The sequence below is a fragment of the Cryptomeria japonica genome, chromosome 11, assembly GCF_030272615.1.
Source record: "Cryptomeria japonica chromosome 11, Sugi_1.0, whole genome shotgun sequence".
Classification (NCBI taxonomy): domain Eukaryota; kingdom Viridiplantae; phylum Streptophyta; class Pinopsida; order Cupressales; family Cupressaceae; genus Cryptomeria; species Cryptomeria japonica.
The window spans coordinates 300138110-300210198 of record NC_081415.1 but is presented as its reverse complement, the minus strand read 5'-3'; the positions used below and the strand labels follow the sequence as shown (position 1 = coordinate 300210198).

Here is a 72089-nt window from a genome sequence, read left to right as displayed (position 1 = left end):
TAGATATTGAAATTTCTTGTCCATTGTAGGGGAACTTGATACAATGATGGTACGTGGGAGGCATTGCTTTCATTTCATGGATCCATGAATGATCCAATAGTATATTGTATGTCAAGTCTATGTCCAATACTTGGCACATGGTATCTCTTTGTATAGGACCTACCTGAATGGGTAGTATTACAGTTCCTTCGGATGACCTCTCTTCATCATTATAAGCTTTGATAGTGATTTTCTTTTTGGGATTAATAGACTGCTTAGAGAAGCCTAATGTACTGATAAGCTTTAGAGTACATATATCGAGTCCAGCTCCTCCATCTATTAATACCCTTTTTACCTAATTTTTATAGACTACGACCTCGATATGTAGTGGGGTGTTATGTGGATGATTCAAGGAGACATCATCATGTTCAAAAAATATATATTGTGTGGCATCGTCATATGGGCCACCATGGCTTGGAATCGATCAATATCCAGATCATTTGGAATGGTTGTTTCGATAAGAGCTTTCTCCAAGATATTCTTGTTTTTTGGAAAAAGTTTGAGTAACTCAATTATAGATATCTGAGTGGATCTTCCCCATAGTTGGTCGACCAAGTTATATTGATTTTTGGGGAGATTTGTTTATGTTGATGTGTTCCCTTTCAAGACATATTTGTGTGCTCTTGTTGTCACATTTATTGACACATGTTCTTGTCTATCTTTGATTTTTATGGCATTCACTTGATTGTCATATGTCGATATGTGATTGATGGTGTTTTCGTATATATGATTAATACAAGCTCCTTTGGTATTGTTGGACGTTGACACTCCTCCCTTGTCGTAATTGGGAAGAGAATTTTTTAAAGCTTCATGGTCACTATTGGTTTTATGACCATCGATCGTTAAGTCGCCCTCGTCTATCATGTCTTGAACTATGTTCTTCAACCTCATGCAATCATTTGTATTATGCCCCTTGTTTCGATGATAATCACAATAATGTGAGTCATTCCACCATGGTGGTTTCATTTGGGGTTCAAAGTTGCTTGTGGGTGGCAATGTGATGATCTCTTATTTGCCAATAGCTCTCAAAATGTTTATTCTAAGATTTTTCCTAATGGCGTGTATATTCGTCGATAGGGGAAAGTATTAGTGTTGCCTCTTTGGTTTGTGTGGTTCCCTTGGTTGTTGTTGTTGTTGCCTTGGTAATTCTTATTGTTGTTTGACGTTGAAGCTCTTTGGTTGGTATTTCGTTGATAAGTGTCAGTGCCTTGATTAGCACTTTTTTTATCATTATTGGATGGTGGGTTGCCTAATAAAGTCAACACTGGTTGTTTAAACTTTACAATGTTGGCATCGATTTCCCCATCGTTAACAATGTTTTTGTTCCTTGTCCAAAATATGGACTTGTCTGAATTGTTGTTATTGTTTTGATTGTTAAAGGTGTTATTGTTTGATGAATGAACACCTTCCTTAAAGAACTTCAATGTTCCTTTCTTGATGGAAGCTTCCTCTACTTGGATACCATTTTCTATCAATTGAGCAAAAGATGGTATACATTGTAGTTTGAGCTGATAACTCATCTCACTATTTAGATTGTTTATAAAGATTTTCATCTTTTCCTTTTCAGGCACATCTCATGGATATCTTGAGACCATGCACCTCCATCATTGTAGAAACACCATGAATGTTTCATTTTTCTTTTGTTTCGTGTTACACACAACCAACATGGTGATTGCGTGTTGGATGTTATAGGAGTATTGTGCTATGAATTTGTTCACCAACTCATCAAATGATCTAATGGGAGGTGTGAGTTTTGACAACCACTACATCATTTGCCCTCCCAAACTTCTTGGGAATAATCTTATTAAGTATGTGTCATCGTGAGAAAACTCTAAGCTCATGGTACAAAATTATCGAACCTGATCACGGGGATCACTCTTACCATTGTATTTGTCATACTTTGGTATATCTAAATTTTGGGGGAAAGGAACCATGTTCAATCTCCTATCAAAAGGATAAGGACAAATTTCATCTAAGGAGTATCATACCATGGTCCCTTGTTGTATGTCCTACATTTGTCTTTGAAGTGTTTGGAGTTGTTGTGTAAGAGCAGCTAGGGGTGCATTTGTCCTTTGATGGGGAGCTTCCCCTCGTTCATTAAGATTGTTCCAATTGCGGGCATGGTCTTGTTCGTGAGTGTTGTCTTGTTCATGGGTGCAATCTTGGTTGTGTATGTTTACTTGATCATGTGTCTCTTCTTCTCTTTGTTGTTCTTGATAAGCATGGTTTCTCACTCTTGTTCTTGAAATTATCTCATCTGTATTCCTCAATCTTTTTGTGTCAAAATCCTGAAGAATATTGACTCCTTTGCTAGTTAGCATGAGTAGATATTTTTCCTTATCCGATTCTATGTATTTCTATGAGTTTTTGGAGAGCTGCGTTCTCTTGACATTCTTGGAGAAGTTCATCAGTGATCTTTGTTTCTCCCATATTTGCATATTCATCAAAAGGATTGGACAGTCTACGATTCATACTTCATTCTGGTTATGATTCCTTCTTTTTATTTTTCTGAGACCGAGTGACATGGGGCATTAATATAACTCTACCGTAGTGAATTATTTTTCTTCTATTGGGGTTCTTGGTGGAGTTGGTGGCTCAGGCCGAGCCTTGTTATAAGTGATAATAAACTTTGGAAACAAGCAAGGTTAATCCTTCCCCCACTATTAAGGCGTTGGTTGAATGTTGCTTTCTGAATGTAAGCCCTACTTCTCAAAGGTTCTTTGTCATTGAATTTGTTGGTTTTTCCTTGGATATACAACCGCATATGATGCAAGAATGTGCGATGTGATGTAAATATCTTACGGTTGATGTAGAGAAATTTATTCCTCTTGATAAGTGCCTTGGAACTAGGTTGTCTCTTCTTCAACTTAGTCTTTTGATGAAGACTTCTTCTTCTCAAAATATGGGGAATGGTCATATAAAATGATCAAATATTGATGTTGATGTTGGATATGGATACTTTGTTTTGGATACTCAAGTTTACTTGTCAAGTAGAGGTTTAGTTTGATTTGCCTCTATGACAAAGTGTGTCAAATGATATGAGTCAAGTTTCACAATCTGGAAAATTAATTTGACAACTTGAGGACCTAACTAGGCATTGATGTTGTTAAGATTGTTGGATGGTGGAACTTTTGATCACTCTATTGGATACTCCTTAATTTTCTTGGATGAAATCTTATCTAAGATAATTGAAGATTTGATACCTCTTTCTAAAGGTGCTCAGTTGGAGTTGGAAATTCTCTTTTCTCTAAGGTTTCTCTTTGCTCGTTGTTTTGAACTGATTGTTGGATTGGTTGATTTGCAATATGTTTTAATGCTTACGACAAGAAGACATAGCACACATGAAAACAATGATTATCCCTATGCTAAACATTGAGTGTATGTTTTTGTGAGGATGTTTTCAAATCCCCAATATTTGCATTGGTTTGATTTACAATAAAAAACACATCAAATAGACTCTTTATTCAAAGGTCATTGACAATATTATAGCTCACTAGTCTCGATACTCCATTAGCTCAAACAACCTTGTCACCCCCTAGAGGGTGCTCATTTTTTTCTTTTGCCAGAAATTAACCCAAAGTTAATTGCTTCATAGTTGGGTAGTTATCTTGGGAGATATATGGTGAGTAATCTTGGGGGTGGATTTTTCCCCACCCTTGCACTATGATATTGCCAATGTTTGGCAACTGACTCGGCTCAAAGTTTCTAAGGCTAAGCTTCGTAATTAGGCTTTCATTCGGTCTTCAGTGATAAACGCCCTCTGGAGGCTTCCCAACCTTTAGAACAAAGGCTTTACTTATCTTAAAGATACTAGGGGAAGGCTAATCATTGAGCAAAACAATTGGAGGGTACTTTTGTCAGCCTCCACATTTGATTATAATGGGTTGGAACACTTGGAAATAAATCCTTTCCCACTTAGGTCATTCCCCTCTCACTGGCCTTAATGGAACCCTAAGGGAAACTCGGGAGGGCAGGCCTTCTAAAGGATTTAATTGCTTGAAGTAAAAGAAAGCATGAAAGAGTGGTTTCATTTTTTGGTGACCCAATTAAGGGGACAGCATATACCTACCACTTTCGAGACAAGGCAAACAATGTTCTTTTTGTCCTTCCAAAACAATGATTGGCTAAGACCTATTTGGAGATGTTGCTCCAACAAGCATGGTGTTCTTTTTAGTCCCACAAAGCAATTTGTTTGTTTAATCTAGGAAATGAAATCCTGGTCAACTTAAAAATAATGCATGTTGCTTTGAGATGGAAATCGCTTTGCAAAATGAAATGTGGATTGTTCTTTTAATCTTGCAAACAAGTATTGATTGTGAATTTTAACCTTTGCAAAAGATTGTTGTTGTACTTTTTATAACCCCTAAATTTGAAGTATGAACCTAACTTGCAAGAAGGAAAATGTGAAGTTGTTGTTCTTTTTAACCTTGCAAATTTGATTCTTTTTAAACCCCCAAATTAAAATGTGAGATTTTTTCACCAATTGAAACTTAATGAGGTTCTTTTTATCTTGAAAAGAAAATGAGTTAATATTAGCCAACTTTGAAAAAGCTATAAAAATTAAATGCAAATCCTACTTTAACTTCTTCAATCCTGCATCAAATTGTTAGACCTGCAAGAAAACACCAGTTAGAAAAATCAAACATCATATGGTGGGCTTCTCCAAGCCTTATCTCAAATCTTGATTACAAATTTCCTCTATTAAATCAAAAACTCGTACGATGTTTCTCACCTACTCGTACGATAATTCCTATATGCCCATACGAGAAAACAGTTTTCTCGTACGAGGAAACAGTTTACTCATATGGGTTCAAGTATTAGCTCGTACGAGCCTAGAAAAGAGACAGAGGATAGGAATAACACAAAAAATAGCTCTTTGTCTTCACCATAAACTCGTACGAATTTCTTCATAGGCCTATATGACAAATGGTAGGTTCCCATACGACACTCATTCAACACTCGTACGAACTTGTGTGAATCCTGCGGAAAAATTGTTAGAAAAATGTGGATTTTAGGGTTCTTGCCCCATGGCGGGCACCAATTAATGTGCAACTAAAATGTGGGGGATGCCTACACCTGCAAGAAAACACAAATCACACACACACATGAGACATTACGTTAGTGAAATCAAGAAATCAAAAATGAAAACTAATCTAATTGTTAGTCCAAGAAACCTCGAGATTGCTAAGCCCATCCCATGCTCCTCTATCTCTAAAGATCTCTAAGATTCAAGGTGGCCCTCACTTGGAAGAGAACTTGATCCTCAAGATGACTACCTAGAGAACGAGTTATGAATGATGATTCTAGGATCAAAATGCATACAACTAAGATCCTAGCTAAGATGAGATGATGGATAAAGATGCAAGATGCAAGATGAAGATATGAAATGAGTTCAAAATTGAAAGATTAAGTGAACTAATTAGGCTAATATGAGGATGAGATATGAGAATGCTATAAAAATGATATGAATTCAGCTAGCAAGATATTCTAACATGTATTAAAAGAACTAATCTATAATGCAACTAAGATGGCCTAAATGCTTGGTGATGGGGATTGAGCTCCTTGATAACCTTCACAACACAATTAGACTATAGATTGGATGCAATAGAAGTGGATGGATCCTTATATTGAAGAAATGGGCTCTATTTATAGAGAAAATAGAGAAATGGATGGTTGAGATTGAGTAATCTCAACAAGGGCTAGGATTGAAAGTTATCAATCCATGTGAGGGATTCAATCCAATCCCAAGTTGACAAATTTCATCTTGAGAGGGCTTGAGAGATGCTAAGAAAGCATTAGATGCTAATTGTGCATTAGGGAAGGCTTCAAGGGGTAACATCATTGGATAATTCTTTTATCCAAGGAAGCAAGCGATTGTCCAAGAGGTAAACTCTTGTGCAAGGATAAAAGATGGTCAAGTGGACAACCATCATGGGTTAGGGGTGTGGGCTTGTAAGAGCCTTAAATTATTTTTGAAGACTTTGGAGGCTAACTGGCTCCAAGAAAAAAACTACTAGTGGTCTAGGGGACAAATTTGTAAGAGCCTTACAAATTTGGGTGTATTCAACAAGTTACCTTGTTGAAAGGAGAAGGTCTTAAATGCATTTTGCAGACTTTCTCCAAATTTGAGGAAGTGACTCCCCCAAATTTAGGGATTGGACATGATGAGGAGAATTAGGATAACTAATGGAGGATTAGAGGAATTCTAGAAGAAATTGGAGGGCAAGTGGGAAATGTAGGATTTGGTAAGTGGGTGAGGGAAAATAGGAATTTTAGTAAATTAAAAAAGATTTAATTTATCCAAAAGGGGATGCAACTTGCTTTTGTAGGATTTTGCAAGTGGGGGGCGATTTAATTAAATGTAAGTTTAATTAAAATGGGAAAATGAATTAGTCTAAAGGGAAATCATGAGACCCTTACCTAATTAATAAATCCATAGTAGCAATAAAAGTGTGCAAATAGCATGAATAATCAAATCAATTCATAACTCCCTATTGCAACATCACTTCCATTGTCCTTCTCTTTCCTACAAAATGTTGGCTCTCAGCGTCACACTATTAACCTACAATATGACACAAGAATTCAAAGATCGTGATTATTGAAAATGGGAGAATGAATTAGTCTAGAAGAATAAACATTAGATTAACTAAATAATTAAAGAATTATTTAATCAATAAAGAGGAATAAGTTGTGTCTTAATGATGAGTCATTTTTAGGTGTCTACATTTGCCCTTCTTTGAGACAATATTGGAATGATATTGTGTCAAAGAAATGAAAGAAATTTTCTGCCTCGACGATAGTAGGGTGTAAATATGCCCCCTCGAAAAATTGGTCCAAAAATTATGAAATTGAGACCAAATTAACGATATCGTTATCATGAGCTATATTTTCAGATCTCGCTAATTTTTTAGCTTGTTTGACTGACCTACAAGTAATTTAAAGTTCATAGGGTCCATAGTCGTTGTAGAGGGAAAAACCCTAAATTTTGCTTATAAATAGAAAATCCAAGCTTCATTTGGCTCATTTGCATTCATTTGAGTTTAGAGTATCCAGAGAAAATTGTGAGCTTTTGGAAAGCTTTTTGAGCATGATGGTAGGCATTGGAGCTTGAACACTTATCTGAGTGAGTCCAATCATACCAGCGTCCAGCTGGCATAGGAGGCATGGTGAGTTTCTTGAAAAAAATTATCATTTTTGCTTGTTTTTCCAACTTTTTCAAATTTATCAAAGCTCTACAATTTTAAACATTTTGCATGCATAGTTCAATCTTTTTGCATAAGTTATAACTTTATCGCATTAGTCCAATATGTTTCATAAACGTTATCAATTTTTCATACGGTTGTTATTTTTTGCATACATTATAATCTTGTCACATTAGTGTTGTCTTTTGCATTTGCAGTAAGTCTTTCGCATTAGACTTAAGTATTTCGCATTTGTTGTAGCACATGAATTTTCACTATTTAATTCCACGTTCTTGTCATAATTGGAGATTTTGATTAACGCTCTGATTTTTTTATATGCGGAAGATTCTTAGTATACTAGGTACACGACATAATAGGCCTAGTGGTCTGTCATTACACAACCAGTTGACTACAGATGATATTGCTATATTTTCCATGTTGGGTTGTACCATGTTTTTCATCTCCCTGAGCTTACAATGATCATGTTAGGATTAATGACAGTCTCAAAGATACTGAGAGGGGGGGTGAATCAGTATCTAACTGGTTAACAGAATAATTGACCTTATTAAGTATTTTGCATTCCAAAATAGTGTACTGGTAAATAAGAATTAATGCAGTAAACAGGAACAATAAAGACAGCATAGAAAACACACCATAACACAAGATGTTTAACGAGGAAACCCAGTGTGGGAAAAACCTCGGTGGGATTTGTGACCCATAATATTCACTCATTGTCCGATGAATAAATATTACTTACAATGAGGGGCATGCACATGCAGGAAGGCCATCTGCATAGAGCTCACTACTCAATCTACAAAATGGAAGTCTCACTGACTTACAAAATGGATTATGAAAATCCAATACAATGTACTGCTTCAAATCAGCATCTGCTATGCCAGGTTCAGTACCGGTTTAAGTTCATACTATAACCATAAACCTTATACAAAATTTGTCCTTATTATTCGCTCATTCCTATCTCATCTCCTTGTCCTCTCTATTCTCTACATCAAAATGATTTACAAGATCTCATACATATATGAGTCTATAACAATATGTCATGTCGGCTTTACAAAAAGATATTTACAATTAAATACAATAAACAAAAGTTTATTCCTGTCGGCTGGAGTGTTGGTATGCATTGTTGTCGTTGCGGGTGAAGTGTCAGCCGGTGTCGGTGTCTGTCGGTGGTTTACCAGATGAATGCCACAAGGTTGCCTGAAGGTTTGCACAAGGTTTCCATCAATCACAACACCTTCAATTCTCATTAGAGTGTATAATGCCAACAAATCAGGGGTCTCATTATTGCTTTGGTTGAGAAATGTCATTCAGAGACATCCACATTTCATTTATCGACAGGTGAGGCATTTGTCACCATAGGGGATGTATAGAGGATCCTTCACATTCTGATCCATGGAGAGTAGGTTGTATATGACCATAAGGTAGGTGTCAGAGCTCTCTGCGAGTTTTATGAGTGTGGATCGCAAGATTTAGGGATGGATGTGTAGTATGAGATCAGGTGGGATCACCTTAGTCAAGAGTATGATGACTAGATTATCATTATGTGCAGTCTCATTGTCGGGCCATTAGTTCCAGATAGACAATGTCATGGTTTTCCTATAGGTTGGGGGAGGGTGTTGGCAGGGATGATTGGCGAGAGGCATGTATATGCATGGGGTCCTGGTGTTCTCACCATGCTTTATTACCAGATGCACACAATAGTTTACTTGCACTACAGGTCTATCAGTTGTGGTATTATGCTTCTGTAGGTTTGGGCTTGGGAGCATATTGCTATCTTTTGTCTATTTGTTCATGTCCAGTTATAAGTTGAGGAGCCTTATGCATTTAGATATATATGTGCTATTTGGCACAGGGGTATAGGGAATACCCTATATTATTGGCATGTTATTGATGTGTTACAACACTTTACCTAGAGGACTTACTTATATTGCCTAGGTTAGGCAGACGATGCACAACATCTACCATACTGTAGATAGCGGAGATATTTGATTGGTAGGATTGTTCAAACTCGACAGATTATAGATGTTCATCTCCCTGATCGGGTTTTGAGACAGTTCGGTGAGGTTCATGGTGTGCCTCAAGTTGCCTATTGGTAATAAGGCAGAAAACTGAGGGGGGGTGAATCAGTTTTCTCAAAATATTTTCTTAACTCAAAGACACTTTCAGATTTGATAAATAGTAGTGAAATCATAAATTAACACCACATCAATAACAAACATAACACCAAGATTTCTAACGTGAAAAACCCGGTCAAGGGAAAAACCATGGTGGGAACCTACCCACAATACGATGATACCCTGTTAGAAGTATATGAAATATTACAATGGGGAATGCACATGCATTTAGGCACACTGCCTAGAGCTCACTTCTCAAAAATAATAAAAGGCTACAACCTAGGGAAGACTCACTATCTTACAAACATATTTGGATTACATCTAGAAGATCATGAACTAAGTAAATAGCATCTCATAATGTTTGGTTACAGTTTTGATTAGGCACATATTCTGCTCTTTCACACTTCTTCACACTTCTTTGCACTACTTCACTACTTCGAAAAGATCAAAGCATTATTCGCACACATGTATACCTCTGCATCATACAATTACAAATATATTACATTTATTTATACATATCATCGACCTATCTTTAAAGGTCGGCTCAACACACATCACAAATTACAAAGATATAACCATACATGCTACAATATTATATGCGCACCAAAACAATGTCGGCTAAGATATAGTATGGACCTAAATCAGAACCTATAACATGAAGAACCTCCAAGAATTATGCCTTGAACATTCCCAACACGCTACGTGCATCATGTAAGCCAAGAACATGAAGAACACCACTGGAACAAGGAAAATCATCAACAACGAACACAACGATCAATGCAGGCCATCAACACAAATAGGACATGATCTAGAAACATCCACAATAATCATGAATTGCCACATAAACAACTGCACCAACACTACTTACTAGAATCCCCATCATCATTATACCAAACTTCAAGAACACTAACTGCAATGACTATCAAACTGAAAGATTAACTTGCAGACCTCCAAAGCACGAACCATCTAAATTGAGGACACGTTGGAACATCCCAAACACTCTACCAAATTTGCAAACCAGGATATTGCAACATGGAGAAATGTGGAGAAAAATCCATAACATTGATCAACACCGAACAACTAAAAAACCAACTGCAATACCGGAACACATAACGATCAAATCTTCATGCGAACTACTGAAACTTGATTTGAATCAACTAGAGATACTTATCTCAAAACCCTTTAATTCACCACAACTCTTCTACAACACACTGGCCAAACCAACTCACTTGAACTGACAGCAATACTGGAACACATAGAGGAATATGTTGACAACAATGACAACACATCACTTAGTCAATCCAAACACATATTTGCACATTATCCCAACAATCTCCCCCTTTGGTATCGATGGCAACATATGATATGAAAAACAATCAATGACAAATAAAGAACAACTCTGAACAATCTTCCCCTGAGATCTCACATATGATATAACAGTTTTTCAAATGATTCTCTCCCCCTTTGACATCAATGCTAAAGGCCCATTTGCAAACCACATATCACACAAAACTAAATATTTGAACCACAACATTAACTACTACCCCTGAGTAGAAGCCACCACTCATCAATCTAGATCACAAGATATGATTGTGAAATCTATTAGACTGATGCAAATCCGTGCATCTTAGTTCTTATTAGGAGGGGCAATCACCACTACCTTCTTTTTGAGATACTCAAAAGTATCCTTAGGCAAAGGCTTCATGAAGATATCTACAATTTGTTCCCTTGTAAATTCATACTCCAATTTGACTTCCTTCTCATTCACCTTTTCTCTCAATAAATGAAACTTGATTGATATATGCTTAGTCTTTGAATGCAACACCGAATTCTTAGAAATGTTGATAGCACTTGAATTATCACAGTATATAATAGTAGGCTTGTCATAAACAACTCTGATATCCTTTAACATTTGCTTCATCCATACAACCTAGGTACAATTGTTAGCAGCAACAATATACTCAGCCTCTATAGTAGATAAGGAAATAGCATGTTGCTTCTTAATCAACATCACCTTCCCAATCACCATCAGTAAAAGAACTTAAAGTAAAATCATCATCCTTAGGATACCATAAACTTAAATCACCAGTTCCCTTCAAATATCTGAAAATCCTTCTCATAGCTACAACATGAGATTCCTTAGGGTCAGATTGAAATCTAGAAACAAGACATACAACATTCATAATATTCGGTCTATTCAAAGTTAAATATAGCAATCCACCAATCATAGATCTGCATCTGATCTAATTTGCTTTAGGGGATTTATCATCCTTTGTCAACTTACATTCAATCACCATAGGGTACCAACTAGCTTTGAATCATCTAAAACAAACTTCTTCAATAATTCCATTACATACTTGGACTAAGATATGAAGATACCTTTTTCTAACTGAGTAATTTGCAAGCCCAAAAAGAATTTCATCTCACCAATCATAGACATCTCAAACTCATTATGCATCTCATCCGCAAACTTCTTGCACAAATTATCATTCCCTCCAAAAATAATATCATCAACAAAAACTTCAACAATCAAAATCGTATCATGGTCAATCTCGAAATACAAATTACTATCAACAGTACCTTTATTGAATCCAAGCTTCAGCAAATACTTATCCAATATGGCATACCATGCTCTTGGGGCTTGCTTCAATCCATACAGTGCTTTCTTTAATCTATAAACCATATATGTCTGGCCTATCAACTGAAATTCATCTGGTTGCTCAATATAAACTTCCTCTTCCAGCTCACCATTAAGAAAGACTGACTTGATATTCATCTAATAAACTTTGAAATCTTTGTAAGCAGCATAAGCAAGAAACAATCTAACAGTTTCAATTCTTGCCACTGGAGAAAAAGTCTCCTCAAAGTCAATTCCTTCCATCTGAGAATATCTCTTACAAACAAATCTTGCTTTGTTCCTAAAAACTTCACCTTGTTCATCCAATTTGTTTCGGAAGACCCATTTAGTTCCAATTACATTTTTATCCTTAGGTCTGGGAACAAGAATCCATGTATTATTATTTTCAATCTGGTTCAATTCTTCTTCCATTGCTTTAACCCAATTTTCATCTTTGCATGCTTCATTAACATCTTTAGGTTCAATCTTAGAAATCAAACAATATTCTTCAGCAATTCTTCTTCTAGTCATCACACCTTTATTCTTATCTCCTATGATCTGATTTTCTCAATGATTCAACCTCGCATACATGGGAGTCTTAGGATTTTCTTTAATTTCAGACTCTTGAGTTCTTTCTTCTGCACTAGCACTAGTCTGACCTTGATTTTTTGGCTTTTCTGGAATAGTCTGAATTAGATTTTGGGTCTGCACTTGCTTTCCTTTATCTAATCTATTATTTTGATCATCAAAATCATATCCGCAGGATCTGATTTGTCTCTCATTGCTTTCATCAACTTTCACATTAGCACTTTCAACTATCTTTCTCAATCTCTTATTATAACATCGGCAGGCCTTACTAATCCGAATATGTTTGTGATGGTGAGTCTTCCCTAGGTTGTAGACCTTTGTTGTTTTTGAGCAGTGATCTCTAGGTAGTGTGTCTGAATGCATGTGCATTTCCCATTGTAATATTTCATATACTTCTAATAGGGTATCATCATATTGTGGGTAGGTTCCCACCATGGTTTTTCCCTTGACGGGGTTTTCCACGTCAAAAATCTTGGTGTTATGTGTGTTATTGATGTGGTGTTGATTTATGCTTTCACTTTTATTTATCAAATCTGAAATTGTGTTTGTTATGAAAAATATTTTGAGAAAATTGATTCACACCCCCCCCTCTTAGTTTTATGCCTTGTTTCCAACAGTTTCCTATGTTGAGTTTGATTCATTGAGACCTGTATAGTGGGGTTAGGGTATTTGTGTGGTAGATCCAGGGACTAAATTGTAGTACGATGCATGGTGGGTAGTCCATCAGCCTGTTCCTTTGACAAATCATGCAATGCCTATTATAACAGAGATGGGTCAGCAACCTAGACGGCGAGGGGGAGATGGTGGGATGGAGGCAGAGCAGATGGAGGAGTGGTGGCCATTTCTCCAATAGGAGATGAGGGGGAGGAGGGAGGGGATACAAATGTAGTCATTAGTGGAGATACCGAGTTGGCAGGTCGTCATGATGATTCCTCATTGGAATCATCCACCGCAGAGGGCAATGAGGATAGCATTGATGATAACGATATGCCCAAGTTGGAGGATGTGTCTACAAGACAAAATGTTGCATAGGGTGAGGATACACAAGTTATGAGAGCGCAGATCCAAAGCTTACAAGATACACTAGCTACAGAGTAGCAGTGAAGGAGGGATGATTGGACTCTATTTCCTTGGGAGCAGGAGGCTTGGGTGTAGGAGCAAGATGCATTGATAGCCGAGAGAGATAGCCTTCAAGTTGCTCAAGATTTAGCTATACCAGAGCGAGACTTGTATCAGAGTGAGTGTAATGATGCCAGGAGGTGAGATATGGATTGCATTGATGCATATCAGGAGAATTTTTCTTTAGGGTTAGAGGTTCGTTCACAAGTGGATCATCTTTTTGAGGTTGCCTACAAGTTGACTTATCGGTGCCAGCACTATGAGATGGTTGTTCCTGAGGGTCAGAGAGTACCGAGTTATCGATCTTACAGATATCGAAGTAGATGGATCAGATCTACAACTCGTGAAACCTGTAGCGGGGGTGTTATGGGACCACCTCACCAACTATCGAGACATCCTGGAGTAGGATTGAGTGGAGAGGCTCCTGATAGGGGCAGCTTTGGTCGATACTTGTTAGACATTTTATTGAGCCTTTGGGCCTTTATTATATTTGTACTTTGACACACATATGTTTTTGAGATATATATGAGATGTAGTTTTAGTGGCATTCCATATGCATGTACTATGTGTTATTCTTATATGATGTATGTGATTGTGATGATGTACTTATGCTTACTCTACATGATGTTTAATATGTGTTTCATGATACACTTATAATGTTTGGATGCTATCTTACCTATGCACTTTCTAATCAATCTAAACGATATGTTGTGATGATGATAATGAAATCTAATGAATGTGTTTTAATAAATGAGTTGATATGCAATGTAATGACTAGATGAATACACATTTTAATGATGTAAAAGTGATCTATTGAAATGCAATGTAATGAATATTTTTACGCAGAAACATTTATAATGCAAAATTCACCTAATATGATGATCTTATATGGCATGCATCTATATGTAAATACTTTATTTTTTTGTTATGTATGCCAGAGTAACCACGACTTTTTATGCCTTTATTTTTCATGCAACATATTCATCATTGAGCCTTATTATGTTTTAATGGAACTTTGTTCACCAAGGTGTAAATATTATCCCATTGCAAAAACAAACACATGGCAGACAAGGAGTGAACCCATCTATTCTGGGTGTATCACTAAGGGTCGAGGTATGTGCGATAGTCACAAGCTTAGTTATCTTTGACTTCATTTTTGCATAGGATACTTGTCGAATGAACGTACCAACAAAGACACCCAAAGTATCATTTCCCCAGAATTTCATCGGTTCACACCACAAACAACAAACAAAGAAAAAGATCATGAATCATCCTAGCTTCTCTAGCCACGTGTGGACATCGTTGAGTAGAATAGGAACATGACCTGACACAAATTGATAAAAGATAAAGACTAACTAGGACAAACATCCAACAGCCATACTGATTTGTGTCTTTTCTTTGATTATTTGATGTGATGGTGGATGTCTGATCTTACAGATTGAATACCTCGTTTAAGACCGATCTGTCTGATTTCGAGTGTACCCTTCCCTGTTTAAGACAAGTTGATGATTAATTGATAGGTTTGGTTGATTTGATTGATACAACAGCTGATCGATTTGATTGCAAATTTTGATAAGATAGTTGTATCCTTTGTTGACTTCGAGTGAAGTGTTTACTGGATATCTTCTCAAGTGTTTGATCTCTGTGAGACATTTTATTGCAAGATTTGTGTTGTTTGTTTTTTTTATTTTTAGTTCTTTTTTTAGGACTTTTTCTGATTTTTATCTATTTTTCAAGATCGTATTTGATGTTTATGGTTTTCTTAGGATCATTTTTCAATGTTTATGACTTTTGTTCAGGAAATTTTTCAATTTTTTTGGATTTTTTTAGGATCATTATGTGATTTTTAGACCTTTTTTTCAAGACATTTTTCACTTTTCTTTTGTATTTTTTCAGGATCGTTATTTGATTTTTTTGGATTTTTTCAAGATCATTTTTCGGTATTTATGATTTTTTTCAAGATCATATTTGATTTTGACCTTTTTCAGGATATTTTTCAATTTGTTTTGGATTTTTTCAGATATGCCCCCAATTTGCAGACTCAGGTGATGTAATTGACGACCTATGCATATCTTACATACATATTGAGTATTTGACATGATGATGACCGACATAGCATAAATGATTTTATTGTGAAAAAATAAAATGATAAATGAAATGCTTATCCGAACAAGGACACTTGTGTGAATTTATCACATTGTTCTACACTAAAAAATTTGAGGTTGCAGAACATTTCAAAGATAAGGACCCATTCCATTCTCAACAACCTTTGGACAACTCAACTTAACACACCAAGTGATTATGATTTATAAATGGAGACGTGAAAAACTCCTCCATTGAATCTTGAGACTTTGGTTTGCAATTTCCTATGTGTGTGCACTTGGATTTATTCCAACTCTTGTAACCATTGGTTACCCTTAGAATCTTGCGTGACTAGCTACGTGAGTTATCCTGACTCCAAAAGCATCTCTGAGAGAGCCTCGCTACCAACAGACATCTATAGCCTTGACGAGGTTATCACTATAATTTCTCAAATATTTCTCCATTCCCAGCAGACATGTATAGTTCGAATGGAGTTACTCGTATGTTCCCATACCCAAGCTTTTGATATTCAATGTAGTTCTTTGCTTGATATTTCTTTTCTTTCTCATTATTTTTTCCTTGATCTTTTGATATATTGTTAGGCATCTTTTACTTTGTCCTTGTATTAACTTGTAAGTGATGAAACTTACATCTGTGTGACAATTACAAAGTAGGATTTTGGATTTTTCACTAGTCACACCATCAACTAGGTATCTACAATGACTAAAGCAACTATCAATGTGTGAAAGATATAGCAATTGATAAATTTTGGTAACAAGAATAACAATGAGCTCTCTACCCAACCAAAGACAAATTCTAATAACAAGATGACACTGAAGATGAGCAACCTTGGGTTTTGAAAACTTCACAAATGAATATCTAAGAAATGAGATGAACCTTGGCTTTCTCAAATGAAAAAAAGTGACCATTCACACAATCGCCTTTGTACTTAAAATGCTTTATTGATGCAATTATTTGGAAATGTGATGCAAGATGAGATAGACTCGAAAGAAACTAAATGCAAATGAAATTTGATGAAAATGAAAAGAAATTTAAACTATCCAACCATTAGACATAGTACTTTTTGAGGTGCATGTTGTTAATGGTTTCAGAGAGTGAATCACCCTTCATTGTTGTCAAATGATATGTGACATTTTCAATTACTCTAGTTATCACATAAGAGCCCAACCAATTAGGTTTGAACTTTCCTAGTCATTCTCGCTCTACCAGATTTCTCTGATTTTCCTTCAAGACTAGGTCTCCAACTTCAAAGAACCTTACTCTTTATTATTATAGTTTCTTCATAGCCTATTATGATATCCTTGTAGGGGGTTTAGTGCACTTTGTCATTTTTTATCTAACATTTCTAGCTCTTGTAGCCTAACCACTCTGTAATACTCTTCTGAAATGATATGTTTCATGGATACTCCCAATGATGGAAATTCTACCTCAATAGGAAAAATTGCTTATGATTCATAGACTAAAGAATATGGAGTATCTCTTGTAGCCGTACGGACACCTATTTTGTAAGCCCAAAGGGCAGGATTCAATTGGAGGTGCAATCTCGTCCAACTTCATTAACAACTTTCTTGAGGATTTTGAGAATTGTCTTATTTGTTGCCTCTTCTTGGTCGTTACTCTGAGGATAGTATGGAGTTGCAAAGCAATGGTAAATATGGAATTCGTCACATAATTCATGCACTTCATGGTTCTTAAAAGGATGACCATTGTCTGTGACTATACACATTGGAACCCCGTACTGGCAAATAATGTAGTTGAGTATAAACTTTGCTATTTGTTTTCCAGTTGTTTATATCAGATGGATTGCCTCTATCCACTTGGTAACATACTTTGTGGTTGTCAAAATGAATTTATACCCATTAGAAGAAGTAGGTTTAATTTTCCCTACTAGATCAAGTCCCCAATGTGAAAATGACCATGGTGATGCGATATGTTGGAAATCTTGAGCAGGTGCATGAATTAGATTTCCATGTATTTGGCACTATCTAGATTTTTGTGCATCTTTCTCCATGGTTGGCCAATAGTAACCTATATGCAAGAGTTTCTTTGTTAGGGAAGGGCCACTAAAATGTGTGCCACAAATTCCATCATGCACTTATTTTTAGGCCAATTGTGCTTCTTTGGAACCCAGACATTGAAGAAGTGTTTCGTCTAGACTCTTTCTATACAAGACATCTGCTATGAGGACATGTCTAGATGCATGATGCATGAGAGTTTTTTGTTGATTGTGTGAGAGATCAAGAGATGTGTATTGTTCGTGAAGATATGCACATATGTCATTATACCAGGGTGACTCAGGACCGACTATCACACATACATATTCTGAAGGGGGGGTCTCACATGTCGATATCATTAATTTATCAACCATGAATTCAAATTATGTCACATTGCTTGGCATGTCAAGGAGAGATCCTACAACTGCCATTGCATTTGTTGCTTTCTTCAATAGTCTAGGAATTTTCTCAAAGATAATTGACTAAAAAGTTGCTTGAAGTCATCTACCATCCATTTATAAGGCATTATCTTGTCGTCTTTGGTGGTATAATCATCATTAACTTGGTTGACTATGAGCTATGAATCTCCATAGACATGCATGTTTGTTATTTTCCATTGTACAATAGTGTGAAGTCTTGTAATTAGAGCTTCATTTTAAACCATGTTGTTGGTACATGGGAAACTCATTTTGTATGATTTTGGAATTAAATCACCTTGGGGAGTAACAAAGATAATTTTGACACCTACTCCATGGTTGGTATGGGATCCATCAAAATATAACTTCCACCTTGTGGAAGCTACCAATGTGAATACTGCCTCATCAGGGAAGTCCATGAGCAAGGGATGATTGACTTCTACAGGTGATTCTACCAATTGATCTACCATTATCTGGCCTTTGATTTCTTTTCTGTCAACAGACTCGATGTTGAACTCACTTAAGATCGTGACCCATTTGGCTAGTCTACTTGTTAGCGCAACTTTGCTTAGGAGATAATTGAGTGGGTCAAAGCTTGCAATGAGATGCACCTTGTGGCTAAGAATGTAATGTCTAAGCTTTTGTGATGCAAATATTACTACTAGGAATTCTCTCTTTGTGGGAATATAATTTAGTTCATATCCCACCAGTGTTCGACCGATATTGTATATCACCCTTTCTTTTCCTTGGTTGTCATGTTGGGCCAATAGTGCTCCTAAGGATGAGTTAGTTGTTGATATGTACACTAGCAAAGGTTTGTCTGGTGTTGGAGGCACTAGGACTGGTGTTGACAAAAGATAATATTTTAGTGCTTGAAATGCTTCCTAGAATTCGTTTGTTCATTTAAAGGTCACTCCTTTCTCCAAAAGATGTTGGAATGGTTGACACTTACCGGCTAGCTGTGTAATGAAGCACCTGATGGATTGAAACCTTCCTTGTATTATCCTCAATTGTTTTTAGAGTAGATGGTGGAGGCATTTCCAGAATAGCTTCTACTTTAGCAGGATCTACTTCAATGCCCCTATTTGAGAGTATGAAACCGAGGATTTTTCCAACTGTTACTCCAAATACACTTTTGGGTTTAGTCAAACATTGTATTTCTCAAGCCTGTCAAAAATCCTAGCAAGGATGTCGAGGTAGTTATCTCTAGTCGTGGATCTTGCTAACAAATCATCGACATAGTCCTCCATGATATCATGTATCATGTCATGGAACAAAGTTGTCAGAGCTCTTTGGTAGGTGGGACCAGCATTTTTTAGCCCAAACAACATCACGTTCCAGCAGTATGTTCCCCATGGATAGTTGAATGTTGTCTTATGTTGATCCTCTAGTGTAAATTTGATTTGATTATACCCAAAGAAAACATCCATCACTGATAACATTTCATTTCCAGTAGTTAAATACACAATCATGTCAATGTTTGGGAGTGGAAAGTCATCTTTTAGGCAGGCTTTATTCATGTCTCTAAAATCTATGCAAATCCTAATGGCCCCAATGGGTTTAGTTACAAGTACCAAGTTGACTATCCATTCTGCATAATCTATTGGCCTAATAAAACCCACATCTAGCACCTTCTGTAATTCTACTTTCACTAACAAAGCAATTTATGGATGCATTTTTCAAAGATATTGTTTGTATGGTTTCATTCCTAGAAGTAGTGGTAAATGATGCAGAACGAGCTCCAGATATAGCCTTGGCATCTCAAAATATGACTAGGTAAAATTTATCGGTCTTTGCTTAAAGAACTGGATACATTTCTCTCTTTTTTCTAGGTTTAGAGATTCTGCTAAGTGGATTTTATGTATAGTTTCAGGATCACCGATGTTGACCTCTTTTTTCTTCTCTAAAAGCAGTGCTGACTTTTCTTGATCAATTGGCAAATATTCTATATTTTCCTTGTTTGTCTTCATTTTCTTCAGGGTTTTGTGGCCTAGAAGAGGAGTTTGCCTCTCAAAAATATGCAGTTCTATCTAATTCAATTGTGAAGCATGTCTTATGATCTCCATGCGGTAGTCCCTCATGTGCACCAAGGAATTATATTATGGCTTTGTCATTCTCAAACCAATCCAAGTGTGGTTCTTCTTGTTGCCCCCAGTCTACCAAATGTGGAAACATGAGAAAGAGGCCATTGCCCTCGTTGGTGTGGGGTGCGGCTATTATCATACATGCTTAGGTATCAAAATAATGTCTCCATGAGTTTGGATCTATCTCCCTGTCTTCATAAGTAATACCATCATCCACAAGTGGTTGATGATCATAGGCTTTGTCCACTACATATGTGTTGCTTCTATGAAGAGATAACCATTCACATTCATGGGAGTCTATGTCAATTTTAATATATGTCTCTACATCTTACCCATATTCACATATTTCTTCAATTTCTTCAATTGGGGGAAGTGGAGTTCCAGTAGTATTTATGACTAGTGGAATGTTTCCATAACTTGTTAACCCTTCTTCTATCATTGAAGCTATGCTAGTTTCTTGAATAAGAGGTTATGGTCTCCTGACACTTGACTCATTGACCAATGCAACACCGGTATCCATTGATGCATTGGGCCTCTATTTTGTCAATGAGATAGCGGTCATTTCTTGAATAAGGGGTTCAAGTCTCCTATCACTGGATTCATTGGTAGGTGCATTATTGGTCTCTACTGATATATTAGAATGGGATGATGGAGAAAACACCGCCATTAATAGGTTCCTTTGATTCGGGGATTCTATATCGGTAATTATACCAGTAGAATGGTGTGTTGTTGAAGTAGGCATATTCAATATAACCAGGGTGTCTTGCTTAAGTTTTGATCTTCGTGTTCTATTGCCATATCGTAGGCCTTGATTTCTTGGGTTTTCTGAAGGCAAAATTGGTTCTATGATCCCTTGACCTTGTGCCCGCAGGCCTGTTGTAGAATTCTAACCATGCCTTTGCAACAATATAAAACCATTTCCATACTGATCCAAGGGGAGTTTAATTGCAGGATTGTCTTCCTCTTCTCTATACAACCATTTGCTTACATCTTCTTCTAAAGATTCCTCATTTAATTATCCCCATCCAATAAAAGAGCATGAAGAAGAATCTTGAACCACTTCTTTTCCTTTGTTTTGATTAGCAGTCTCCTGAAAGATCTTGGGGAGAGAGATAACTACTCGATAGACACTATGCCTGAATAGGAATACCACCAGAACCTTCTTTGATTTCTAATGCCGGTGTAGTAGGTGTGTAAGATGAAGATGTTTGTGTATTTGTAATTGTCAAGGATTCTAACTATGAGATGAGAGGATTTTCTTGATTGATAGGGACCTAGTTATCAGTGCTTTCTCTTAGGCAGTTATAGTGTTGAAAGGGGTTTGGATCACCTTGTATGGTAATCTCAATGTCGTTATATGGAAACTTAATGCATTGATGAAAATATGACGGCACTGCTTGCATGGAATGTATCAATGGGCGACCCAGTAGCATGTTGTATCCTAATTCTCTGTCCAGCACTTGTAACGTGACATCTATAGTGATAGGTCCTACTTGCATAGGCAGAGTAACCACACCTTTTGATGGGTGTTCTTCGTCATCATATGCTTTAATATTTATCCTTTTGAAAGGATCAATGTGAAGGTGTGAATTACTTATTCTTTAGTCAGATTGAGAGTTCATATGTTTAGGCCATCTTTGCCATCTATCAACACTCTACAGACCTTTCTCTTATGAACAAAAACCTCTAGATGTAGTGGGTCATTATGCAAAGGCCTGTTTGTTTGGACATCTTTCTTTGTGAAGGTAATGTGGGGAGCAATAGCTAGATTTCTGACCATGGCTTGGAATGTGTTCTCGTCTGTCTCTAGCAACAACAAACTCATGAAGATCTTTATCCGGGATTTCTCTAAGATTCGGAGAAATGTGGAGCAACCCAAAGAGTGATATTTGTGTTGGAGTTTTCTTCAATTGGTCAACAACATTGTAGTTACCCATTGGGGAAGGAGGGTTAGAAGGGAATCATTGCAGTATGACTTTTGATTGATGGGTGATACCTACACAATCCAGATTCCTTGGGTTGAAAATGACTGTGGCTACTGTTTCATAATCTGTGATGATAGTGTTGATTGCATAATCACAAGCTACCTTAGTGTAGTTCGTAGTGTTATCTTGTGAGCCTAAGCTTGAAGATTTTTCTTTGTCATGCTTAACAAACGGATCTTTGAAAATGGTATGATTTGTATTGGCAAAGCTTTTATTATTATCCACATTGATATCTCCAAGTGATCTATGAGGTCTTGAATCAATTTTTTGAGTTTGTAGCAACTTGATGCTTTATGGCCTTTGGTACGATGACAATCACAAAAATCATTATCGTTCCACTAGGTTGGTTTGAAAGGACTTGGTTCATATGGCCTTACCTCGGGTAGAGTTATGACATTGACATGTATCTGTTTCTTTAGTGCTATCTAAGTTGGCTCTCCAAGTGTTGTATAATTTCTTCTTGGTGTATTATTCCTTGGAGATCTGGAATTACTAGACTGTGTTGCATTTGCATTTGTTGATGTTGCATTGTTGTCCTGAGACTGATGTCTATTTGGCACAAAATAATTGACTAGTCCTTGTAGTGAAACTACAAGTTGAGCTCTGTTCACCACATGAGCATCCACAACCCCATCACTTGTCACATTTTTTTTTTGACAAAAAATTTGACTTCTCATTGTTTGTATCACTGGTCGAGCCACTTTCCTTATTATTCTTCAAAATCCTCTGTTCAACAAGACCTTTCTCACCCTTTAAGCCTTTCTCTGTTATTTGTTTGAATGTATTGAGACACTACATTTATAGCAGGTATTTGATTTGAGGAATTAGATTTTCTGTTAAAATATCCACTTGCTCAACTTTAGGGATGTGACATGGACATCTACAATCAAGGGATCTTCAACTTTGCAAGAATGAAGCAAAAATTTCACTATCTCTTTGTTTGGCAGCACATAAATCCATTAGAGTCACGAGGTTGTTGATGTTATGAGAGAATTTAGTGATGAACTGCTCAACTAATTCACCCCATGATCTTATCTTTGGTGATAAATGAGAGAACCACTCCAAGGCCTAACTGCCAAGACTCTGAGGGAATAGATGCATCAAATATCTATCTTCATCGACTACCTCAATGCAAGTCGTAAAGAATTCCCTAATGTGATCTCTTGGGTCACCTTTTTCTCTGTACTTATCAAATTTCAGCATTTCAAAATGTGGTGGAAAAGTTGGCATGTATGTTGTTTAATCAAATGGATACATATGAAGATCATCCATGGTATAAATTTTCTTCTCATTCCCTTATTGCATATTGATCATTTGTCTTTGTAGATTTTGAACTTGTTGGAGGACAAAATCTATTTGAGCTACTGGCACATTTGGTGTGTATGTGTTTCCCACAAAAGGGTTAGTGTTGGTGTACAACTCGGAGCTTGTTGGAATGTCGATTGATTGTGAATTTGTGTGCTATGAGTCCCATGGGGTGTAGTAAAATAAGTAAATTGCATTCTGATGCTTGGTTGGTTTTCACTAATTGGATTATTAGGACCTTGATTCATACTTTGGTTGTTGTAAGTTGATCCTCTAGAGACCAACACCGTTGGTTGAGATGTACTAGTTGGAATCGAAACTTGGAAGTACTTGTTTGACTTTGTGTTGGGATATTTGAAGTGGTTTGTGAAGTAACGTCAACATGTGTTTGGGATGTGATGTTTGCATTAAGGATACCATGTCAGATTGTGAACCTCGATTTGAAGCTATGGTAGCTTGGGTTGATGATGCTTGTGTGCTCTAAATTTTTCTTTGAATAGAGCTTGAGGACACAACTTGTGTTTAAGATGAGTTTGGTACTTGATTCACATTTTGGTTTAAAGTTACTCTTGCTTGTAAAATCGTTGTCACATCAACATTTTGGGGCACTTAGCAAAATTTTGCAATAATAGGGAGAGATATCTATCTTGATCATGATTTAGGAGAGCATTGAGGACCATGAGGACTTGTGGGTCTTGTTGTACAGCCTCAAGCTCTTTCATTGTTGGATTATGTTGGATTTAATCTATCGAGGGCATGTTTTTCAAGTTTGTTGGTAAGGTTGCCCCTCCTTGGGGTTGTCTGTGCAAATAATTTGACCAATTCATTGTGCCAGTTGGGTTAATCAAAGGGTCATTGTTCAGATCCATCTGGTTCTTAGAATTTTGTGATCTACTGAAAGGCATGTGAACTTCTAAGATGACTCAAAGATGCAATGCAAGACCTATAGCAGGTTATGACACTAAGGATCTAAATACAAGATCTAAAATTGAGGATGAATTATGTATGCAAATGAGGATGGACTAAGTATGCAACCTAACTTGACACTCTATTGAGGATTAGGATGAGGTTGTTGTTGTTGGAGCCTGAGTCTCTCGAGTCTACTAAACGATTTCTCTTTCAACTTCGGCCTCAATGTGATGGGCCTTTTGTATTTCGTCCTCCATGAAAAACGCAATTCTTATATACTAGAGGCATTCCTTTTTAGCCTCCAAGAAAGGTTATTAAGATCATCAATGATTTCTTCCTGATCATCATTTGGTCCTAGATCAGGTTGCAAAAACGAGAAGAAGTCATCACCTAGTAATACCATTTCGACGCATGCTATGAGACTCTTCTAAATGGGGTGTGATTCCTAAAATGAAAATGTAGACACTAAGGAAAAATCAAATGACGAAATTGGTGACACTACTCAAAAATAATGAAGATTGTTTTTTTTTCTCTTTTTTTTTACTTGAGTTAGAGTTTTTGATAGATGATACCCTATACTGGACTAATGAGTATGGGTATCTAGACTGCTTGGAGATAAAAGGGGGTCCCTTGAGTTCACAAGTTTCTAAGAAAGTGTTTGGACTTGATCCTAAGATAATGCAAGTGTAAAATGAGGACTATGCAACCTATGAGACTTATGGGTTTGATGACCTCCTAAACCAAACTTTGGACTTGAACTTATGACAATGCAGGTGCAAAATAAGGACTATGCAAATGTAACCTATGGGAACCTATGGGTTTGGATAGACTTTTGATCCCAAAGACATGAATGAGGCAGTGTAAATTTTGAGTTTTATCAATGTTTTGGTTGTGAGAACTTTGTTTGTAGTTTTTGTTGATTGGGTTTGTTGTTTTGTGACCTTGTTTGAGTATAAATTTTTGTCCTAAGAATTTTGAAAAGCACAGAATACAGATTGCTTTCTTGATTTTTTGAACAGAATACAGATTGCTTTCTTGATTTTTCAAACAGAATAAAATTCAGTCAATTATAATTCCTAGGATGGTAAGCACAATATTTGTTGGATTCCTTTTGTGGAAATTAATCTGAGTCATTCTTATCAAGAGCGAGTAGCTTAGAAGTTTGGTAGCACTAGCTCCCCTCCATGGCACACACTTCTCAGGCATGCCAAGCTTCAAATTCCTAGAGACCCGCAGGTCTAAAGGAACTTGCTATCTCTACTCAGGATTGCGACTACATGGGATGACTTCAGAGGTCCAACCTCCTGCGCCAGTAAATAGGGGTATTTTGGCTACTAAAAACAGTTGGCTCTTAGTGGGGGGACTTCAATGGAACCCAGTGTCTACCCATACGAAAGTGACCCTCTTAAGTGTGGATACTGAGGGAACCATTGGTGTAGATAAACATCACCAAGTAATTGTGGCTTTCGCCTAACTTATTAATTTGTATAGCGGGCTAAAGAAATATCGCTTGGGTCATTCCCTCTCACCTGGCCTTATTAGCTACTCCGGAGGAAGACCCTCAACCTAAAAAAGAAAATTGAGCATCGCTAACACTTTTCTCTTGCACCCAAGTCAATGAAAACCAGGGTAGAGGATAGTGTGTGTTAGCAATAGGTCCACTCGTGAGCACAAATGTGCCAGACACAAAGGACAATGATTCATTTTAAGCCCAAAATCCAAAGATTAATTAATCTAGAAAATGGAAAACACACTCCTAATTTACCCCTACAAACATAATGTTAGTAGTTTGATGTGTTAGACTTAGTCTTGGATCAATCAAAAACATCTTTGTTATCCTCGTCACATGCTACAAACAAACCATTAGTAGCACAGAAAAACCTTGTAACAAAGATAAAGCAAAGACAAACTAGAATCAAATTTTCCAGTCGAATGCAACACAGAAATCGAATGAATGTGAAACAATAAGTGAACTTATGCGAATTACTACCTGAATTCTTGTGAAATACTGATTAAATGAATGCGAAACTAATTTTTGTGTAAAAACTACAAATTAGATCCTGCAAAACAGAGTTAAGTTTTACAGATTGACATTAAAATCTTAATTGTGTCCCTTGTATCATTTTGTATTTATGGATTTAACCTAGGACACATCTTTGATATTGAAAGTATGCGATCTGCAATTTTGGTTCAACTAGCAATTCGTCTACTCGTAGGGTTTTCTAGTAATGTATCTATAGTCCTATGCGTTCTACTTGTTGTGTAGATCCTACAATCTTTATTTTTACTCTGCGAGCCATGGGGTTAGAGGCATTGCAAATCTAGTATGTATCTAATTCAATAAGATTTCTAGAACTAGGAAACTAATTAAGATCTTAGATGAAAAGGTGACAAGGTAACTAAAAAAAATGATCTAATCATCTTACTCCGCCTTTACCTATGACAAATGTGAAACATACAATAAACGCATGCAAAACACTGACACAACGAATGTGAAACGCTATCTCAACACATGCAAAATATTGATGCAATGAGTGTGAATTCCTGAGGACGAATACAAAACACCGTACTATGAATCTGCAAAAACACATAAAACAAGAGAAAATCAAAATGTTATTAGTTCACTTTGGGTTCACCAAATGTATTACGGGAAATTCAAGGATAATTAGGCTAAAGGGAAATCTCAAAACCCTTAACTAATTAATAAACCCATAATAGCAATAAAAGTGTGCAAATAGTATGAATAATCAAATAAATTCAAAACTCCATATTGCAGCATCGCTTCCATTGTCCTTTTCTTTCCTGTGGAATGTTGGCTCTTAGAGTCACGTTGTTAACCTGCAATATGACACAAGAATTTGAAGATCGTGATTATTGAAAATGGGAGAATGAAGCTTAATTTATAGATTTTGAATGGGAAGATTGAATGGTTGAGATGCATTTGAGAATAGAATCAATCAACAAATGAGATCAGTTGAGACATAATTGATTGGGAGTTTAACTCATTTGATTGATGAGTTAATTGGATTGATTGATCAATGATCAATCAGAAAAAGGTGATTGATAGTTAGACTGAAAGTCGGTGCCAGTTAGGATTTTAACATGTGCTATAGGAAATTGACTTGAAATTCAAATTTCAATTGCATTTGATTTGAATTTGGATTTTCGAAAATATGAAATGAAATGCACATTTTATTGAAATTGGCATATGGGGAATTTTGAATTTTTTAATTTTGAATCAACAAAGAATGTATTAGTTAATTAAATAATTTTAAAAAATTATTTAATTATAGAAAAATGAATTTAATGAAATAATAAAGATTATTTAATTAAAGGGATATTAAATCAAAATTAATTAAATATTAAATATTAAATTAATATAATGAAGAGGAGGTTAAATGATTAAATGATGAAGATAGAGATTGAATAATTAATAATGATGAAATGTGATGATTGAATTAGTTCAGAAGAATAAACATTAGATTAACTAAATAATTAAAAAATTATTTAATCAATAAAGAGGAATAATTAGCGTGTTAATGATGAGACATTTTTAGGTGTCTACAGTATTCATCATTGTGACCTTGCTATAAGGCAAGTTTGTATCTTTGATGAAAATTTGTACATAAGTTTGATCTTGGTTTCTTTGAGTTTTCCTTTGGGTTACAACCATACAAAGAGACTCGAGTTATTGATTTAGAAGAATGCAAAAAAGTCTTAAAATGACAATTTGGAGTAATATTGAATGATGTTGGGAATGAAGTGGTTATTACTCAAGCCCAAAAGACCAAAATAGTTGCAAAAGGTTTTGTTACAAAAATATTTCAAGGAAGACATGGGTATCATGATTACATTGTTAAACAAAGTGACAAGCTTATTAGAAGCAAGAATTGAAATTTGGATGTTTTTGTATAATAAGTATCACATGACAATAAGTTCGTCCTTGATTGTAAGCGGATAATCAATAAGTATATCCATTGCTAATTCTATGATTTCTTCCTAACAAATTACTTTTGTGTGGTCTCTTCATACATGTTTTGGTGCATTCAAGGACATTTGTTGGGTTGAGAAGGATAAGGGAAGAGTTATAGTTCTACAAATGATATTCATAGTTGAGTAAGTGAAGGGATGAAGTATTACAAGAATCAATTATGCTTTCTTGAGGGTCACAATATGAGCTTGAGAAACCAAAGCCATGTCAATATTACGAAAGCATATATAAATATTTTTTTCTTGGTGGGCTTATTGGTTTATCCTATTACCCACATTCATATATATCCAAGTGATCAAGTGATTCTTATGGAGTATTGCTACTACTTGACAAAAACTCATTTTTTTGTAATGGGGTTGGCATAAAACTAGTGTGAAGTTTCCTATCCAAATTGGTGTGTATAAGTGTTCTTTAGCACTGAACACTAAAAATATGGATGTTAAAAATTTCAAAGCTAATTTCAAGATACATTATAAGGATAGACCATAGGCTATGTGATTAAGGCTTGGCCCTTGTTATGCTCTTTTGAGTGATGATGAAGATTATTAGGAAAATTGCATAAATGATTATGAAGTTCACTGACGAGCATAATCACATTACGTTGCGCCAAATCAATCACTTTAGAAAACGTGATGAACAAAACCAAGATTGACTAAATCACGAAATTCTTAGATAGGAAGTTGGCTAAGCAAACTTATGGAATAATTGAAGGTAAAAAATCTAAGACTTCAAGTAAATCATAAGGGGGAAAGAAAAAGAAAAAAAGATAGTACCTAGCTCCCAAGAATGAATCATGTCAAATTCACATTTTGCAAGAGGTAGTTATGGAGATGAAGAAGAATGAAAGAAATTAAAGGTCTCTTATGAAACAAGTGAATTTGAAAATTGGCAAATAAAATTAGTAATAAGAGTATCAAGCTACCTCCTGAAGTGCAATAGAATCCAACTTCCCCTACTATTTCTCAAGTACTCATTCCTACTTCTCTTCTTGAATCTTGTCCCTTCTAGTTCTTTTGCACAATATTCCTCTTCGCATCATGATTACTCTTCCCTACCACCTAAAATTCTTAGTTCAACTTCTTCTACTACATCTATTCCACCAATTCAATTGTCTCCTATTGAACCCATCAAAGAAATTTCCCTCGCAATAGAGTTCAATAATAAACAAGTACTCTCCTTGGCATTACAAGAAACAAGGTCCAAGAATGCAAAGAAAAATACTATGTTAAAAAGGAATGAAGAATGACAAATCATAACACAAACAACCATACATCTAGAAGAAAAAGATGCTTAAGAAGTTAAGGTATTTATTTTTAGATCATATAGTAGTTTGGGGCCTTTAAATAGATATGTTGAAATTCACATTGGATAATATCAAGGAAAGAGTAACAAAAGATGGACAAGAAGCAATTCTTAAAGTAGAGGATATGGAGTTGAAGGCCTGTATCTTATTCTTAGCCTACCCTTTGGTTGAAGCTAGTTCCTATCAACATTCATCTTCATGGAGAGTCTAAGCGATTTTGCAACTAAAACAACTGGACGCCTTGGTCACATGTGGCAATACATAACAATGGATAATGTACTTGTGTGATAGAGGAATGAAAGTCATTGATGAACATGATGAGATTTTGAAGAAAGTCAAGGTGACAAAATAGTGTGTTTTTAGTTAGGAGTATATCGTGATGGGTGATATCACTACTTGTGAGAATATCATGGGTCATATCAAGCCAATGTCCTTACTTAAAGAACTAGTTAGATTGAGTAGTGTTGTTGATCCAAAAGAAAACCATCTTTCAAAGTGAATAGTAACATAGATTTGTATGCCTCTTCCTAGGGATGTGGTTCTTATGGTTGGGTAAAGGCCATGAACTCAATCGCTAGATTATGAGGGTGTCCCCTTTCATTGTAATAGATGCTTCTTAATTGGTCACTTAACCACTGATTGTTCGATCATGCGTCATAAAGGTACAACTACTTGGTGGAAGGATGCTAATGGTGATTACTTGACTATCCATGCTTCTAATTCTTCTTTTGATGACGACTCCTCCCAAGATAATGTTGAACCTCTTACTACTGGTGTGGCCTCCTCCAATCCCATGGATCCTACTCCACCTCTTGCTACCGGTGTGGCCTCCTCAAGCCCCATGGACCCTACTCTATGTGTTGCTCTCATTCTACTTCAACCTTTGATGGATGGCGATTTGCCTTGTCAACATTCTGCTCCATGTGCTGACAAAATCCACAAGGGGTTTTCCTCTCAAGCTCCCCCTTGTAATGGTATTCTACATGACAATATTGTTTGGATTTTTGTTCATCGAAGACGGAAAAGTCATTCCTCCTCCTCTTCCCAAACTCTTCCCTGAGTTGTGGAAGAAATTTCTACCCACCCCTAATGTGGGTTACTAGTTGTACTAGTAGCATGTTATAAATGGTCAATTTTGGCCTATGCTTTATTGTCAATGGTCTATTCATGACTTTTGTAAGTGGCATATTTGGTCTATGATTGTATAGGGTTAGTACCCTTGTTTTGTTACTTTTATAGTAAAAATCATATAGATTTGTAGTAGAAATTTTGGTTTCCCCAATTAAATTTATCGAGAATATAAGGGAAAAATACTTGTTGGGTAAGCCATCAAAGCTTTTATTACATAAATCCAATGTACATTTATTCATTATAATAGGTAGTGAAGATAGGAATTAATCAACTAGGGTGAGGAAAACTTGGTAGATATATCCTTTGATTTGAACAACAAAAACAAGTTGGTGAAACTTGTGCAAAGTTCAATTCAAGAAAGAGAAATGCTGATCAGCAAGAGTGTGATTGGTAAGTATAAGATTTTTGTGCATGATCATCTCACTCAAGTAGGACTAATCTCAAGGCTTTAAGATGAATAGGTTAAAAGTTTATTTGGAAAAATTCAAAATGCTCAAGATAGTCTTCAACCCCAAATTTGCAAGTACTAACTAATTTTATAATTAAATCAAATTTGACGATTTATTTTGGAGCAAATTTCTAGAAATATTTTTTGTTTCCAAGATTCATTCGAAAACTCCATAATGTCCAAAGTTTTTTTTTGTTTATACTTTTTCAGCTATTTTGAACCATCATTGTAAACACTTGTATTTTAGCATTATTGAAGTTACAACTATGTTGCAGAATTTTTTTGGTTTTTTGCCTTTGGCCAAAGAGATAAGTGACTTTGTTGTTTAAATTAATTGTTTGTTTATTTAATTTAATTATAAAATATTAAAAAGCTCATATGCATCAAGGAGTTGATTTCAATCTTGTGTTCATATTTGAGGCAAAAGGATGGGCAGATTAAACATCGTCAAATTACACGGTATCTTGGTATCCCTTTTGCGCTAGGGGTTTCTCTTCAAGATATGCGGAATTGGTTCCTTGTTAAACTTAAGAACAAAATTTTTAAATTTATCTCTGGCTGGCAGAATTCAAGTCATAAATCGTATCTTTTTTGGCTTCACATGTTTATTACTCCTCTTGTTGGATACCATCCAAAAAGGGTTATGAAGATCTGAACAAAATCATTTGTCAATCCTTGTGGACAAATTGGGATGGTAAAATTGGTTACAGGTCCACCTCTTGGCTCCATTGTATTCAACCAAAACATAGAGGGCTGGGAATTTTGGATCCCACCAGGACTCAAGGAATCTATTTATTTGCTAAATGGATAATAAGAGTTGTTTTAGGGGATGAACAATGGAAAATTTTAGTGCGACATAAAATATTAATTGTTGATATGAATAATAAATGGTAGTCAGTGAATTGGCTCGATAAGATTTTGATTGCCCCATTTTTCCATGTTAAAGCCTCTTTCCCATTGCAATCCATTTGGAAGGTCTGAAAATTTATTTGCAATTATTTGAATTGGAGAACAATTTCCTTATAACATGGCTTCAACTTCTCTAATTCTTCTATTTGGTTGAATTGACTTATTTAATATCATGGACAACCAATAGATGTAGTTTTCCTAAACAGGCTAACTATCTCTCTAAGAAGGGGGTGAAGCATTTCAAGGATATTTGGGACTTTGAGTCTTTTGATTGGGATCAGCTGGCAATGTGCTAAGAATTCTTTTAACTTAAATAACAAGTCCAAAAGCTTTCTAATCTTTGTGAAGTCTTTGGTTCCTTTGGAGTCAATGATGAAATTATGTACTCCTTACCAACGCAGTGTTTTCAAAGACTGGTTATGGTTAGAAAAAATTCTATTTTCTTGTTTTCTATTAAAATATATTTACCTGCAAACCTTGCCTATTATGAGACTAAATCTGAGACTTAATCTTAAATGGAATTGCAGATTTAGAGAATGGAAATGGAGGAGTTTGAGCACTCAAATTTGGCAATCTAAGGCTGAGGCAAATGCTCAAATTGTCTTTGGAAGTACTTCATCATAAACTTCCTATAGAGGATAAACTAAAGTTTCTACTCACATCCAGCTAAGCGGCCATTTTGTCATCATAGTGAAAACTTAAAACACATATTTGGGGACTGCTTTAGAGTTAAAAAGAAATGGAAGTTCATATTTAATCACTTTCCAACCATCTTTTTATCATGCCTTGAAATGGAAGGAAGCTCTTTATAGTATTGGTCTTCATAAGAATGTGATAGCAGATTCTATGAGACAATGCATTTCATTGTACATATGGAAAACTAGATGTCAAGCTGTGTTCTCTAATCATATATTGCATCAGGAAGTAGATATTCTATTGTTTTACTTGGAAATCATGTTCCAACTCGTTTTCTCATGTTCACAGCTGAAGACTGGTCAAAGACATGGTGATAGATATAGTAGACAGCTAGATGAAATCAAATATCAATTTTTACTTCGTGAAGGAGAGATCAAATGTGTCAGGCAGCTACAACACATCCTCAAATTTCAAGATTGATTTGGTTCTCAAGCTGTCCAGAATATTCATGGATATGGCTGATGGTGTTGATTGTATTTTGCATATCTTCTTTGTAACTCATAGCTGCCATGTTTGTTGCTGTTTAGCAGTGTCTTTCTTAATGCATGCAATTGTCTTATCTAGTGAACTGATTGGATCAGTCGCTGTATGTAATTCCATATTTTATATCTTAGTAGAATGTGTTACAGTTAGTGAATTCAGGATGTAATTTTCTTTTCTTTCTTTGCAGTCCATTCTTGGACTGCTATTTATTTTTATTGTATTTTCTCTTGCTTTGATCAATACAAAAAAAAAATTATTGTGTATTGTTTATAGTGTGATTGCTTGTACTTGTATATTTTGTCCAGACCCTAACATCTAGAGTTTATTTCAATTGCACAAGAACTTCCCTTCTAATTTGATGAGCTTTTTATAGCACATCTTGTTACACTTTGTGGTCTCTTGCAAGAGACAATTAAAATAATTAACGGTTTTTGGCACCCACCATGGAGCATGTGAAAAGAATTAAGTAATCCCTCTAATGCAGCCAATGACCATTTGCGGTCCTAATAATCCTATTTTACAGCATACTACTTTTGAACACAAGAAAATTTATGCATATTGGTGAGTCTATCCAACAACTTTAAATGAAACGTAAAAAAGATTACGGCAACAAAGACCAGTTTTACTTCCTAAGTGGAACTAAAGTCAGTCTAGCAAGCAAAATTTACACACTTTCAAGGCACATGGCAAGTGAGAAATCCATGATACTAATTTCTGCAGTCTGACCATTATGATTACTCTTCACCCACAAAAAGCAAAGAGCTTCATCTTCAGCTTGCCTACAACCAGTTAATCTTAATTCAATTTTCAGCAAGGATTCACTCCAAGCAATAACCGATCAAAACAATAACAAAAACAATCGCCTAGCTTCTCCCTTGCCTTGCAGAAATAATATTGGTCCTTTGGACCTTACGAGACATTACGATACTGCTTCCAGAGCAAGAAAAGCATTTTCAAAATTCTTAGTGATGGTAGTCAATGTCCAAATGAACCACCTTTCAACTTTCACTAGCATGTAAATTTGGGTTTGCACATTAGATGTTGTAGTGCAGCAACTTGTGGCCTTTGATGGGAAATGTGGCTGGTTCCATCATCTTGCTTCATGTTCAAATACTAATTGGGAGACTACAAGTGAAAAACTTCTAACATGCTTTACACCAACTGAAGATGATCAAATTTTGTTCGCACAACTCTTACGCTAAGGATGATAATGAACCTATGACAGAGTTACATTATAATGAGCCTATGACAGAGTTACATTACAAGATTTAATCAGCTGGTCAATAGAATCAATGTCACTTTTAAACCTTGTTTCAATATTCTTCTAAGGTGGTCCCATAAATAATCTCACCAAATAATGATTAATTGAATCTCAAGATCATGTGATTAAGTGATGGAAGATAAAATGATCAGTACTAGAAAGATTAAAAAAGAATTCTATCAGACCAAAATTTTTGTTTAAGTTGATCCTTTGTTACAAACGGTACATGTTCACTTTCAACTACCTCCAAAGCGGTATAATTTCCAGCAAAATACTACCAATAACAAGCCATGTTTCCAGTTCCTTCTATTAGACCAGCAATTAAAAGGCCTCAATTGACAAATAATTATTATATTTTCTGTGATTCAAATGCCCATAATGGAAGTTCATTAAGGGAGATGAGAAGATCAATTATTCCCTTCACAGGGTTTGAATCAACAAATTCAAGGATTGCTCAACGTCTATCAGACAAACCCTTTGGCAACTCTACAACAAGTTTCATGAAATTTGAACCCAAATATGGAGTGGTGACTAATCTCAATCATTATTCAATTGTTTCCACTCCTGCAGAATACTGAAAAGCACAAAACAATAAAAAAGAGAACGAAAGGGAAAGAGAATGCTACTAAACAAATCTCACTACCTCAAGATTTCAGGTTGTTAGTAACGACAACTCAAGTTTTTCAAGATCCACCTTTGGCTAATATTGATATTGTAAACTACATGAAAACTAGTGTGTAAATTTCTCGACTGGAAAATTTTCAAGATCATTTGGATTACCTTGATCAAATAGTAAGTATGTTTAGAATGATCCTTCTTTTTTATTAAATGTGTACAAATATTTGCAAACTAAAACCCAAGGGACCAGATAACAAGAAGTTAAGGACCGCAACTGCCTCCCATTGAAGTGAAAGGTGGAAAAACATAATTGGAACACAAGCAAAAGTCTTGGTACACAATTGTAAAGTCAAAAGGATCCTAAAACTACAAGTTTAAATTTTTATATGAAAAGACAAGTCTTGGCATATACACGATGATGTCAGATGATGAGATTAAGTAGAAAGCATTCAATTGTTTCAAAAAATAACAAGAAGAATAGCGCATATGAATCATACAAAACTTGTTTGTACTAGTAACACTTAGTATGAGGGATTGTTTTTGGGCCTCAACAATGTTCAAAACATCAAGAGTGGAAGGAGATGCAAAATTGATTGTAAAGCAAATAATGGCACAGTTTGAAGTTAAGGATTGCCAAAGACACCACAGAAATCAAGTGTGGGATGCTACTGAGATGATAGAAGCATTCACTGTTGAATACATAACAGAATGAAAACAATAGAGACAATAGAGTAAAAGCAATTGTTGCAGTATCTTTTTTTATGCCACATTCAGAGCTTCAGAAAAATGTATTCATAATTGAAATGATCTATTGCCCACCAATGCTCGAGAACTCGGAAAATAGGCAAGTTTAAGCTTTTGTAAAATCAGATGATTTCATTAGTTTACTCTCTGAGAGTAGTTCTTCCACACATCAGGATTCATTGACACAAATACCAAAAACAAGTAATGTTGAAGTTAGTGTTGAGTCGAGGATCATTCAATTAAAAGGTATTATGATTCTGAAAGGCCTAGTATCTCTTGACAATATCTTTGACAAGCAGGATAGGTATGTCATAATCAACTCACAGTGAAAGACATTTGCATAATATGAACAGATTGATATTGGGATTGCAAATGAAACTACAATGATGGATTTGAAGAAATTAGTTTATTTATCTTTGAGCCATAAAGTTTTTCTTGGACCATAGATAGACTTCTGCTCAGAAAAACAAACAAGAGAAGCAATCTTTACGAGAAAATTGTTACATTCAGTTTTCTTATATGTTCAAAAGAGATCTTGCAGTCAAACCACAAATAAGAGTGCCATTTATTAATAGAGAACCCTCCAAGATTGAAATGCATAAAGGTATGATTGAATAGTATGTCCTCTAAGATTGCAACCAATTGGTCAAGTAGTCAAAAAGCCACAATGTTGAATACACTAGAATTTTTTTACTTGGTAAGTTTACTTTATTTTAGGATCATGTACATGGGAGAAGAAGTAGGGGGGAACTCTTCAACTGTGTTGTAACAACTGAGGGGTATCTTTCTGACAAACTCTACTGGGACTTGCAACTGGCCCAGTAGGGAAGCCCCAGCAAGTTGGATGTGGTATTTCACCCAATTCCTAACACTTCTCTCATGTCTTTGGACATGAATCCAGCTCCATCCATTGAAGCACAGCACAACCAGCAAATTGGATCCAGTATTTTATGCAGTCTCTAAGGATTTGATCCTGGGGCTTGTAATGAAAATTGCACTGCTTTTATTACTTGAGTTCCTCCCATTCAATAATTGATTACAAGTTAAAAACAAACTTATTATACTATTGGACTATTTTTAAGGTAGTTGTACATTCCTATTATTTGTATATGGCACTTACCTGTTCAAAAGAGTATGGTGCATTCACTTGATACCTGAGGTCAGTGCATAATCAATTTGAAGAAGTTAATAAGACTTAAATGGGGACCTTATCGATAACAGACAATAAACCATGCCCAGATCAGCATTAACTAAAAGAGACAATGCAACTAAGAAGCATCTAAGCTGATGTCAGTGGGCTTATTAAATACTTGCCATGTATCTTCTACGTTTTAGCAAGACCAACAGAACTCAACTTGCCTGCACTGACTTGTCAATAGGAAACATGGGCTGATAAGGCTCTGCCATGTAACTTTGTCATTTTTTTGCCTGTGGCAAAAGGAAATCAAATCTAAACTCTCTCCAACTCAGAGAACCATATCACAAGAAGATGTTCAAGATTGAACAAAGTGTCTAATTCTGCAAGATAAGATGCAACACTGCATGAGTTTTATATGCAACACTGTATAAGTTCTACAAGTCATGCTGATAAAACTGTCAGTAAATAAATAGATGTTCAAGAAATAATGCTACCACGCCTTCATTTCTTGATAGGTAATGATAGATGTCAATAATAAATTTGTACATCTGGGAAAAGTTAACACGATTAATACCAGAAGGCAGGAATCCAAAAAACTATAAATGTGAGATATGATGGTGTTTATCCCAATCAGCTGCCTTTCATATGCTAAAAAGGAACTCCCTACTGATTAATTCTCGAAGAAAGGGATAATTTGCACATGTAGATCACTTCAGGTAAGCTCCTAAATTAAAATTGGTTAGTTTCCATAGTATTCTTATATTTTATTTTAAGTTATAATCTACTAATTCTCCATAAATAAGTTCAAGAATTGTTCCATATCAAAGTTCTATCTGTTTACTTGGAATTTTGTTAATAACTGCCACTAAGAATGTGTTGGCAGAGATTTGTATCATTAGATTGAGATTGACTATGTTCGACTGAATCCTGCAAATTCAAAGAGATACTTTATCAAACATGATAGAACAGACTTATGTTGCATCAAGTTAAATTGAATATGAAATGTTGACCAGTATTAGAAATTCCCCACTTTCTCAAACTAAATTAAGTTCCTATCAAAACACAAGGTTAAATTCAACCCATGGAAGCATAGAGTAAAATAACTGCACTAATTTTCAAAGGGATGAAGAAAAAGGTGTAAGCAGTGGCAACATATACCAAAAATAAAACTGACCAAATACCATAATTTATTAACATAATTCTTTTTCAAATATAAAAAGAATCAATGCCAATATAGCTCGATTATTTAGTATGCTTCTATTTTTCCAAATGGTTAAGCATTCAGTATCCCAATGTTCCCAGCAGCAAAGCATACACAATTTATGTACATATATAATCAAGGCCATGGAAATAAGCGGGCTACTTAAGTTGCATATCAACTTCGGCCGTCAAAACTAAATTTCAATTCCGTCAGAAATTTAGAAAAAGCTACTTATACAAGAAGAATAGAACAGGACCTCTGATAGCTCTCCAGGCAATTCTCTCAATACGAAGATTCAATAATAGTTCCTATTATTGGTCCCCTTTCACAACCACATCTCATATTAATGAGTCACTTCCACATCAGGTACATGTTCCCAAACTAAACAATCACACAAGCACAAGCCTGTGAATCATCTTCACCATCATCATCTGAGTCGCTCGAGTCACTAGACACAATATCACACACATCAATCTTAGACGAATAGATGTTTTGCAAATTAGTAAATAACAAAAACAAACTCCTTATATGATCAATATTCAAGCTCTTTAAAGAATGAAATCATTTTCTAGAAAGACATTATTAGAAACTAGAATAATTCAGCAAAGTAAAATTAAAATATTCAGCTCAGTTGAAATGGGATTAGACTTTCTTCCCTTTTATAGAAAATGGAGAAATATCAACATTAACAAAATATTCATTCTACTTCAAATGATGTAGATGAAGACAATGACAAATTGTGGAGATAATCAAGCAAGCAAAGATTAATCACAGAAATTGTTCGGATGTGATATGGAAGCAATCTTAATGCTATAGGAGATCCAAGAGCAGAACCAAATCAATAATTTTGCCTAAGGCAATTCAAGTGAGGCTTGGACTCTATTTTTATTTATTTATTATTTTCTTTTTCCTCTCTACCAAACAGAGTTAAGGAAATTTCAATTAGTGCTCCAGAGAATCTCCAAGATGGGGGGAACGTGGAGACGAGTTACAGGGATCACAAGTTTTTTCCCAAATTTCATGGATTGAAAGGGAGCATAGGTTAAAACAATAATAAAAATTTAATACCTGAAATAAATTATAAAAAATATCTTTTAAAATTTGCAATTTATCATTTACATAAACAATGAGTCAAGTCACTATACAGGTGTGAGATCCAAGCATATTCACCAAGGTCATCATATTCACTTTCTAAATCATTTGACTATAATCACAGTAGCATTACTCAGAATTGAGATTGAGTCAGTAAACCCAAAGTATGAACGGGTAATTTGACACAACCCAAATGAAAGCCTTTGTGGCCACAAGCACCTTCATGGCATATTCACCTTTTTTTATTCTTCATCTTGCAGCTTCTTGTGTGTGATAGTTGAGATGTAAGTGGAGAAGCATTTCTATAGCTTTTCTGAAGTTGGGGACCTTGGTGGGCCGTACTTTTAGACTAAGTTTAAGGTTTCAATTTTCTAAAATACAATTTGTATTGAATGAAGCAAGGACACCTTACCATCTCTAGGATGGTTGAGGGATGCTTGTATGTCCCCAAGCAAACCAAGAGATGGCAAGGAGTCCCCAAATGCAACCTACAAAGAGGAATGTCCCCTACACTGCAAGGGCATCCCATGTATGACCCCATTTTCGAGTGGTTCCCAAAGGAATAGAGGGGAAGACATTTTGTACTCATCCCACCTTGCCCAAGACATCCCCATCCGACAATATGTAGGTTTTTCCCCAGGAATGCATCTCGAGGAACTCTAATTTTAATTTAAAAAATGAATTACAACAATTGAATTCAAAATGAACTTAACAAAATTGACATTTTTTTAGGTTTTCTTGTTATTTAGAAGATAGGTTTTCTCATGCTTTCTCCCATAATCCAGGATTAGACGACACTACTTTGTTCAATTATTATAGGGTAGTAGCTTCTTGAATGAGACAAAGTTTCTCACAATTGTGGTGGTCAGACTCAACATTCAAGTTGTGCTCAAGCAATTGACTTACTAATAAGTGGCTCTCCATCAGCCCTATAACATATAGAACCTTTGTAAGTTGACATTAGTGAGTCTTGAGTGGTAATGAAATATCCCCAATGCCCTACACTTCATAGGATGTATCATCACCAAGGGAAACTTGTCCGTATAAAGTTGATAGGGTGAGATTGTAGAACCACTCTTGTTCTCCCATCATGTGTCTAGATGCACCAAAATCAACATAACATACAAGATTGCTAAAAATACAAGCCTGAGTCTCTACAGCATACAAGAAATCTTCTTCATCACAATCACCTATGGAAACAATATTGTAGGGTTTCTTATTGTGTTTTTTCTACAGATAGAAATTCTTGTTCTTGTCCCTTTAAGAATGTTTTGGTGGCTTCTGTTGACCAGATTAACTATTGACAAAGGAATTTTACCAGTATTCTTGGAGATTGTGTCCCTTCTTCCCACAAAAGATACTTTTTCTTCTGTGTAGATGAGTTTTCTTGTTTGCATTTGGATGAACCTAATGGACCACTCTTAACATTCAGGTTGCTTTCCCTTCTACTAAGATATGAGGGCCTAATTGTCTGAGAAGTCTAAGATCTCACCTTGAATTGACTCCTTGTTGAAGCAAATTCGCTAACTACTCAAAAGATGGATTTTCCCTAGCCACATTTAGATTTGTGACAGGTGCAAGAAAGATAGGGTTTAATGCTCTCAAGAGCATGGGTAAGCAATTCATCTAAAACAATTCCCCTAATGCTTGCAGTGATGTCCCAATCTGTGCTACTCTTCTAAATAAATTCTCCACTTTTTCACCACTTTGAATTTGCAAGCGATGTAGTTGACATTGCAAATGAAGTATCTAGTTCTTAGTTTTGACTCATATAATGTCATGTGGCCATCTCAAGCCTCTTTAGCAATTGTAGCTATTCAGATGTCAGGTTGAGCTCCACCAAAAACACCAAACAAGATTATCAGTTTGGCCTTCTAATTGGCCTTCTAATTGGCCTTTTATACCAACTATGCTCCAACTCCACCTTGTGCAGGTCTCGTGATTTGTCCAACAAACTCAATAAAGAAAAAAGTGTTTTTAAACACCACATATAAGTATATGTTAATATAAAAAATAATAGATATTAAATATAAAATATATTAATGTAAAATTTAAATTCAAATTTTCAATTCAGGCACCAGGGATAGGTCCCATGGGCCCATTTTGTGGAAGGTACTTCAGCAGGTTCTGTTTTCAAATTATGGTATCCGTTATCCATCAACCTATTGTGTAACTGGCTTTTTCCAGTGACCTACTAGTGATGACGAAACTGTTAAAATAATATTAATATCTTCTATAATAGTCATCTTCTATTTTAAGTTGTCGACTTATTTAGCTTGTTAAGTTAGCTTTTTATTATGTAATTAGCTTTTAAGCTTTATTTAGCATTTAGCTTTTTAGTTAATTAGCTTTTAAGCTTTATTTAGCATTTAGCTTTTTCTTTTTAGTTAATTAGCTTTTAAGCTTTATTTAGCGTTTAGCTTTTTAGTAGTTCACTTTAAACGACTTGTTCTTAATTTAGAACGTCGTCCTTGTAATCTCTTTATATGCGTTTGTATGTTGTTGAATAGATTATCCGATTATTGAATCAGTCACTCAATTTATTTTTCATGGTATCAGAGCATGGAAATTAAAATTTTCGAAAGTTTTTGTTATTAAAAATTTTCGAAGTTTTTATTGAAAAGATTTTTTTTAGAGCTGTGTTTTTTTGTTTTTTTTAAAAATAGCAGGTTCTTTTTCTCTTCCTAGGCGGATTTTTTTTGCGGGTTGAAAATTTTCCTAAGGTTTCTACAATTTTCGACTAGGGTTTTAACTTTTGACCCTTCGGTTCAAGTCGAAATTTTATTCTAGTTGCAGATTCTTGGTGGGTTTTTCAAGACCTCAACTAGGTCGTCGTCATATTTTTCTGAGTGCATCATTTTCCGTGCCTCAATTTTTGAGACGTCGGATCTAGATTCTGTTTTCAGATTCTTGATGGTTTTTCGCGAGCTTTTTTGGGTTGGTCTTAGATTTTTTGGGTGCCTCAAATTTTGTGCCAACGAATTTGCCTTGGAATTTAAAAACAGTTCACAATTTCTGCTAATTCTATGGACATTGAGAATTTTGCTGTTTTCTGGGCACTGTTTATGCTATTTTAAGTTTGCAAAAAAAAATTCATTTCTGGGTTTCTTCCAAACCTCGTAATTTGTGCCTTGGAATTCGTGCCAGAATTCTCCTATAGGGTTTCAGTTTTCTCAGCAGCTGCTTCTATTCTAATTTTTAATCAGAATCTTTTGTCTCATTCTTTGTGCCTTCACTAGGTTGACCACGTTCAACCTCAGTTTCTGTGATGGCATCTTTGACCAACATCATGTTGGAACACAGTCAGAAGTTCAACGGCCTCAACTACAACACCTGGAAACAGCGCATGTTATCGATCTTTGAGTATCGTTGCCTTGATCAGCTTGTTTTGGGCAAGGAATCTCGTCCTACAACAACAAGGGATGATCAAGACAAACATGATGTGAAGAATCGAGAGGTCGTCATGCTTATCAAACTCTCTGTCACAGATGATCAACTCCCACAGGTGCCTTCAGGTAAAACAGCAAAAGAGATCTGGGATCTCTTGAATAATCTTCATGAAACGTCCGACAAGAGCCGAGCTTTCTTTCTGAAGAATATGTTGTTTTCTATCATGATGGATGAGAAGTCATCTATCCAGGTACATCTCACGAAGATCATGGAGATCTGTGACCAGTTGGAAGCTATAGGTCGAACCATGGTGGAAGAGGATATGGTAGTGATCACGTTGAAAAGCCTTCCCAGATCCTACGAGCACTTCATTGATACTCTCAATATCTCATCTACTAGTGTTGATCTGAAGTTTCCTGATCTCTGCAACAAGCTTCTACAGTAGGATCGATGGAAGCAGCAGTTTGGAAGCAACACTAGTTCGTCCACTGAACAAGCCTTCACAGCTGAAGTTTTGGATAAGAACAAGGGTAAAGGTCAGTCCTTCCAGCAAAAGGGGCAAGGTCAATATACACAGTCTTCGAAAAAGAAAAGTGTACAGTGTAACTACTCTCACCAGTTTGGTCATATGAAGAAAGATTGCAAGAAATTGTTGGCATCCATGCAATCTAGGCTAGGAGGGTCTCAGGAACAAGAGAAGGCTCATGTTGCAGAGCACTCTGGAGCATAGATGTACTACTCGCCGAGTTTTTGAGCCTGGCGAGTAGTTACTACTTCTACTCACCAAAAAACTCGCCAAGTTTTTGGCGAGTTTTTGGCAAAAATTCAGCGAGTCCGAGTTAAAAATTCGGCCACCTGGGTCTCTTAGCCGAAAACGGCAAAACAATAATGCATTTTTTGTTTTTTGATTGTGTTTTGGGCTGAGAAGGGGGAAGTGGACTTGTAGTGAGTTGCAAGGTGATTTGGAGTGATTTTTGAGTGATTCCAAGTGGATTTGAAGGGAAAATCAGATTCCCAGGTAAGTTTTTGCATTTTTTTTCTATGCTTTTTTAAAACAATTTGTTTATTTTTTGTTGCATTTAGATGGATTAGAAATTATTCTTAGGTAATCTAAATCATTTCTAAGTTATTTGCACAATATTTAACACTAGATTTGACAAGTTTTGTTGAATTTTCACAATTTTTTTGAAGAATCTAGTTTTCAAAAAAAAATCAAACCCTACTTTTTTTGAAAAAAAACTTTGAATGATGTTTGAACTTATTTAAACTAATGTAGATAGTTTGCTAAATTGTTTAACTAAAATGTTAAATTTTTTTTTCACTTTGTATGTGTAGGTTAAGTAAGCATTAATCATGGCAAGGGAGCAATGGCCACTAGATCCATGCCTATCTGGATATATAGGCACCCGTCCTAGAGGTGCTAGAAATGGGGCATGGAGGTATGCCTATGAGGGACCCAATCCTGGGTCAGTTATATGCATAAAATGTGAGAAAATACTTCATGGGGGCATCAATCGCCTCAAATACCACCTTGCAGGAATAGATAGGCATGATGCTAGAGCATGCCCTGGGACCAATGAAGAAATAAAAAGACAAATGAATGCCCTACTTGCAGCTGGGGAAGATAAGAAATTGCAAAGGGAGAGGGCAAAGCTAGCCATGAGATCAGCCATAGCTGAATCTCAAGGTGTTTCTGTTGACCTTGAAGAGGAACAAGAAGCACTTGAGGGCATAGTGGGCTCTCGGCGTGGCCCACGTATCCGCAAACCCACCATCACCTCGCCCATTGCTTCTACTTCCTCTAGTAGAGTACCTGGCACTGTTCCACTTCCATCACCACGAGCAGGGTCCATAGATGATTATTTTGTGCCCAGGAACACACCTGGAGCACAACCATCATTAGAGGCCACTGGATGGAATAAGGAGGTATATGAGAAAACTGACATTGCAGTAGCTGATTTTTGGTACTTCAACAACATTGCATTCAATGTGGCGGAGAATGCTTATTGGCTGAATTTGGTGACTGCTATGACAGTTTCAGGAAAGGGGTACAAGGCCCCTTCTTGCAAGGATTTGAGTGGGAGGTTAGTAAATTACTACATAGTCCACTTGATTTCATTTTTAATTATTTTTTAGATTTCTTGTTTATTAAATCAAAATTATGTAGTAAGACCTAATTTCACTTTGCACTTACAGGTTGCTCACAGATGGCAGTTGGTAGGGCAAGAGAAGTGATGGAGGATCAAAAAATTAAATGGGCAAATTATGGCTGCACCATTCTTTCTCATGGGTGGACAGATGGCAAGAACCGCACCATCATCAAATTTTTTGGTTGCTTGCAAGGAGAATGTAGTATTCTTGAAATCTGTTGATGCCTCCAACAAGGTGAAAAATGCAGAAACATTGGTTGGAATGTTGGAGCATGTCGTCATGGAGGTGGGGGTAGAGAATGTGGTGCAAATCATCATAGATAATGCACTAGCATATGTGTCAGCAAGTAGAATCCTTTTAAATTATCACCTTTAGGCATTAGCAATATTTTCATTTGTTGTGGCTTTGTTTTACTTGGTTGCATATTTCTTAAGAATAATTCTTCTTTTGCAGGAAGAATCCTCCAAGATAGGCACCCCACTCTTTTTTGGACACCTTGTGCAGCACATGTCCTTGACCTTCTCTTGGAGGACATAGGAAAACTTGAGTGGGTGACTCCAGTTGTGGAAGATGCAAGGAGGATCACCAAATATATTTACAATCACCCCTGGGTCCTACATTTGATGAGACAGCACACCCAAGGGAAAGATTTGGTGAGAGCTGGTGTCACAAGGTTTGCAACGATTTTCTTGACGTTGCAAAGCCTTCTTGTTGCATTGACTTCTTTGAAACAAATGTTTTTGAGTGGAGAATGGCTTAACTCACCTTATTCAAAGAAGCCTGAAGGAGAGGTTGTCGCATGCATAGTCTTCGACAGCCAATTTGCACAAAGGGCTACAAAGATTGTGAAGGTCGTTACTTTAAAACTTTAATTTTTAAATTTTAGTTATTCTTGATTCAAGTCTCTCATTACTAATTTGTAACTTCATTATTTAAATTTTAATCTTTTTGTAATTTGTATTTTTCAATTGTAGGTGTCAAAGCCCTTGGTTCGAGTTCTTTGCTTGGTGGATGGGGATAAAACCCCAATGGGATATCTTTATGAGGCCATGGATAGGGCCAAGGAGTCTATCAAAAATTACTACAAGGGGGATAGGCTCAAATTTGATCCCATTTGGGAAATTGTTGATAGGAGGTGGAACAATCAGCTCCACCAACCTATTCATGCAGCGGGTACTTCCTCAACCCTCGTTTTAGGTTTGGGGGTTCTTACTCAAATTCGAATGGAAAAGTCATGGAGGGCCTCGGTACATGCATTGAGAGGATGGTACCTAATGTTGAGGAGAGAGACCTCATTGTGAGTGAGCTCCAAAATTATGAGGGAGGAAGGGGTAAGCTATTCTCTTCAGAGCTGGCTAGGAGAGGAAGAACCACTCAAACCCCAAGTATAACATTTGCCATTTGGATTTTGGGATCTAAAGACTAAAATGATTGATAAATTATGTTTTCTCTTTTCTCTTTGCTTTCTAACTTTTCCATTTTATTTATTTTGCAGATGCTTGGTGGCAAAATTGGGGTGGAAACATCCCACATCTCAAGAAATTTGCCCTCAAAGTCTTATGTCAGCCTTGCAGTTCATCCAATTGTGAGAGCAATTGGAGCTTGTTTGAAGCAATCCACACGAAGAAGAGGAGCAAGTTAGTGCAGAAACGGCTCAATGACCTTGTCTATGTGCAATATAATCTTCGATTGCGCGTAAAGAAGGTAGAGGAACTACAAGGTGGTCCAATTGACTTGGATGATATAGATCCTTACAGTGATTGGACATCACAGGAGCAGCCTCCATTGTTTTCCGACACTGACATCACTGATTTGGAGAGGCAGGCTATGGAGGATGGGGGTGTATTTGGTTTCAGGCTGGATGACATTGAGGAGGATGAGGATGAGGATGAGGATTCATTGCCAGTGCCAGAAGCAGGTGGAGACATAGCTTCATCCAGGATGGAGGATAAGTCTCAATCAGCCATACCGAGCAAGGAGGCACAGTCACGCCCAATCCCACATCAGACTTATATGACTAGACAGTCTAGACCCTCTAGTTTTACCTCTCCCCAAGTTTTTGCTAGAGCTGGGAAGAGGAAGTTGTAATTGTAATTTGTAATGATGTATTTACTTTTGTTTTTACAAAAACTATTTAGTAATTTACTATTTTGCTTCCAGGCTTCCAGCCATCAGCATTCCTCATGAGGATGCGATTTTGTAGACACTTTGCATTTAAATATATCTAGAATCACCTTATTTCTTTTGTGTTATCATTTATTGACTCATTGGATGCATCTTCTCATTAAATTTTGCAAAAAAAAATGCATTTTTTACTAAGTTTAAGCATGTTTTTAAGTTGCTGAGTTTTTCGCCGAGTTTTTCTGAGTTTTTCCCGAGTTTTCCCCGAGTTTTCTCGAGTTTTTTTCCCAGGGGCTTGGCGAGTCAAGCCGAGTCGCAAGTAGTTCAACTATGCTCTGGGGAGAAGGAGTCAGCCTTCTATGCTTTGTGATAAGCAGATTTCCTGTTTGGTTGGTTTTCACATTTTTTTCCTCAAAAATTGTTCGCAAGGTTTCAAATTTTTTTCCATAAAAATTATTATCTATCATCCGCAAAGCTTGTGTGGGATTTCTAGGTTTTCACATTTTTTTCTTCAAAAATTGTTTGCTGGTCTTTACGATTTTTCCTCAAAAATCATCTATAATACGCGAAGTTCGCGTGGGATTTGTGATTCGCGAAGTTCTCTGGTTTTGATTGATTTTTCTCCTCAAAAATCGAGCTTTGTTGCAGTCAGTTTGGGTCACACCTGCTAGGGCGAACATCTGCAACCATGGTATCTTGCAGTCAGTTTTGGAGTTGGTACTCTTCTACAAAAGGGTTTGCTGATTTTTTCCTCAAAATCATTGTTTCAGGATTCAGTAATTCGTGTATGCCAGATCTCTAATTCGTGTGTGAAGGCTACATTCGCTTGGATGGCTTTTGGTACTCTTGGCCATTTACATTCTGCAGATCCTAGGAGAGTCTCCGTAGCAGCAGAGTGTTCTTTGCATCTGTGATCGTAACCCCTGCAGTGTTTTCTGTAGGGTATTGAGTACGATGACCATTAGGGAGGGTGTTAAAATAATATTAATATCTTCTATAATGGTCATCTTTTATTTTAGTGGTCATCTTCTATTTTAAGTTGTCGACTTATTTAGCTTGTTAAGTTAGCTTTTTATTATGTAATTAGCTTTTAAGCTTTATTTAGCAATTAGCTTTTTAGTTAATTAGCTTTTAAGCTTTATTTAGCATTTAGCTTTTTCTTTTTAGTTAATTAGCTTTTAAGCTTTATTTAGTGTTTAGCTTTTTAGTAGTTCACTTTAAACGACTTGTTCTTAATTTAGAACATCGTCCTTGTAATCTCTTTATATACGTTTGTATATTGTTGAATAGATTATCCGATTATTGAATCATTCACTTAATTTATTTTTCAGAAACCCCACCATTGGCAGATTTGAGGTAGAATGAAAAGCCTACTTCAGTCAGGCAATCCTACATCAAGGGTTGCAACTATGCTTAACAAATATTTTAATATTTTGCAAGGTTGTCATACTGCTGGTGATCTATCATCAAGAGACTGAACTGCTGAGGGATTTCTTAACAGCCTACAGAGAAGCCATCATTCCACCCAACTCAAACACCAATCCCTATTTATTGTTGGGAAGGGGTGACTAGCAATTATCTGTCCAATAGTATGCAGAATCAAGGAAGCAGTAATTCTAGAGTTTGCACAGGGTAAACAAGGTGCAGCAATCAAAAGCAACTCAGTCCACATTCAGATCTGAGCTAGAAACCTAGCCTAGATAGAGCGATGGACCCAGTTGACGCAAGTGAATAACAAAATACTAAGACCTAGATCCCGTGCAGTACAGATTAGCTAATATAATTCAAAACACCAAAATCCAACCTAGGCACTGAGTGGTGCTGTTGTGACGTTTTCACACATCACCCCATTGCAAATGGGGACCCCCTCTTTTTGTTGAATAAACCAAGTCTTTTGAAGTCTGTGTCGTCTCCCGACCCTAAGGAATGAGTTATAAGGTCTTGATGGTCTGAATTTTGATCTTTGAAGGTGATGAAATGTCTAAGCAGGGAATGGATTCTTAAGGAATATACGGCCTAGACAGGATACAATCTTAATATTGTCATCAAGTCGAGAATTAGGATTTTGTATTGAGTAATGCATTGTGCTTATTGCTTTATTCTTTGAACTTCGCATTTTGCTAACAATGAACTTGATTGATACTTGTACTTCACAACATTTCCTTATCTTTTTCAGGTACATTGCAAGGAGCAGGACTTCAAATGCTGAGAAGAGGACATCATTGAGCGGATGATATCATCATCCAAGGAATAGATTGCAGTGATAGAACAAAGAATGCACGTGCAAAGGAATGGAATGATGGATATTTGGCTAAGTGTCACGATAACCCTGAAAATTTATATGAAGAAATGAAAGAGAAAGAGCCAAATTTTAGTCAAGTCTGCAAGTGTTTTGAGTAAATGTGGCCAAGTCCAGAGCGTATTTTGTCTATTTTAGGGTTTTTACTCTTCAGACTTAGATTTGAGGTCAGTAGCTTAGGGTTTTGGGAAATCCGAACATAGCAATGAAATCAAAACCCTTCAAGAAAGCTACAAGTGAAATTTGAGCAAATTCTGAGCACTTCCTATTTTTAGTAAGTTTCACTACATCCCAGATTGGCCTAATTTTGCGTTTAAACAAACTTACTATTTTTAGCAGTGTCTATTTTTAGTGTCACCCTATCTCGGTTTGCCCTAATTTGATGTTTGGAAGAACTTACTATTTTTTGTAGGTCTATTTTTGGCAAGTCTATCTCAAGCAATTCGCAGGACACTGATGGCAAAGCATTCCTGAAAATCCAAAGTCCAAATCTAGAAAGTTGAAAAAGCAGGCAATTAATCACAAATTTGGCTAAGTCTGGAATTCTTTTCTCAAGTGGCAACGGCATGAAAATCTATTCTAAGGCATGGAAGAATTCCTCCTCTACCCAAAAATGGCATTCAAGACAAGAAGGTGGGCGCATTTCACCTAGCATGGAGGATTTTCCAAAATCTTCAAAATTCCTCCACCTCCTCAAATTGGTGCTCGTGGAAGGTTGATGGGTGCTAAAATAAAGACAAGGAGGAATTTTCCTCTACAAGGAAATTCCTCCACCTCCTCCAAATTGCGCCCAAGGATAGAAGGAGAGCTCAAATATCAAGTCATGGAGGCATTTTCCTCAAGGGGGAAATTCCTCCTACACCCCAAGAATGCACTCAAGGAGGACTCCAAGGTGCCAAAACCAAGTTAGGGAGGAATTTTCCTCTCCAAGGAAATTCCTTCGCCCCCTTAGATTTGCACTCCAGGACAAGAGGATGGCACCAAAACAAGGTCAAGGAGGAATTTCTAGTTTTCACAAATTCCTCCACTATGGCAAATTTACGCCCAAGGGCAAGTTGAGAAAATGGATTCCATGCCATGGAGGATTTTTTCCTCAACAAAATTCCTTCCTCAAGGCCAAAATGCACCCAAGTATGCAAAATTCCAAGAAAGTGAAAAATTGACTATGTTGGAAATTCCTTCCTTCAGGACAAAAATCTTGGAAATCATGAAAAATTGGCTAACTATTGGAAATTCCTTCCTTCGAGATAGAATTCTTGGAAATCATGAAAAATTTGGCTGTGTTGAAAATTCCTTCCTTCAGGACAGAATTCTTGGAAATCGTGTAAAATTGGCTAAGGCATGGAGAATCCTTCCACCTATCCAAATGCACTGGAGACATAAAATTGAAGTTCCTAACGAGATATTTTGACAAAACATGGCATTCTTGACAAGTAAGAAAATGATAAATATAAAGAATTCATTTATCCAATCCAAAGACAACATCAGGACATCAAGAGTCACGGAGGTCCAAGATAAGCAAATCCAGTTTATAACATCCAAGTTTAAGAAGAAATCCAATCTCAGGAAGTTAATGGAGGAGGAATTTCAGTTCCAGAGAATGCCAATTGAAAGACCTAAAGATTCAAACAAGTACAGATGAGAAGAATTTACAACTATCTTGAATTTCGTCTAGAAGTCCAAGATCCCAATTAGGAAAGAACAAGGAGGAAGAATTCCAATTCCAGACGTTCAAGAAAAGCATTCAAAGTTCCTGAGATCCAATTCAAGTATGAAAGACTTCAAGAATGACAGAATCGTCGACAAGGAAAGATATTCCAAGAAGGTGAATTCCCAAGCAAGTACATGGAAGGAAGAAAATGATCAAGGAAAGATTATTTCAGAAAAGTTAATCAAAGTTAGAACCTTGATCACAAAATGATGCAAAATGGAATATTCCTCATGATGAGTCACCGAGTCCACATGGCGTCGAACATGTTGAGGTGGTGCCCCATCATCTTCTCCGACCAATCATGTGTTTCCAAATTGTTGTGACCAAATTCAATGCATTTACCGCCAAGGAGAGGGGTAGAGAGCATGCCATCTTGGGCGAGAATCCATTAAAAGCTTGATGGAATGGCAGTTCATTTAATGCATAGTGGCTGCCTTACTTGGAATGATGGGTCATATAATGCAAAGTGGGTGTGATGCTTTATTTATTACCAGACCCACTACTTGGCACCACAAAGGGTTCATTTTTGGTCAAACCCTAATTAGGGTTTTGCATCTTATAATCTCGGCCCTTGATTTTAAATCAATCTTGGTCATTCATTTGTGGGAGGATCTCTATAAAAGGCCTTGCCTTCTCATTTGCAATTCATTAGATAGATAGCTCATTAGAAGCAAAGAGCTCTTGCTCCTTAGAGTAGAAGTAGCGTAGGAGAAGGAGAAGATATTGTTGTAAGATATTTATAATCTTGGCCCTTGATTTTAAATCAATCTTGGTCGTTCATTTGTGGGAGGATCTCTATAAAAGGCCTTGCCTTCTCATTTGTAATTCATTAGATAGATAGCTCATTAGAAGCAAAGAGCTCTTGCTCCTTAGAGTAGAAGTAGCGTAGGAGAAGGAGAAGATATTGTTGTAAGATATGGTGGATTCATGTTTATTTCAACTTGTTGCATGGTGCTCTTCCAATTTCTCAATTGTTAGATAAAGTGCTTTGATTTCAACGGAGAATGTAATGGTGTTTGATGAATTTCCATGGCTCATACTATTTGCATCTTATTGATTATAAGTTGCAATGTAAAGTTAGCATGAGCCTTTTATATGGATGCTTAACTTCAATCATTGGATGTGCATTGTTTGTTATGATGGTGTTCATTGTGATATAAAAATTCTTTGCATAACCCTTGGAAGATTGCACCAATTCTTGTGGAGTTGTAGTTGATCTTGGCAAAACAGAACTTGGTTTATTTGGAATTCGTCCATTGGAACACTATTCATTGATATCATTGTCCTTAGGAGTAGATTTAGATCCTTCTAACCCTTTCCCCTTTTAATTTCAGTTTGTTTCAATTGTGTTCGTTTGAAGAAGAAGCATCACGAGATTGCTATATCCGATGAAGAAGTTCCAGCCAGCCATAGCATTGAGAAGTGAAAGAACGATTCAAAAGTAAGTACCTTTGTGTTACCAGCATATCACATCAAGCCAAACGAGCTCATATCCAGCAAAAATTTGCATGTTCGCAATAGGAACCTTGGAGTCGCCTCTATGATCTTTGCAATCTTAGCATACAAGGGAACTTTGCTCAAGAGAGGATAGAGTGTCCTTTGGAAACTTTATTCTGTATTGGTGTGGTCATAAAACACCTGTCAACAGGTACCAAGAGTAACCAGCTCTACCCAAGTGCGCTAGTAAATATTCATCAAGCATTTTCAAGGAACATGGTGTCATGCCCCGCCAAACTAGGGTCAGCAGAAATTAATCATAGCCTTTATGAGATCAGGCTGAGGTCTTTATATCAGCTAACCCTAGACAATGTAATAAAAAGGATAACAACAATTTATTTGGAGGCCGAACTAGATTAGTTTAGTTATGGAGATAAAACTTAATATTATGGAGGCTGACTATTGTGACGTTTTCGCACATCGCCCCATTGCAAATGAGGACCCCCACTTTTCACGTCTTAGGTAGTCGTTTTGTTTAGTTTGCTTTGCTTGGCAGTAGTTTCTTTAGTCATTAACCTTTACTAGTGAGGAAGAGGTGTGTAGCTTGAGGTAAAGTTGTCAAGATGCAAAGCATTATTTAAAATCAAATATTGTCATATTGCAAAGTTGTCAAGAAAGAGGTCAAGGTGATTGAAAATTGGAAGTTTCCTTATAAGGGTTGAATTTCCACCCTTTGGAGATTGAATGTTAAGTGAAAGAGACATTGGAAATTTCCTTGGGGGGGAAATTTACAATGCAAAATATGGTGCGAAATTGAGAATTTCCTTGTACCCATCGAATTTCCACTCTTGGAGGTCAAGTGTTGGATGGAGAGTGAAAAAAAGTTATCTTCCTCGTTTCCTTCTACGGGTCATTTTTCCAACCCTTGAAGTTGAGTGAATTATCAAGAAGTAAAGGAAGTGAAGGTGAAATCTTCCTTCTAAAGGTCAATTTTCCACTCTAGGTGAACAATTGTTAGTGAAATGGAAAGAAATAGGATGAAAAACAAGGAAATCAAAATCTTCCTTCTACCTTGTGTTTTTCCACTCCTTCCTTGTAGGAGTCAATTTTCCACTCTCCAAGCAAATTGATGGCAATGCAAGTGAAATGGAACGAAGAAGGATAAAAAACAAGAAATTCAAAATCTTCCTTCTAGGTAGTGATTTTCCACTCTTCCTTGTAGGGGTCAATTTTCCACCCTTGTGCATGTCAATTTTCCACCCTTGGTTTAGTTTGAATGATGAAAAAAGAAAGTGACATTCTAAAAGCAATGGAAGTGGAAAAACTTCCTTGTCTTGTGCAAATTTCCACTCTTCCTTCTAGAGGTTGATTTTCCACCCTTCCTTGTCAAGTGCAAATTTCCACCCCTTCTTTCTGATGTGCGAATTTCCACTCTTCCTTGTGAGGTGCGAATTTCCAATCCAAATAGTGATGAATTTTCAAGAGCTAAAACGAAATCTTCCTTGTCATGTGCATTTTTCCACTCCAAATCTTGGAAAGGATGATTAAAAGGTTAAATTTGAAAGAGGAAATCTTCCTTCTACCTAGCAATTTTCCGCTCCTTCCTTGTCCTAGTCGAATTTCCACTCTTAAATGGCAAATAAAACATGGATTACTTATTGAGCGCTTCACCTTGATTAATGATTATTTAAATGCAAAATCACAAGAGGAAGAAAGAAGTCGACTTAACAAGTGTAGCAAATACGAATTTTAAATAAACATATACAAAATGTTTTATGTGCAAAGTCGGTTGGTTAGGAAGACAAAAGGGTGCGACTTTTTGTTACTATGCCTATAAAGAAAAAGGAAAGGTGCGCTATTTAATTACAAATCAAATTCAAATTTAACAAATAAATTTGCACCAAGGAAACATTCAGACTTGAGCAATGAAATTGATTTTCATTAATTGTGACACATTATTTGTTTTGCATTCCATTCAAAATGTGTTTTTTTCTTTCGATAAGGCTATGAGGACTTCATTGCTAACAACGAACACCTCAACCCAATGAGTTGAGTGCGTCAACATCAAGTTTTTATGCAAGGAGGAAGATTTCATCAGCGGGTACAAGGATACAAGGAAGCGACTCAAAGAAGAAGATTTCACAAGATTACAAAAGGAGATGTGCTTTATTACATCACAACCTCAGGGATTCAAGACATTCGTGATGAAGGATTCAACTGCGTGCAAAATAAACATCAAGATATCAAGACAAGGAATCAAACACTACAACTTCAAGGATGCAGCTACTACCTAAGGGTTTCTCTACAAGTTCAAGGTCTTTAGCGCAAGGAGCTTATAATATCAAAATATTCAAATAAAGATCAAGGGAAATTTTGCAATCACCTTAAATTTCCTTTGGAAATACAAGGATATTATTAGCATAAGAGGTAGATTCCCAAATGAGGATTGTTTCACAAGAAGAGACTACACATAAAAATACACCACATATACATGAGATACTTCCCCAAATCAAGGGCGTGTTTCACATTTTCAAACCAAGGGTTGTTTGGATAAAGTCAAAGTGTTCAAGAACACCATAAGCATCACTAGGATGGAATGCATCAAAAGGATAATATTTCCAAACATGAAGAAGGAAAGGTAAAACGTGATCAAGGAAGCAAATAGTTTCAAAAGAGTTAATCAAAGTTAGAGGACTTGATCACAAAGATGATACAATTTGGGAATATGTCCTACCACCTTAATCATGTTGAGCAAATTGGAAATGTTGAGCATCAAGAGATGTGTCCCAATCTCAAACACTTTGTGATGATGAAATAGAGGTGGCATCATAGTCATCATCAACCCACTCAAGTTGTGCCAAATCAGGATGTCCAGATGCATTGAACTTGATTCATCTCAAGGTGGAGCAAGTGACACATGGGGCTTCATCAAATATTGTTTCAAATACCTAACCTCGAATATCATTGGTCTATACTCAATAAAGGACGTGTCCAATTCAGTGTAATTATCTCATTGGCAAAAGCAGAGTTTGTTGTAACAAACCCTAATTAGGGTTTCATTGTATAAATCTTGGTCATTGATTTGAGAATCAATCTAAGCCATTCATTGTAAAGGGGCCTCTATATAAGGCTAAATGTTCTCATTTGTAAAGGTTAATAGCAGTAAAATAGCAAGTAGAATAGAGCAGGAGGAGAAAAGAAGGAATTGTTGCCAAGACTTGTTGAATTTAATACAAGATTTTCACTGAAGTTATGGTGGATCTTTGTGTTGTTTCTACATTTTGCATGGTTTCTTGCTACTTTGCAAGTTTAGATAAGTTCATTGATTATGATGGAAAAGTGTGATGATATTAGATGAATCCTTCGGTTCATACCATTTACACCTTGTTGATTGCAAGTTGTTTTGCATGGTTAGCTTGAACCTAATTATTATTGTGGCTAAGTTTGATTGTGAATACTTCATTTGGATTGCAATAGTATTGAGTATTCGAATGGATTGTTTACAATATGAAGATCTTTCACTACCTTAGGGGATCGCACTCTTTCTATGGCATTGTGAGCTATCTCTAGCGAAGTAGAAAGTAGTTTCATGAAGGATTTGTCTATCAAAGCATCATTCATTATTGTCATTGTCCTTAGAAATTAGGGGTTAGCATATATTCTCTAGACACTTTCCCCTTTTGTCTTTTTTCCATTTGAGTTTGAATTGGTTTAGGAGAAGAAGCATCACATGATTGATACATCCGATGTTCATGTTCCAGTTGTAGTTCATAAACGTAAGTGCACATGGATTACCATCAATCACATCTATACATTGAGTCTATCCACGTACAAAGTCAAGAACTGACTATAGGAAACTTGGAGTCACCTTGTTTGATCAAGAAATTTAGCATTTGAGGAGATTATGTTTGAGAGAGGATAGAGTGCTTGGTAGTTTATTCTGTGTTGCAAGGTGTCACAAAACACACATCAACACTGACCTACATTAAGTTTAATATAAATTCATTATGGGGGCCAATCTAGGTCAGAATTAATATAAATATATGATAATCACCCGAAAACGGGGGGGCAGCGATCAAATACATGAAAAAACAGTGATTACTATGTGACGAGGTGCGATTTGGAAATAGGAAGAGATGCGATCTGCAAGTATGTAGCAGTTAATTCTGAAAGGTTATGCAACAGTTAATTCTGAAAAGTTATATCATTTGCAAGGGCAATGAACGAAAGGATGTGTCTGTCCCATCATGAAGATACAAATAGGAGGGAGAGCCATTTGTTTAAGGCATTGAACCAAGAAGCACAAGCACTCATCCAAAAAATCAAAGCAGATCAGTCATAATATATCAAGGGATAAAGCAATATCAGAATCCTACTCATAAAAAGAGATCAGTTTGCAAATCAGAATCAAGGAAAGTGATCTAATAAGCACTGGTGCTCATAAGAGCAGATCGACACGTTATATCAGCAATCAGGATCAGATCAGAAATTGCCATTGATTGCAGGCAGCAGCATTCTTGTTCATTGTGGTATGCATGAATATGTGTTTAATATGTACGCTTGATATATCAAGCAAGATAATGTTCAAATGCACAATTCCTTACATATTAACATAGGCAATAATTCAGATAATATATTTGATACCTAACACCTTATATATTAGACATAAGCAATAATGTGTATTTCCAGTCTATTCATCAAATGGCAGCAATCAATCATGCCGAGGTTGAGGACAGCATACAAGGAGGGCGAACTGATACAGGCTTCCTCACTAGCTACACCACCTCATGAAGGATGGATGGTGGATGGCCACATGAGGCCAAGAGAGATGGTATATCCGCTCTTGGGCCTAGGGTAGAGGATTACTTTGGGCACCCTAGCGTAGTTTCCCCTCCAGCCTCTACATGGGTTGATTGTTCGGATGGGTTCAAGGAATCTCAATCATAAGGGTGGATAAAGCAGCATGGATAGGGAGAGCAGGTACAAGTTTACCCACTACGCACACCACCCCATATGGAGGGTGGATTGCCACATGGGGCCAAGAGGGACAGTATATCTGCTCTTGGGCTTAGCATGGGGACAGCTTCAAGTGCCCTATCATGTTACTCATCCAGCCCCTATTATGGTTGAACTCCAATTACGCATTATAGATATTATGTAGTTTACCTATATTTGGAATAGTTATGAATATATACTATCTAATCCTAGTTGAAACGATTGCTTTATGAATTATGCTTTCAATACTTGTCTAACATTACACATGGATTGTGAACTACTGGCTTTGGAGAGATCCAGTCTCTTTCCCATACATCACCAAACACCAGATAGATAACTGCAAACATTTGAGGGTTAGGTGTCATTTCTAAAAGTTGCAGCAAACCAGCATTGTAGCGCTACCAGCCTAGTCCCCTCATTTTCTAATAGCAGCTGGGCAGTTTATTAGCAGAACTTCACATCAAATACAAAATGCTGACCAGAAATACTATGTACAAGTTTTGTTGGGCCAGATCATACCCTAGGGTGTCACCCAGATGCACCAGAAATTCGCCATAATTTTGGATCTGAAGATCCCATCTGCTCCTATGCAGGATAGGCCACCATTTTCAAGCATTGTAACCACTACCAGTAGGACTGTATTGCAGCATAAACTAATCAGTAAGAGGGCCAGCGCCCAGTTTATTGTTTGCTGATAATTCTTCATGAAATTAAATTGTTTTTCTGGGTGTATTTGATGAGTGATATTGCCATAGTTCTTTCCAGATTCACAATTTCTGTCATTATGTGTTAGGGTTTGAACAGTGATATATAGAAAAGTAACAGTTCGGGTTTGATTTGATTTAATCGAAATTCCTAAGAGCAAATCCTAGGGACACTACATGTTGGCATCACTAGAATGAGGGAGGTTGGTTGTAGCACATGCATACCAATTAGTTCTCTATATGATGGTTTACAACTATTTTGGATGTTTGATTGGGTTTGCATGGTTCCTTCATGATTTTGCAGGAGTAGACAGTACGGTTTTATGGTTATATAAAGGATGGTGAAAAAAAAGTTTTGTGACTTTGTTTATCGGTTCATAGTCTCAAGGTTAGGATCCTCGTTTGAAATAGAGAACGAACCAACGGTGCATCATGAAGGGGTTCAATTGTCACATGGCTGCATTAAAGATTTCTATTTGCAATTCATATTTGCCTGTTGCAATCCAATTTCACTAGGGTTTGTTAAAATTGCATTGGGAGAATAGGCTCTAATGGATGGTCATCACAGAGATGCAGCCATTCATGAGGATTTAAACTCCAATCTTGTTCACCATATCCTAAACGTAGAGATTTATCTACGAAATCTTCTAGTCTTCCTTCCTTAGCAGTTCTCAAGAATGATGGTTCAGCGTATTAGTGTGGAAGCAGGTTAGGATGCACAAGTCATAGCAGTTGAAGGAGTTGGTTCAGCTTCATCTTTTTCTCAGCGATCGGATTCAAAAAGAACCCTTGAAAAAGATAGGTCATATTTCAGAAACAACAATCTGAGACTTAACTGGTTAGCTATTGTCCAACAGAGTTCTGGTTGTTATAAAACAATACCATTGATAATGATGCCAACAACTATGCTTACTAGCCAAAGCTATAAACTGTTCTCTATATAAGTTCCCAAAATAGCTTCATAAACTGTTCTCTATAAGTTCCCAAAAAAGCTTCATAAACTGTTCTCTATAACTTCATAAACGATGCAGACCATAACTTGTAGAGAACTAGACCAGCACAAAATAGCAGGATTCTTGAGTAAATGGCTTTCTGATAACAAAAGCTCTGTTTTTGTTAAAATAAGTTGATAAAAAACTGTAGAACATGTGGTGCTTCCACAACATCATATTCTCCAGCATTTAGGATAGCAGTTCCTATTTTGGTAATAGTTAGTTATAAATAGCATTCCTGGAGTAGACTAGCAGAGTAGATTGGGGTAAACAATAAAAGGAAAAGAAAAAAATAGTTCCTTCAAGAAGAAAGAAAGAATTTATATTATCCACAGATGACAAAAACTAGGTCAATAGGACTAGAGGTTGCAGCAGTTAACAGCAGAAACTTTTAGGAAGAGAAAACCCTAGAATCACAAAACTAAAAGTACACAAGACAAAATTAAAAACTATGCCACTAACAAATAGCAATGAAGGGAAAACAAGAGCCCCAAATAACATATTCCTATAAAGACTAGAAGGAAATCTAATCTACTATCTTTCTTTGTGTTTTAAACTGAGTTGTCTACGCTGTCATTAATCACTATGAGAGATGATGCTCACTGTGGAGTATGCAAGGCTGGTGTAGATCCCGTAGTAGAAAAGAAACTCATAATACGAGTCTGCCCTTTTGGGATTTGGAGTGACCAATAAAAAGTGGATCCATGTTACCAAAAAGGATTCGACTTATGCAAATGAGAAGAAGCAAAGCCATGATAATAGGGAGAGTAAGTTGCAGAAACTAAGTAATCTGAGTAGAAATGGTGTGATGAGAGAAGCAACACCTAATTGATCTATCAGATTTGATATGTGAAGCACTAGCATCCAAAGGCTATTTTATGTTACCTATCACCTAGGTGGGCTAGGAAAAGATGGTACTATCAAAAACAAACTGATGCCACAGAAATGTGGATAAGGGCCAAAAACAAAGTTCAATGTTAGTATGTTAGTTTCAACCATAAAAACAAAAACAAAGAACTAAAAATCATTCCAAAAACATATCAAAGGAGATTCAAAAAAAACATGAAAAAAGCTTAAACAAAATAAAAGAAAGGAGAAGAGTCTCCCTAAGATGCTTCCATGATGCCTTTGATCTCTCCCTTGTTTCCCTCCTCTCCAAGTTCCAAATGAATAGAGCTCTCAGCTTTTAGCAAATGCAAAGAGTGGTGCTATGAGAAATCTCTAAGCATCTATGCAATATTTCAGTATAATAACAATGCTCTAATGCTTCCTCCTTTGCTTGAGGAGAAGGGTTCTATTTATAGACAAAATAGTAGATTGAATGGTCAAGATTGATCTGGTTTGTGGAGGGCCAAGATTTGCATGATTCATGATCCATGTGATGATTTTCAACCCAATCCCATGATGACAAGTGTCAGCATGAGATGGCTTGAGAAGAGAAGGAAGGAGCATTTAATGTCTGAGAAGACATGACGGTAACCTCATGTGGGTTGGGTTATTTGATAAAGCTATTATCCAAGTGTAAGGTTATTATCCAATGGGTAAACTCTTGTGCAAAGTTTACCCATGGTTAAGCCTTGACTAAAGGGTCAAGACCCATGTGGGGTTAGTGTGTTGAAGAAAGGAAGCATTTATGACTTTGTAAGAGTCTTAAATGGTTGAGATGATGGGTTGAGGGTTAATTTTGGTTTAGGATCGTGCAAATGATTAGAAGAGGGATTAGACTAATTTATAAGGGGTTAGAAGAATCTGGGAGGTTAGAAGAATCTAGAAGCAAGTGGGTGAGGATAAAGTGGAATTTTAATTAAAATAAAATCATTTATTTCAACTAAAATATGCAACTTGCATTTGTAGGAAAATGCAAGTGGATGAGACATTTTTTAATAAATATTGATTTATTTAAAAGGGGATTTGATTTGGGGATTTTAAATAAATGTTTAATTTATTTTAATAAGAAGAAAGGGGAATTAAATAAATTTATTAATTTATTTAATAGATGAGACTATAGTTAGTAATTAAATAAATTTATTAGGATAGAAGAAGAGGCTAATGGTGAATTAATTAAAAATAAATTTAATTAATAGAGGAATATTAATGTATTAAATATTCATTTAACTCGTGGACAGATTTATGTGTCTACACAAACATTTCAAATTTTGTGGTCTACAGGGCTCTCAAAATCAACCTAGCTATTAGAACATATGAAGTAAAAATGGAAATTGGAGGATACGCTAGAAGCTAGAGGACAACTACCTTCTCCAATTAGCTATTTGCTTGGAGTTTGAGTAAATGCTTAGATAGAATTTTCAGTTCCAGTTTAGTGTTCAATATGTTATTACAATTTGTATAATTTTGGTTTTCTTTGGTCGAACATTGATAAGGAGCCGACCAAGTCAATTGAATTTGTTTTCCGCTCCATGAACTTCTCACCTCTCACCTAATAAGGAGGAAGAGACTGTATTGGCCTTTAATCCAGTTGTCAATAATTGTAAAAATTGACAGGGGGTTGCTAGCACCAGTAATCTTGAACAAAGTGAGGTCCACATTATTGGGAATCAACATAGATATGCCATACACAATACAGAATAGTCACTAGTAAGTTTATGTGTGGAGATTAATGGATTGATGTAGTTGAGCATGTTAGGAATATTGCAGCATCGGGTTCATTAGATATGTTATAGTTTTCTAAATATCATGTGTAGCATAATATATAAAGGTTGTATTGTTAGTATTGAGTTGTTTTAACTTTTAACAACTCACAAATATAGAGGGTTAATTAGAGGAGATAGAACAACCCTCCTATAAAATAGGATATGCAAATCCTACATATGCAAATGTATTGAGCAAAATATAAATTAGAAGCATTATTATTTCATGCATAAAATTATTGGCTTCTTTGACTCTGCCATGTTTCTTATAGAGCAAACTATGATTGTACTTATATTGCAGTGTGGATACAGAATGGTCAGAGAGGATGAGGATGCCAGTAGGATATTCATCATTCATGTCACACCTCATCAAGTTGCAGGCCTCTATGTGAAGCAGCATTGGTTGATCAGTGCCATGATGTACGATGTGCCAATCTGCAGGTGCATCAAAGGCTATTGGAGGACTTGACAATCCTAGACCCCCTTAGGATCCAAAGGGGGTCCAAGCGGAGTTTGTTGGGTCATGTGATCCAAGGTTTAGTTTTTCTAGAAGTTTTAAGTACTACTTAGTATGAGACATGCATGTCCTTGTGAGAAAACCCCTTTAGAATTAGACTTTAGTACATGCTATTTGTTAGTATTTTATTAACATGTTGCATAGTCAGTGTTGATTTTATGATCAGACTGATAACAAAGAACATAAAACAATTAACGCAATACACATAACACAGTACTACCTTGGGAAAACCTCCCTCTTGGAGGTGGAAAAAACCCAGCAACAATTATCTCAGTTTATATTAGATCAAACACAGTAGCACAATTACAACATTCCCATGCTAGGGCAGACTTATCTGAAATGCTATGACCTTGACAATCCTTCAAATGCAGATCGCTGTCACTGTAACTTCATTCGGCAGCACTGAAGGATGTTCGCTCAGCTTGGAATACAAGTTCGCCAGCCTTTAGACAGATTCAGGAACCCTCGGTGATTTCCTGATTGCAAAGATAGGAAATTCGCTAATTGTATTGATATTAGAATGATCACAAATCATCTTGTATATATATGAATTAATGCCTCCAATAGATCATAGTCGGCCTTGTAGTTTTGGTGCCAAGAATAGGATCAGACCTTTAATTACAAGTTACATATAGGTCGGCCCTAATTACAAGTTACACATAGGTCGGCCCTAATTACAAGTTACATAATTGCACAAGGGGTTCGCCCATTTAGGGTCAGACCTAAATGCTTTACTAGTTACACAAATTACATGCTGCTGACCATGATTACATAAATAACTTAAACGAGAATCCGATTCTAGCTACATATTTCAACAGTCAGGAGATAGTTACATCTCATAAGGTAGTTGGGTAGTTTAATAAGTTAAAAGAGGTCCCTTTATAAAGACCTTTGGAATCAATGTAATATTAATCCTGACATAATATAATTTTTTGTGACATTGTTTCCATCAAATATCATGGAAATTTTGTACCACAACAGAGGCAGAGTTCATACTTAAGGATATACCAAAGAATTGGATCCCCAAGTATGTGTAAGTTGATGCGATGGCTATAAGTTACCCTTTGTAAAAAAACTACAGTCCAGAGAGAGAGTGTTTGGACATATTGAAAGTCATGACCTCAATTTTACTAAGGTTGACAATAGGCTGTCAAGGTTCACATAAATGAGCAAGAGCATCTAGTTGTCACTATAAGGCAATAAGCACACAACAAAGAGTGATAGGAGAATAACATCATATGCAAAAAGAAGAATGGGTATAAACACTTCATGTAAAATGCTACTGTCATCTAAATGGATATAGATGCCAAAGAAATTCCTCTTACTCGTCAATGTAAATGTTGAATAGGGTTGACGAGAAGACACCCTTGCTTGACCACAATGGTACTTTTCACTAAGTCAAAGAGACACTGAGAAGTATAGAATTACCCCATATCTATATCATAAGCCTCCTAACGGTTTGGGATGCCAAAATCTCACAAATTCTGGAAAAGCAGTTGTCTCAAAACAAAGTCAAAAACCTTTCAAGTCAGCAAAATAGCAAAATAGCAAAATACTTCAGAAGACTTGTGACAATCTCCTCAATAATAGCTCAGAGAGTAAAGATATGGTAAACAGTCTACTAGTCCTTCCTAAAGCCCGCCCACTTGCTAGCTCTGATATTATTCCTTTCCAAATACCATAAGTTGGCAGACCCAGCCAGGGCCTTCTGATATAATTCCTTTACAAGTACCCTAACTTGTTAACTCTGATATTATTCCTTTCCAAGTACTCCTGGTAAACCCAGCCACACCTCAGGAAATGTGCAGACACTAGATTTGTCACTGTCTACCACCTCACAACAGTTACTTATCACTTCACAAGTGAGGATTCCCAATACGATTGAATTCTTTTCCCACAACTCTTTAGATTCTACACGCTAACCACTAAATCCTCTTCAAGTCCTCCCATCATACAACAATTTCTCTTCAGTTCTTATTAAGCATAGCAGTATAAAGTTGTTTTGTAAGGGAAAAAAGGTAAAACATGTTGATTATCTTTCCAATTAGGGTGACTATTCAAAGTCCTGAAGAAAAATATTATAAAGATCCATCTTATACAGCAATAACTAGTGTAAATTGATATGCATTACAAACTACAATTTTATTTTATTTTATTTTTTTTTGGGTAAGTGCTATCAATTGTGGGGATAGCGCCCTATATTAGATAAAATCATATATTACAAACTACAATTGTTAGAACACATTAGCAGTATAATAAACAAGTACTGAAACACTAGGATGTCTCCAAAAGCTTTGTTATTGCACCGTATTTCAATATTATAGCTGCATTTAACAAAGGACAGCAGGCCATGAGGCATACAAATTGATAAATAATTTACCTTTTCATTAAGCACCTGATTAAAACAAGTTCAACATTGAAGCATTTGCCACATGCATATTTCCCAGCTAACAAACCTCCTATGCTTGCTATAGGTACAGTGGGGCAAGGGGCTAGAGCCATCATGTGGTGTGTGGCAGCATCCCACTGACAGTAGACTCTACCACACAGTAACTATTGTGAGGTGGTTGTCGTTGTTTGCCACCTCACAACAGTTACTTACTACCACCTCAGAAATAAGATCCTTCTTTAAGGGCTTTCTATTCTCAATGTGATTCAGTTCTACAACAACTCTCTAGATTCTACACATGGACCACTTCATCCTCTTCAAGTCCTCCCATCTTTTACATCGATTTTATTTCAGGTTTTTTAGGAAAAAGGTCCAGAGCACCTGTACTATTAATATATAAAAAGTTTGAATTGCATATCGTACAAATTGTCAAAGCCAACCGAGGAAAAACGGAGAACAGAACTAATATCCGACTATCCAAAAACTATGGGACAATCAAGAAACTAGTAGCCACCCCAAGATAAACGGGTACTATCAGAAACTGCCTACAAGTTGAACAAAAAACAAGAAACTTTCCCAAGGTATACAAAAGCTATCAGTTGCTGCCATGGCAACTGTCTTCAGAGGAGGCTGATTGGCAGGTTAAGCAGCGACACCAGCATCTGCATTGTCATTTGCATCAACCCCGACATCTTCAATCTGTGCATTAACTCCATTTCCCAATTAATGAGAAGCAATTTGCCATTGCAGGCCAAGGCAAAGAACTACTCTTGGAAGTCTGACTGGAACAGGAGCAGAGTGAACAATGAGGCACCGAAGAGCAGAGAACATTGATTTGATTTATGCCATCTTATCAGAATCTAATAGCAAATAACAGGAGCCCAAGGCAGAATTAAGAACAAGTTTGCAATTGTTGATAATTCCTCTAGAAATAGCCATTCTGACACAATCCACACCCAGTGAATAAACAAACCCCCCAGGGTCATAGAAGTCAAGCGATTGAATGACTTGATCATCACTGTATATGTCTCCCCATATGTATTTTGTGCAGAGATATCTCACAATTGTTTTGCAGTCTAACATATCCATTGGATTCGAAAGGAAAGCAACCACAATGTCCAGACCACAGAATGGACAAGCAGGGTCTAAGAGAAGATCAGAATTTACCACTCGGCAGATGGCTGACTCCACATGATGACAGTCAAACTTGAAGATTTGATGCAATTTATTTGTCATGAAGGGACCAGCAACATACATCACCCTGTCACCATTGTTGTCTCACAGACGAAGCCTACTGTTCAACATGATTACATCAAGATCATCGGGCTGGAATCGCAACAAGACGGAAGGGGGAGAGAGGAAGGCAGAGACAGAGCATAAAGAAATCCGAAAGGAGTGCATTTGAAAAATTGATGGCCGGCACACAATCAATTAGACTTCATAATTATTAGTGCTTTGTAATAACTTCTTATAATTAATGAGGGGATTTGCCTCCGATTTGCGTATTTTATTTCAGTTCTAATTGAGCAGAGATACACAAATGTGTTTCCCATTAAGAAAAATGACAATCATCATAAAATGCATTTAACCATCAGGAAACATGACAATCAATCATTCATCTCCTTCGGGATAATGTCATGTGATAAGAATTGGTTTAAGAATAGTTTGTTGTGCATAAACATTGGTTAGGAGTAAAAATGGTATTAAAGCAACCTTTTTTATAAAAGAATTGATATATTCATGTTGTACGTAAGCTTTAGTTAGGTAATACAGTAATTTATAGCGATACTAAAAAATTTAAGACTAATGAGACTGCAGAAATATGTAAAAAAATTCAGTTATTGAAACGGGATGAGCAATAACAGTTTTAACTCATTGATTTTAGCCTTCGGTTCTAGCTTTAAACAATTTTTCTCTTTTAACAAAGACTGTTGGAATTGATTTTCCTGATTCAAATGTTCACAGAATTTACAGGCTGTGGAGTCCCAGACGATAGAGGAAAATCATTTGGCTTCTTCAGAATTTTTTGTCATTTCTCAATGACAGGATATTAAAACAACACTTTTTCAGATTTTCTAAAAGAATTGATATATTCATGTTGTACAAAACCTTTAGTTAGGAAATACGGTAATTGATAGTGATACTAAAAAAGGTAAGACTAACGCAACTACAGGATATGTAAAAAAATTCAGTCATTGAAACAGGATGAGCAATAACAGTTTTAACTCATACATTTGAGTCTTCACTTCTAGAATTAAACAATTTTGCTCTTTTCACAAAAGCTGTTGGAATTGATTTTCCTGATTCAGATATTCACAGGAATTACAGGCTGTGGAATCCCAGAAGGCAGAGGAAATTCATTTGGCTTCTTCAGAAATTCTTGTCATTTCTCAAACGGAATCTAATAAGTCCAAAGTAAATTGTGAACCCTCAGTTAAACACCATGGAAGTAGGTCAGAAGCTCGTAGATTTGCATTTGGAAGCCATGACTACTGTTGGGGACAGTTTGTAGTGGACAATGGAGGGCCTTCTTTCCCAAATGGTTAGAAAGGCTTTCCTGGAAAAACAGTGATTGTACGTGGGATTCATTATAGTTTTTGTTTGGTGTTGGGTCTGATTGTCTTCTCGGGCATGTGGATTTGTCTTAATGGGTGGAATTTTCTTTTAGTTTTCTGGGCTTTGCAGGTAAGGCTGAATCCCTCTCACTATTATATGTTTGCATGTGATACAATTCTTTTGTTTTTAGAGAGAGAGTCCCAAAAGATTCCCTCACTTATCATTCCAAAAAAAAAGGCTTGACAATACACCTTGAAATTCATTTCATTCATCAAAAAACCTATTTTTCCTCCATCCAAAATTTATCATCAGGAGGTCTAGAAATAAAATGAACCAAGATGTGGAGCTTTGCTCCAAGATTGAGCAGGTCTGATGTTAAAACAGCTCAATGCCCCAATCCTATTTACTAGTCTCGAAAAGAGAGAGGTAAGGATACACTTATGACAAAAGGTACATAAACATTGAACGAGCTCAAAATTTCAGAATATATATGTATATATAAAGAACAACGCTAATGTTATGTTCCAAAACCTGCACACAAAATTTGCAGTAAAACTTTCTAAGATATATGATAGAAACTTATTTATAAACTCTACGTGAACTGATATGCTTCAAAGAGTTTGCAATTATTGCACATATGTGAACCATACATTTACTCATTTCATGTTTAATGGATGCATGGAACACATCAACACAAGATCTAATGCCGAACATCAAGTAGCACAGATCTGATGACACTAAAAATAACTGAGAGCGAATGTTAAATTTTCTCAATTGATATGGAGTTGGTTTCCAACCACAGAGAATATATGGCATTTTGAATAATCTAGTTTTCTAAAAAGTGATTTCTGAGATTCAGATCTTGCAAAAGACTATTGCTCCTATCAACGAATATGGTCTCAAAGTTTTCAAGTTTTACATATACAATATGAATATGTAATGGATAGCATTGGGGATGGTACTTAGCTAAAATATCTATCTAATCAGCTTCAACAAATATAATTTTCCTTCAATATGATGGCACTCTATATAATGTGTGTGCAAACATGATAATTCAAAATTTCTGGCACAGGGCAATGTCATCAATGAACTCATTCACTCGATGTGTAAAGAAATCTCATATGACCCACTATGGCTTAATTGAACTCTGAACCACCCATATCACAAGTCAATCAATGCAACCCAATGCAAGTCAAAAGTGATTTAAGGTGAAGATACCTCTAAGAACCTAGAATCTAAGTGAAGAACATGTCTCACAACCCCTTGGGATCGTGTTACGAGCACCCAAGCCAATTATTAGCATAGAAGCTTGCGATCTAGAAAGGTAACCACTGAAAAAAATTGCTATCTCAAATGACTGAAAATGAAAGAGGGCATCACTCTGGCTGTAGTTTGCTGGTGAAATTGACTTGGTAGCCGAACAACCCAACAAGGTTTCATTCCAGCTGATAATAGACCCTAATATATATAAAACGGATGAAAATCAAATGTAAGTCCAGGGTAGAATTTCACAGGATAGTTTCCCTTCAGACAAGGAATGAAAGCGGAAAGAACGAAGGAATTATATTAAACATCCACTAGTGACAGAAACAGACCACTTCAACTCATAAGAATATCAAAACATTAAAGACTAGTTCTTGGATTAAAGATAACGCCAGCACTAGAAAAGCAACTAAGATCTTAAACACAGACAATAAAAGCATGATCAAATAAGGCAAACTCGAACTATAATATACGAATATGAATATAAGTAGTTATGATTACAAATTTACAAATGTAAGCATGATTAAGGTGCAGATAAAGAATAAATCTGGAAACCCATACATCGGTATCAACACTCGGTTCAGAAGGAGTGGAACTACCATAAAGAGTACAGTTAACTTTGAAACCCCTACAAAACTTGTTTTACAACATCATTCTCAAAACAAATGACCCAAGAGCCTATAAAAAGCTGCAATAAGGATTTCAAGAAAAGTACCTGGGCTGAAATTCCCAAACTTGAACCAGGTTGTTGCCACGGGTGTCACTCCAGCTTACTTTCCGTCTCACATTCAGTTCATGATTCGCAATTGTAATGTCCAAAGAAGCCCTGGTTCTTGGTCTTACTGAAATCGGGTTACTATTCAAGTCCTCATTATCTCTCTCATCCAGCACAGTTTGTTCCGGTGCCACTGCTGCTGTCCTGCTCAAACCCTCCTGCTCGCTGTGCGGCTGCTGCTGCTTTATTTCACCATTTTGACAAGGCAGCTCCTTCTGCTGCTGCTGCTTTATTTCACCATTTTGACAAGGCAGCTCCTTCTGCTGCTGCTGCTTTATTTCACCATTTTGACAAGGCAGCTCCTTCTGCTGCTGCTGCCTAGTACTGTTATTGTTGTCGTTCTCAGTGTTGTTGTCGTTGTATTTGTTGTTGTTGTTGTTGTGGGCACAATTATTAGGATCGAGAGCCTGCTCTCTCAATAATGTGTTATGTACATCGAAGGTGGGAGGAGCCGTCAACGGCATAACAGGCGCCATGAATTCATTCCCGTTCTCGAACTCCACCCCTATACCCTCCACTTCTTTTTTCTTTCGGAAATTGCTGCTTACAGCTCTACTTGGGTTAAAGAGCCAAAGTAATTATGTGTGTATTTATACCATAAAATTCATCCACACACACTGGAGGGATTCTGATCCCGGGTCGGATCTCAATGCTGATTGAAATTCGTCACCAACATCTTGCCAACAGACCACACTTCTTCCACTCAATTTTCCCCCACTTCTCAACACCTAAGTTCAAAAAATTCTTTTCCCAAACTTTCCGCCAGCACTAGTCCCTTTCCACAGCCCAACTTCATTCATAAATTAATCAAACTGCCAATCCCTTCGAGACCTGCAATCAGTAGTTTGGTCTGAGAATAGCTAAACATATGGTGCAAACTTTCACCCTTCCAAAATTTCAAGGTTCTTCCATGCCTCTGTGAATGCAAATCCTTCTTCAGATTACTTCAAAAACTACGAACTCCGAGAATGGAGCTTTGACAAGGTCAATTCCAGTTATAGCCACCCAACAACAAAAAATTACAGGAAAACCGTGGATTGGGATCTGCTTAACTGAAATTAGAACAAATTTAACAGTTGGAGGCCCATTAACTACAGAATTCTCCACAAACATATAATGCATCCAATAATTTTCTAGTATTTTAAATGCAGAAATGAAAATACAGATTTAATTGGTACTTACACGAGATGTTTGGAACCTGGGCCGACCCTAATACAGAGGAACTGAAGCTCCAAAACTGAACAACCACAGCACGCTGGCCGCACAAAATTTGTAGAAAAAATCTTTTTATCAAAATGCCTCAAAATTTAGCCAAAAATGTCTGGCTGTAAAGTTCCCATCTTTTAACGAAGTAAGGCATAAATATCTTAGGGTGAATAAGCACTAACAATTGCAATAACATAATACTTCCTCATTGATTTGAAATAGGAATAAAAAATTATTATTATTATCTTAGAAAGGCATCTATTCAGCATTTGTCTTTTTAGTATTGTCAGAATACAATTGAATTAAAAATTATTTTTTGTAATTATGATTAATAGTATTATGAATAAATTAAATAGAGAGATAATTTATTTTGAAAAATTATGTGTATGTTAAAATAATTATATTTTTAAAGGTAGGTAGATACTTTATTTTATATATTCAAATATTTGTGGATGACAAGATCTTTAATTAATAAAAGATATATTCTTCAAGTTTCTATCAATAGTGTGATTGTTTGTGTTGTGTGAAGATATAATTAGTGCTACTAAAGAATTGGGTTAAGACCACAAAGAAGGATTTGCTTACTAATTTGTACGAATTAGTGCAAACAAATTTCCACAATCTATGTAACTTTCTATTTAGTGCTTCTGGATTTGATTGTGTGTAAATTTTTTTATAATCAACATTTTGGATCACGCTAAGTGAACCATCACGAGGATGAGAGAGTGCTGGTGAGACCCCAAACATTGATGATCAAAAAATTTACACACAATTAAATCCACAAATAGAAAATTGTAAGAAATCTTTACTTTTTTCAAATAGTTTAAAGATTTAAAAATATATTTTTTCAAAAGATCAAAATCCCAAAAGATGATACCAACACAAGCATACAAATATGAAAAAAAACTTAAGAGTACAAATATAACCAAAACAATGTAATATATTAAAAAATATAATAAAAAAAATCGTATATAGATGATCGATGAATTGAAATCAACAAAGTAATTGCAAATTGTTAAATTGTAGGTAGAAATAACTTTAAATTGAATTATTTTACCACATGTCATATCTATAACACTATCCACTATCATTCAAAAAAATTATAAGGTTAACAAGCACAAAATTTAAAGCATTGTAACATTTTTTTATAAAAATTTAATGACAAATTAGTTTTGCAATGACCATTTCTAAAATCAATCAATAAAAAATATACAATAAAATTAAGATATGACATATACAACAGTGATATGCAATTCAAGTCATTAATACAATAGACATTTGAGTGATGAATTGAATGGTTTATGACATATCTTTTTTTTAAAAGAGAAAAAAAATGATTTGTGTCTAATATAAATCAATAGAAAAACAAATAAATGACATTTTTACAATCATTTACAATAGAAAAGTAAATATTCAATCAAGAAAGAGATAATAGAAAATTAAATATA

The 72089-nt window shown here is 36.2% G+C and overlaps 1 protein-coding gene across 4 annotated transcripts; it reads right to left on the bottom strand.

Annotated features, from left to right (window-relative positions):
• Positions 1 to 38364: 38364 nt before the first annotated feature.
• LOC131072141 (uncharacterized) lies at positions 38365 to 70830 on the bottom strand. 4 transcript variants are annotated; one of them, XM_059213820.1, is made up of 4 exons: positions 70618 to 70799; positions 69731 to 70487; positions 69376 to 69685; positions 38365 to 38843 (listed from the first exon to the last, which is right to left on the bottom strand). In XM_059213820.1, the coding sequence occupies exons 2-4, from the start codon at positions 69909 to 69911 to the stop codon at positions 38777 to 38779; spliced, it is 558 nt and encodes a 185-aa protein (XP_059069803.1). In that variant the 5' UTR covers positions 69912 to 70487; positions 70618 to 70799; the 3' UTR covers positions 38365 to 38776. The 4 variants fall into 4 exon arrangements, with proteins under 4 accessions (XP_059069803.1, XP_057864198.2, XP_057864206.2 ...); XM_058008215.2 differs by having other exon boundaries at positions 69376 to 70487; positions 70618 to 70830; XM_058008223.2 differs by having other exon boundaries at positions 69376 to 70351; positions 70618 to 70796.
• Between the last annotated feature and the right edge of the window lie 1259 nt (positions 70831 to 72089).

Bases quoted from the DNA above. Each gene is read 5' to 3' on its own strand.
- LOC131072141 (XM_058008215.2), bottom strand. From the start codon at position 69,911: ATGGCGCCTGTTATGCCGTTGACGGCTCCTCCCACCTTCGATGTACAT. The intron at 38,844-69,375 runs GTACTTTTCTTG...TATTGTGTCTAG, and splicing joins GTTTGGGAATTTCAGCCCAG to TGACTCGAGCGACTCAGATG.